This window comes from Canis lupus, chromosome 25, assembly GCF_011100685.1.
Source record: "Canis lupus familiaris isolate Mischka breed German Shepherd chromosome 25, alternate assembly UU_Cfam_GSD_1.0, whole genome shotgun sequence".
Classification (NCBI taxonomy): Eukaryota; Metazoa; Chordata; class Mammalia; order Carnivora; family Canidae; genus Canis; species Canis lupus.
In genome coordinates, this window is record NC_049246.1 from 36,818,915 (window position 1) to 36,891,003 (window position 72,089).

Below are 72,089 nucleotides of genomic sequence, written 5' to 3' on the forward strand. Positions count from 1 at the left end.
TACTCAGCCATTAAAAAATGAAATCTTGGGCAGCCCCGGTGGCCCAGCAGTTTAGTGCTGCCTTCGGCCCAGGGTGTGATCCTGGGGACCCGGGATCGAGTCCCACGTCGGGCTCCCTGCATGGAGCCTGCTTCTCCCTCTGCCTGTGTCTCTGCCTCTCTGCCTCTCTCTCTCTCTCTCTCTGCCCCTGAATAAATTAAAAAAAAAAAAAAGGAAAGCCGTATATGTTCATGGAACATTCCAGGAAATTGAAAGCAATTAAGTATCGCTGTTATATAGAAAATAAAGAGGAGGGCAGCCTGGGTGGCTCAGCAGTTTGGCACCACCTTCAGCCCAGGGCGTGATCCTGGGGACCCGGGATCGAGTCCCACGTCGGGCTCCCTGCATGGAGCCTGCTTCTCCCTCTGCCTGTGTCTCCGCCTCTCTCTCTCTGTCTGTCTCTCATGAATAAATAAATAAAATCTTTTAAAAAAAATGAAATCTTGCCATTTACAATGATGTGGATAGAGCTAAAGGGTATTATGCTAAGTGAAATAAGTTAGAGAAAGACAAATACCATATGATTTCACTCATGTGGAATTTAAGAAACAAAACAGATGAACACAGGGGAAGCGAAAGAAAAATAAAATAAGATAAAAACAGAGAGGGAGGCAAATGATAAGAGACTCTTAATTCTAGGAAACAAAGTGAGACTTGCTGGAGGGGAGGTGGATCAGGGGATAGGACAATTGGGTAAAGGGCATTAAAGAAGGCACTTGATGTGATAAGCACTGGGTGTTATATGCAACTTATGAATCACTAAATTCTATCCCTGATACTCTATATATTAACTAAATTTAAATTTAAATCATTTATTTATTTATTTTAAAGATTTATTTATTTATTCATGAGAGACACAGAAAGAGAGGGGCAGAGACATAGGGAGAAGTAGGCTCTTCATAGGAGCCCGATGCAGGACTCCATCCTGGATCCTGGGATTACGATCTGAGCCAAAGGCAAGTGCTAAGCACCCAAGAGTCCCTAAATAATATTTTTTTAAAAAATTCTTTTAAAAGAAAGACATGTGACCAAGAAACCCTTTTGGAACCCTAGGAGCAGAGTCTGCTGGCCCTCAGGCAAGCAAGCAGGCAGGCAGTCAGGGAATTCTCATCCTAGAATGGTAGTACTCGAAAGAAACCAAAAGATTAGCTTGTCTAACCTTTGCCTTACACAGAGAAGAAATCTCAGGAAAGAACAGGAAGTGACAGGTTATACAGTCAGAGTAATACCCAGCTGTACTAAGCCCGTGGCCAGGCTATTTCCCCTACAATCTACAGAGCCACAGAGACCAGGTCAAGGAGCGAGAGGCCATGCCTGAACGCATACAGACATGGAACATCCTGAGCTAAGCTATATGGGAACTCAGGTTTCCTGCCTCCAGCTCCATGTACTTCCTTAAACCTCTCTTTCTAGAGTTTCTCTCTCTCTCTCTCTCTCTCTCTCTCTCTTCCGTCCTATTTCCTCCTTGCTTTCAAATGAAAAGCTGAAATCACGGTTGGAGAATTGGCTTCCCTGGACTTTCCTAAGGAGATAAAATTGCTTTCCAGATTTGGCTCTCTTTAGTAGAACTAACTTGCTTTTAGCATAAGGCTTGGGAGGGGCGAGAAAAAAAGCAGAAAGGTAGGTCTTTCCAAAACTCATTACCCCCCACCCCTTTCTCTCTGTCTCTGTCTCTACCTCTATCTCTCTCTGTCTCACTCTGTTTCCAAATGGGCCTGATTTGGGCTTCATATCACCCTCTAATCCATTTCAAACAGCTTAAACCCCACTCTGGCAGCAATGAAGTTCTTACTAATAAATGCAACCCTGGCTCCATCGTTCATCTCTGAAGGGAAGGAGGCCTTTCCTGTTCTAAATTCCAGGCTATTGTGCTGTCTGTGTTTTGTTATATAAAGTCTTGGGCTTGTTAACAGCTTTGGTATCCTATGCAGTTAAAGCCTGGACAATGGAATGAAGATGGGCAAGGATAGGCTCTGGACTGATGAAAATTGAAACTGAGAACATATTAGACTGTAAGAGTCAGGAAAAATATAAGAAAAAAGAATCTCCCACATAAATTGGGGCAGTGCTGCTCTGCCAGGAATGCTACTATTTACCAAAGTGAAACCACGTATGTAAATTTTAGTGCTGGCTAATGCTATGGCCCCACAGCCTTCTTTCTCAAAATAGCCACATGGTAATCATAGCTAACACTACTGAGCACTTACTGTGTGGCAAGAACTGCTGAGACCTTTACATGCAGTATCTCCTTCAGTTATTATGGCAACCCTATCCTGGAGGGGCTGTTATAACACCCATTTCACAGATGAGTTAACTGAGGCTTTGGGATTTTAAGAAACTAGCTTGGTTCACAGAGCCAATATGTGGTAGGTCTCAGCTTTGAGAACCCAGTTATCCTGACAAAATGGGCTAACCCCTTGATTCTTTGTTTGATTTCTCTATGTAAATTTTCTGCTCCAGTGCCCGGAGAAAAGGCTAAGGAAGATGCTCTGGACCTAGGATGGGTAGAACAAGGCAGCAAGAAAAAGCGAATAAAAAGAACGCACTAATTTTGTCATTCCATTTCAAGCTGTGGGCTCTAGTACTAACACTGTCCTCTCTGCAAACCAGTTTCCATATATGTAAATGAAAGAGGCTGGTTGGAGGGTCTCCCTTCCACCCTCAGTCGTTTCCATTTCTGGTCAAGGAGGGAGTAATATAAGAATAATATTTAGGGAAGAGCGTGAAGCTGGTGATATCTTCATTGCCACCCCAGGCCACTTCATTCAGCTGCATAAAGTGAATAAGAACTCTACACGAAAAGGAGTGAAGCAGAACATAAAGAGTTTCTCCTACTTCACATATTTAAGAATATTAAAGTGTAGAAAGCTTTCAGTAACAAGGTTTCTTTTTTTTTTTTCATACTCATTGTTGATTAATTCCATGTTTTCCCAGGAACAGTAGTACAATATCGCTCAAAATGCAGATGGGAGGACACAGCAGGGAAAGCATGAATGAGGAGCTCATGTCTCAGGGGTCTGATGACTCAAGCTTTGTTCTCATGGTTACTCTGATGTCAGAGAAGCCCCGGTGGGTGTGAATAGCCTGGAAAACAAAATATCTGCCCAGGACCTCTTAACCTTCTGGATACATAATTTTACTAATCTTACAGGATCGACACCTAGCTGGTTTACGTAGAATAGGGAAAGCTAGACAAAACAGCTGTTGTGTTGGCAACACGGAGACTTCATAACGATATCACATACTGCATGATGGAACTCTCCAGTAGACAGGTCACAAAGGAACTTCTACTGTTCAGTGCCTCCAAGGAGCCCTTGGAAGATGGAAAGTTTGATGACTTGATTTCCAAGCACATGAGCTGAATGTTTGAAATTAGATTTAGGGAGGTAAATGGAAATCTGTGGTCTCTAAATGGAAGGTCTGCATTTTAGGGCAGTATTTCCCACCTGAGATGATTGGAATTATGAACATTTGTCTCAATTGTCATAAAATCACTGGTCTGCTGATTTTGCCAACAGAGTAGACAAGACTTTTTTGTCATGTATGATGGAGGCACCATAATCTCCCAGCCTTGGAGGTGAAGAGTCTCAAAGTGGTGAAGCATGGATACAATGTAAGGAAAGACTTACTGAAGCAGCAGAGAGCTGAGGTATTCCAGGGTAAAGAGGGAAATGGAGTGAACACACTGCATGTATCACAGCATAATTATAAATTCATTGAGATTCATTCATTTGTTCATTCATTCATTGATTCTCTGACTCATCATTACTATTTTGTATCGGTCACTCTGAAAGGGTCTTGAGGCCACAGCAGAGAATTTTATAGGTGCCATCAACCCCTGCCATCATAAAGCTCAGAGTCTGGACAAGGGTACAGACAAAGAGGGAAACAGCAGGCAGACAATTAAGTCTGTTGTGATGTTGCTGGAAGGAGAAATGGAAGGTCTAGTGGTGCTACCTACCCCTGAAAGAGATGTTATCAGGAAGACACAATCCCGCCCTGCCACCACACCCTCCTCACCACCCCCTCAATTTGTTTCTTCAGTATCTCTTGACCACACCTTCTATTCTTTTGCCTCCCACTTACTCCTCCTCAGTGCTCCCTGCCTCCTTTCTATTCCTCAAACATGTCAGGCACTCTTAGAGCCTTTGCACTTATTATTTCTCTGCCTGGAACACTCTCTCTAGATAAGCTGAGTGGTTTGCCCCTCATTTTTTCCAGACCTTGACATAAATATCCTCTCATGAGGTCTCCCTGGTCAATCTACTTAAATTGCCAAGTGCCCACTCCCTATCTCTTTTCTTGTTTTATTTTCCTCACTGGTACTTTTCACCATCTACCATGTGTATATATTGACCTACCTCTCTTGTTGGCTGTTTACCTCTCTTAAGCACAAAATTTTATGAGAGTAGGGATTTTGTCTATTTTATTTACTGCTAAGAACTGTGTTTGGTAGATACTCAATAACTATTTGAATGCTGAATAAATGCTGATTTAAGGAAAACTAAAGAATAAGTAGGTGTTATCCTTGCAAAGGGACTGAGGGATGAGAAGGTAGAAGTAAAGGAATGTGGTGGGGGAAGAGTTCAGGAAGATGGAATCACAGGGGCCAAGGTCTAGAGGCAGAGAAAGTGTGGCACATGTGATAATGTGCTCTGCTCTCTCCTGTTCGGCTCAAACTGGTTGAAAGGCAGAGTTGGCCAGAGTAGAAAAGTTTGAGGCAAGAAATGAGGCATAAATTTGAACTGAGGCCAGGTTGATACCTTCTTATAGAGCATGGACTTAATCCTCTGGTAAATGGACAAATATTGAGGCTATATTATTTTATTATATATTTACACATACATTATTTTATTAAAATATTTTAAATATAAGCATAAAATTATCAGATTTATGTTGTGGAAAGATCACTTTGGATATACATGACAAGTGAAATAAAGTAGGCCATCAAGGGCAGGAAGGCCAGTTAGGAGGCCATTGCAGAGGTTCTAGCAAGACATGATGGCAGCATAGCTAGGGTGGTGTCAGAAATGTAGTGACATGAGTCTGGGTTCAAGAGATATTCAGGACACAGAATTGATAAGCTTAATAACATATTGGCTATGAGGGACGAGACATGGGGAGGAGCCTTCATTCTATCATGGACCTTGGGTTAAATAGCAATGGTATTCATTGAGCCAAATCAGAAGAAGAAACACAGACACCTGACAGATTTAGTGTTGAAGTCCCAGTGTGGCATTCGGTGGAGATATCTGGTAGAAGTTTGGTCACAGTGGCAAGCAGTTCTAGGAGAGAGTTATAGGCTGGAAGCAAATATTTGAGAATTGGTACATACATAGGGAATGAAGTCCTGAGAGTAAGTGAGACCATCAGAGGGCAAAGGACTAACCCTGGACTACACCTTAGGGTTGGGTCTGAGGGATGTTTCCCCACACAACCACCAGAGAAAGTCACTAGTCAGGATTCACAGGGTTCTCAGAGACTAAAATATTTTCTTATGGTAGCGAAGTCCGACACTGTTGCGTAAGAAGCCAGAGTTGAATAGAAGGAAGAATTAAGGCAGGTAAAAAGTATTGACCTTGACCTTGGAGAGACACAGTCCTGACTTCAAATCTCTATCCTACTGATTATGCCCTTAACAGCTCCAGGTTCTCTATGGAAAAATAGGGATCATGGTGCTTTCTTCATAAAGATAACAATGGGCTTGAATGAGAAAATGGAAATATACATGAAGGTGTAGTGTCTGAGCCCATGCAAGTTTACTCAGCAATTCATTTATTAAATATTTGCTGCAGACAAATGAAGAGTCAGGCACCAAGGAGGCCATGATCCAAGCAGACACAGGCCATCCTCCAGGCACTCACAGTCTAGAGAAATTCAATAAGAGCTTTTTTCTTCCTTAAAATTTAAGGAAGGTACTGAATAGTTTTTGGCCAGGTTGATGGCCCCAGACAACAGTGTGATATGGGAAACGATCTGCCTTCACTTTCTGGTTGTTCTAGGGGTGTTGTGCTAGACTCCATCAGTCACTCTTCCAGGCCTCCCACCATGCAGCAAAGCTTGCATTTTCCTGACCACCTCCTGTCCCAGGAGCCAAATTCTCTAACTTCTTGGCCTGACCCTATTTCTTTTTTTCAAAGCTTTACTGACTGATGGAATGAATCTACTTATTATAATCTGGCCTTGTGAGGATAGGGTTTTTGTGGTTGTTGTTTTTTTTTTTTTAATTGATAAAATAGGTGTTTATTCTGAAGGCATAATGCCAGGAAGAAACCCAATGAAACCAGATTAGGAGTGGGTGAAAACTGTTGCCCCTCAGAACTTCTCTGCATCCCAGTCTTTCAGGGAAGTCTGGGGCAGAGCTCATGAGTGAGTTCTGTGAAGCCAGAGGATTTTGTTTTCTTCTGTTTTTATGTATTGACTGCGGTTTACCTAGTACCTTGTTTTGGGCATAGGGTAGGCACCCAAGGAATTCTTGAATCACTGAATGTCTTATCCATATCAAGGAATTGAATAGCTGAAAACTTAGATGGTTTGCATAGCAACCAAGGAGTGAGAGACCTGAGTAATCAGTCCTGGGATCAAGAAGTCAGTTAAAGAATGTGCTCTGAAAGGGGACCCTCCAACTCCTGACAAACATAGCTGCTTTCTACCTGTGAACAATGCCTATATGTGCACCCAGGCTGAGTCAAATGCAGTGAAGGCAAAGAAGCACTAGTGGGAGTTTGAAGGTTAGAGAGTGTCATGACTGCCTGTGATTTCCTCTCCCTACTTCTGGCTTCACTTAAACAAAGGCCATGACTTGGATAACAGTCTTTGAGCCCCCAGGGTGCGCTCTCTGACTTCTATTTACTTCTTAAGAGACAATACCATCACTCTCTCAGACAATTAAGATCTTACTTTAGGAAGGACAAGGAGTTGGAAAGCAAGAGCAAGGCTGATCTTCTGGCACACTGGATAGAATTTCAGCTCTGCCACTGACCAGTTGTGTGACCTAGAGCAGCCCACAACTGCCCTGGGCCTCAGTTTCACAAGTTTTCAAAGGCAAAGGATTGTTTTGAGAATTCACTAACATTGCATGTTTGACAGTGAATATGAAGTCGATGGCTGGAATAACACAGGGCTTCATCAAGATGTGTACCTCTTGTCCACATACCAGATCCAATGGAAGATGTCCTGTGGTACAAATAATCTGTAGCTGTGAATTTTTGCAAAATTGCCTCATTGGTATTTGCCTCTTTCAATGTTATAAAGCCAACAGAATTTAGGATTCAAGACAGCCATATTTTTATCTGACATAAAATAAGTACTCAATGAATATGTTAAAAGATTAAATGAATGCATGGCCTCATAGTACTTTTTTGATTTTATCTCTTAATGCTCCTTCACCCAGACTTCTAGACCCAGAAACGCTGTCTACTTACTTCTCCATGTTCATATCTATTTCAAGGCTACCTCCATGATTGTATATCCCATGAACCAAACAATAAATATCTAATACGCTCCTATATTATGTTCAGCACTTTTGTCCACAGGGGGTTCACAGGGAATAAAAAGAATAACTTGGTCCTATCCCAAGGAACTTATAATTTGGTTGGGGTGAAAACTGCCAAGTGAACAAGGCAAACAATATGTGGAGGAGGAGAACTAAGGTGAATGGGGGTTTCTTGAAGGTTATATTTGAGCTGAGTCTGGAATGACATATGGCCTGAGGCTCCCCAAGCAAATGTTACCTTAAAATGAGACTTTCTTTCTTTGGTCACCTAATTGTCCCTAAAATAGTTGAAGCCTGTCAGCTTTAAATATAAAGCTAAGTGGTGCAATTTAGTGATAATACACAGTTTGAATTTAGGAATTATGGCAGAGTCTACTCACTGCCTGCCCAATATCTATTTTTGCTTTTTTCTTTAGTGGTAGAAGCACAGTTCTGTTTGATGGTGGCAATGTACCTGAGTAAAGGTAGTCAATTTTCCACACTTCCTCCCCAGCAAGGGTATCTATGTGCTATAGTTCTGGACAAAAAGATAAATCAGAAGTTACTGGTTGGAGCTTTTAAGTAGAGGTAATATTCAAAGTAAGAAACAACCAATTTAAAAAGCATACTTAATGTAACCTGCTGGTATATATGGCTCTATTTCCAGGAAAGTTCTGTAAAAGGAACGGTCTCAATGGCATGTGCTTTGCCACTTTACTCTTTCCTTCTTCCTGCCTGGAACATGATCCAATGCCTGAAGGTATAGTAGCCATTTTGCAATGACAAAGACAAAAGCTAAAGATGCTAATAACTGATAGTATAGGCAGAGAGAGAAGTCTGGTTCTTAAATGATCTTTTTGACCTTCAGCTGCACTTGAAGATTGCCTATTTCCAGAGCACATGTTGAATTTAATAAAGTAATCCCTTACCTATTTAAGCCACCCTTAGTCATATTTTCTGTTATTTTCACCTGAGTGGAATTCTAACTGATACTAGCATCAGACCATGTTTAAATGTAAGAATGTGATGACTTTTAATCGGAATATTGTAAAAGGAGTTGTGACTTACTTTGGCTTGGGTGCTCAGCTCCCCAGTGTCTGGCTTGTCTTAGTAAAAATAGTCTCAACACCCAGATGACCACAAAACAGCATATACATAGTCTAGGGCCTAGCATATACATAGTCTAAGTGGTTACTGATGCATTTTTTAAGTGCCACTGACAAGTGTGCAATCCTGTTCCAACAAGACAAGGAAAGATGTTATTTCATTGATGAGCCACAGACTATCAGAGTAAAATATCCCCTCTCTACTTTCAGGATATGCCAAACCCTGCCTTGAATAGTGAGAAATTATAACTTTTAACTCTCTTCTTTGGTTAGAAACCTGTTTTTGTTTTTGTTTTGTTTTTTTCTTCCCTGGATCTTTTTTTTTTTAAGATTTTATTTATTTATTCATGAGAAACAGAGAGAGACAGAGAGAGAGAGAGGTAGAGACACAGGCAGAGGGAAGCAGGCTCCATGCAGGGAGCCCGACATGGGACTTAATCCCAGGTCCCCAGGATCATGCCCTGGGCCGGAGGTGGCGCTGAACCACTAAGCCACCCAGGCTGCCCTCTTTACTGGATCTTAAAAGGCCAGCAAGCAGTTTGTTTGGACTATATTGTGTTCTGTCCATTCTCTGTGAGCCTATGTCTCTGTGCAAAGACCTATTTAGTTGAGGATAAACCAACCTAGAGAGTTAGCTCTGGAACTGGAAATCATTCTCAGTTCAATTCTTACTCAGGGACAAAGTTCAGGGAGCTGAGAAAAGGACAAAGGTACTTGATGGTCAATAATTAAAAGCATAGAAGCATGGAAAGATTTAGATTTCTGCATGGGACCTTAAGTAAAACAGATATCTAGAGTGGAGTGGACACTATGGGGGAACTGAGGAAACAGCTGGGAAGATAAGGTAGGTGCACCGTTGGATGCTGGGCTAAAAAGACTGGGTCTTATCACATAGTAATAAGAAAAAGACAAGGTAAAATAATAGAATTCTTCTCAGGTTTCAAAATGCTCTCACACATTTAGGGTCATATGATCCCCACAACAATCACTGAGATATATGTAATACTGATTCATCTTTGAGGGAAAAGACCTAAAGAAGTTAAATGTTGTCCAATGACCCACAAATAGAAATAGTAGATTGAGACTCTAAATTGGATTGAATTTTTAGCATCTTACTCTAGTGCTCTTTTCACTCTACCCCACTGAGAATGGGAAAGACATGGTTTGTGTAACCATGCATTTATGCAGACAATAAGGGGTAAGTGTGGAGGCAGAGTGACCAGCAAGGATATTTTTGTAATAGTTCAGTGTTAGGTAAAAGGATTTGAATTAAAGTTGTGTCAAGAATGTGATAAAAGAAGAAGAGAGGATTCAAGAGGGCAGTGTAGGAAGATCATACACACACACCTTCTCCCAAAGACCTAGCACAACTACAACCACATATGGAATAATTCCATCTGAAACTAGATGAACAGAGCCTCCACAGCAAGGGACAGCACCAGGATGGATAGAAGAGGCAGAGATATTGTCCATTAAGGGGAAAAAACACACCCAGGCACAGCATTCCATAGTCATAAGGGAGCTCAGTAGTACACAACTGTCCTCTGAGGAGAAAGAGATTCAGGCTCTACATCAAGCACCATTCCTTAGATCCTGCATAGGCAAGGCAAGCCCCCAAAACACTTGGCTCTGAAAAATAACAAGGAGTACATTCAAGAAAACTACAGAACTATAGGGAAAGGGAAATCTTTTTTTAAAGTCTTGTACACAGACTTATTCCACCTGGCACAAAAATACCAGATCAAAAAGAATATAGACCATAGGTGAAAAAGACTCACTACTCTTTTAGCACCTGCCTGAAAAGAAAGACATAGCTGGGATATCCCCCTGGGGACTGAGACACTGGTATTAACCATTTTTGCTATCTTGTTCTTCTATGATGATTCCAATACTGATGGATTCCACTTGGAAATCCTCCCTCTAATCTGTCCCCACAACATGCACCTTGGCTGGGCCTTGCAGCTGACAAGAGGATCACCCCAACCAGGAGTACACTCACAGTAGTTGCTGCCAGGCCTCACAGACCTGGCTCCACTAACACACACACCCACAGCAATCACAGCTAGCTGGATTGGGACCCACCCACCCCTACTTACCAGCATGCCTGGGGCAGTCACATCTAGGCCTTCCAGCCAGGCAGGCTAGGGGCCTCCCCACCCACCAGTGCACCTGCAGCAGTAGCAGCCCCATGAGGGTGCATGCTTCCCACAAAGGGGATATCTCTAGAATACCTGGCTCTGTTGTCCAGAAAAAAAATTATCTTTTGCAGACCTACAGGACATCTTTAACATAGGCCACTTTTTCAAGACTGGGAGACATAGCTGAACTACATTATACATAGAACCAGACTCAAGCAAATCAAGGAGACAGAGAATATTTTCCAAATGGAAGAACATGACAAACCCTCAGAAAAAGAATAAACACCATGGAGATAGGCAATCTAGCCAATAGAGAGTTCAAAACAATGGTTATAAAGATGTTTACTGAACACAAGAGGAGAATGGGTGAACACAGTGAGAATTTAAACAAAGAGAAATTATAAGAAAGTACCAGTTAGAACTGAAGAATACAATAACAGAAATGAAAAATACACTACAGGCAATAAAAGAAGATTTGGTAACACAAAATGTCAGGTCAGTGATATCTAAACCAGCTTTGCAGGAAATATTAAAGGGACTTCTTTAAGTGGAAAAGTAAAGGCTGTAATTATAAGTAAGAATAAAGAAGAAAATATATGAAAGAAAATTATCACTGGTACCAAGGCAAACATATCGTAAAGGTAGCTGATCAAACATTTATAAAGCTAGTATTAAGGTTAAAAGATAAAAGTAATAAAATCAATGATAACTATATTTGTAATAAGTTAAGGGATATGCAGAATAAAAGTATGTAAAATATGACACAAAAAAAAACAGAAAACATGAAGAGAGGAAGTAATATAGTGCCTTTAGAATGCTTTTGAGCTTAAAATAGACTGCTGTATACATAGATTGCTATATATAAAACACATGGTAACCACAAACCAAAAAAAACCTAGATACACAGAGAGAGGGGATTTTAAACAAAACACTAAGAAAGTCCACAAATAATAAGCAAAGATAAGAAAGAAGAAAGGAACAGAGAAGGACTACAAAAACAACCAGAAAACAATGAACAAAATGGCAATAAATATGCACCAATCAATAATTACTTTAAATGTAAATGGTCTAAATGCTCGATCAAAAGACATGGCATGGCTGAATACATTAAAAAAAATAATAAGCAAGGTCTATCTATCTGCTGCCTACAAAAGACTAACTTCAGAGCTAAAGACACACACAGAGACTGAAAATGAACTGATAAAAAAAGATAACTCAAGAAAACAGAAATGAAAAGAAAACTGAAGTAGTAATACTTATATCAGATAAAATAACTTTAAAATAGTGGTTGTATTAAGAGAAAAAGAAGGGCATTACATAATGATAAAGGGATCAATCAAACAAGATAAAATTTGTAAATATTTATGCATCTATATACAACAATTAGCAGATAGAAGGGGAGAAAATGACAGTAATACAATAATAGTAGGGCACTTTAACATCCTGCTTACATCAATGGACAGATTAGTCAGAATGAAAATTAATAAAGAAACATTGACCTTAAATGATATATTAGATCAGACGGACTTAACAGAAATATACACAACATTCTGCCCAAAAGCAGTAGAATGCACATTCTTCTCAAGTACATATGAAACATTATTTAGGATAAACCACATGTTAAGACACAAAACAAGTCTTAATAAATTTAAGAAAACTAAAATCACATCAAACATCTTCCCTTACCATTAGAATATGAAACCAGATATCAATTACAAGAAGCAATTTGAAAAGACACAAACATGTGGATACTAAACAACATGTTACTAAAACAAATGGGCCAACCAAGAAATAAGAAGGAAATCAAAAAAAGTACCTTGAGGCAAATGAAAATGAGCGCACAATGTTCCGTAATCTATAGGATGCAGCAAAAGCAGTTCTAAGAAGGAAGTTTATAATGATACAAGCCAACGTCAAGTAACAAGAAATATCAAATAACTGATCTAATCTTACACCTACAGGAACTAGAAAAAGAAAAAGAAAAAAAGCCCAAAGTTAGTAGAAAGAAGGAAATAATAAGGATCAGAGTGGGGGGATCCCTGGGTGGCGCGGCGGTTTAGCGCCTGCCTTTGGCCCAGGGCGCGATCCTGGAGACCTGGGATCAAATCCCACATCGGGCTCCCGGTGTATGGAGCCTGCTTCTCCCTCTGCCTGTGTCTCTGCCTCTCTCTCTCTGTCTCTGTGTGACTATCGTTAAATAAATAAATAAATAAATAAATAAATAAATAAATAAATAAATAAATAAGATCAGAGTGGAAATAAACAAAACTAAGAAAAGATCAATGAAACTAAGAACTTATTTTTGAAAAGATAAACAAAATGATAAGCTTTTAGCCAGATTCATCAAGAAAAAGAGAATTCTCAAATTAATAAAATCAGGGAAAAAATTACAACTAGTTCGACAGAAATACAAAGGAACATAAGGAATTACCATGAAAAAGCATACGTCAACAAGTTGGACAACCTAGAAGAAACAGGTAAATTTACAGAAACTTAAAATGATTCAGGACTAAATCAGGAATAAATAGAAAATCTGAACAGACTGATTACAAATAACAAAACTGATGCAGTAATCAAAAATTTCTCAAAAAGATGTCCAGAATTATATGGCTTCACAGGTCAATTCAACCAAACATTTAAAGATCTTTGGTTGAACATTTTTACCTATCCTTCAAAAACTATTTCAACAAGTGAAAGAGGAATGAATAGTTCCAAAATCATTCTGTGATGGCAGTATTACTCTGGTACGAAAACCAAAGACACTACAAAAAAGAAAAAAAAAGAAAAAGAAAATTATAGGCCAATATCTCTGATGAATATAGTGTAAAAACTCAACAAAATATTAACAAACCGAATACAACAATACATTAAAAGTATCATACACCATGATCAAGTGGGATTTATTCCAAGGATTCAAGGATGGTTCAATATCCACAAATCAATCAATGTGACATACCACATTAACAAAATGAAGGAGAAAAATTACACAATAATCATAATAAATGCAGAAGAAGCATTTGATGAAATTCAACATTCACTTGTGATAAAAATTCAGCAGAGTGCATTCAGAGAATGTATCTCAACATAATAAAGGTCATATATGACAAACTCACAGCTCACATCATAGTTAATGATAAAAATCTGAAAGCTTTTCCTCTGAGATCAGGAAGGAGACAAGGATTCCCACTCTCATCACTTTTATTCAACATAGTATTGGAAATCCTAACCACAGAAATTAGGCAAGAAAAATTAATAAGAGGCCTTCAAAATGGAAAGGAATAAGTAAAAATATTACTATTTGCAGAAGACATGATACTAGATAGAGAGAGCCCAAAAGCCTCCACCAAAAAAACTATTAGAACTGACAAATGAATTCAGTAAAGATGCAGGATATAAAGTCAATATATAGAAATCTGTTGCATTTTTATACACTAATAATTAATTATCAGAGAAATTAAGAAAACAATTCCATTTACAATTGCATCAAAAAGAATAAAATACCTAGGAATAAATTTAACCAAGAAGGTGAAAAACTTATACTCTGAAAACTGTAAGACATATATGAAAGAAATTAAAGGTGACACAAATAAATGGAAAGATATTCCATGTTCATGGATTGGAAGAATTAATATTTTTTAAATGTCCATACCACCCAAAGCAATCTACAGATTAAATGCAATTGCTATCAAAATATCATTGAAATTTTTCACAGAACTAGAACAAATTTTTATGAAACCACAAAAGAACCACAAAAGATAGCCAAAGCAATCTTGAGAAAGAAGAATGAACTGGTAGTATCATACTCCCAATTTACAAACTATATTACAAAGCCATAGTTATCAAAATAATATGGTACTGGCACAAAAACAGACACATAGATCAAAGGAACAGAATAGAGAACACATAAATCAACCCACACTTATATGGCAAATTTGTCTATGACAAAATAGGCAAGAACATACAGTGGAGAAAAAAATAGTCTCTTTAATAAATGGTACTGAGAAAATGAGACAGCTACATGCAAAAGAATAAAACAGGACCACTTTCTTACTCCATGTACAAAAATAAACCCAAAATGAATTTAAAACTTATATATAAGACATTAAACCATAAAATTCCTACAAGAAAACATAGGCAACAAGCTCTCTGACATTGGTCTTAGTGACATTTTTTTTTTCAATCTGTCTCTTCAGGTAAGGACAACAAAAGCAAAAATAAACAAATAGGACCACATCAAACTAAACAGCTTTTTTCACAATGATGGAAACCATTAACAAAATGAAAAGGCAACCTACTGACTAGGAGAAGATATTCATAAATGATATATCTGATGCAGGTTAACATCCAAAATATATAAAGAACTCACACAATTTAATAACAGAACACATTAATAATGTACTTAATAGATATTTTTAAAAGAGTAAAAGAAGAGTTAAACAGAATTTTTTTAAAGACATACTATGATCAATAGGCCCATGAAAATATGCTCAATATCACTACCATCAGGAAAATACAAATCAAAACCACAATGAGATATCACCTCCCACCTGTCAAAATATCCATTATCAAAAAAACAAGAAATTTTTTAAAAAGACAAGAAACAACAAGTGTTGCTAAGGACGTAGAGAACTCATGTGTGTTGTTAGTAGAAATATAAATTGGTACAGCCAATATGGAAAACAGAATGGAAGTTCTTCTAAAAATTGAAAATGGAACTATCATATGATCCAACAATTTCACTTCTTGATATTTTCTGAAGAAAACAAAAATACTAATTTGAAAAAAAAAAATCTGTATGCTAATGTTCACTGCAGCACTATTTACAATAGTCAAGATAGGGAAGCAACCTAAATGTCCAAAGAAAATTTTGTGTGTGTATGTATATATATATATATATAGAATGCATATATATTTGTATATATAGAATATATATGTGTGTGTGTACATAGGTATATATGTGTAAATGTAAATATATATATTATTGTGTGTATATATATTATATATATATATATTCCACTTTTCTGTGGTATCTAAACACAAAACAAATGAACAAAATAAAACAGAAACTGACTTTTACATACAGAGAACAAACTGATGGTTGCCAGAGGGGAGGAGATTGGGGAACAGATGAAATAGGTGAAGGGTTTAGGAGGTACAATCTTCCAGTTATAAAATAAATAAGACACAGGGGTATAATATTCAGCATAGGGAATATAGTCAATAATATTTCAACAACTTAGCATGATGACAGATGGTAACTTGGAGTTATTGTGGTGACCATTTTGCAATGTATACAAATATTAAATCACTATGTTGTACACTTGAAACTAATACAATATTGTATGTCAATTATTCTTCAATTTAAAAAAAAGGAATGCAATGAAAGAGGGGGAAGAAGGCAAGAGTTCTGTCAGGGAGGAATCAGCAATACGGGGGAAATTTTCTTACTCAATTCACTCAACCAACTCTCCAGATGGACCAATGTTCTTCATCTTCTCTGTAAAACAAAACATTTGATGCCTACGGCAAAGTGAATGCTCATGATGAGTAGATAAGTGACTGTGGTTCACTATGCCTTCTGCTCCCACCAGATGAATTTGTTGCTCAGCCTGTTTATTCCAGTTATTTTTGTTATTGTAATGATATAACTTAATTAAATATTACAAGTACTATTGTTATATAAACCAACAAGGCAAATGCTTCAGGAATAGTCAATAAAGATAAGTCACTAAAGTGAACTGTTTAGATTCTCTTGCAAAGTCTTTAGTGCTTGTTCTGCTTTAAGGAAATCTGAAAATCTTAGCTCATACATTAAAGATGTGGTTTATCTTTTTCACATAAACATGCAACTTTTTCAATTGTCATAGAAATCCAACAGATTCATACTCAAAGAAAGGCCTTGACCCATATCAAAAGATTGAATTTCCTTCATTAAAATAAAGTTTCAAGGATGTAAGTAGCATTTCTCAATTTTAATTGATTCTTTCCACAATTAATTGACTATTAATATGGTTCTGTGGAACAAGAGGGCTTCTTCTATGGTTAGAATCCAGAAAGCTGAAAGGAACTTTGGAAACCAACTATCTAGGGGTTCTGTAATCTTTGTGCATATCAGAATCAGCTGAAGGACTTGGTAAATACAAAATGTTGGGTCTTGACCAAGCATTCTGATTCAATGGTTTAGGGTAGGGCCTGATAATTTGCTTTTCTAACACATTTTCAGGTGAAGCTGATGTTGGTGGGCCAGAGACACCACTTGGAGAACCACTGAACCCACCTATCACTGAGTTAAATTCTAAAGTTTGGTGATTATAGAGTTCCCTCAAGCTCACATGGTGGGCTAACAGAAAAGCTGAGACCAGAACCCAGGTGTCCTGGATGTCAGTCCAGAGATCTTCCCATTATATTCTGCTGTCAAAGTAAAAAGTATATTTTTGATAAATTATGGACAGCCACAATTTTCTCACAACTGTTTCTTTCCAGAGGTGACATCTACATCCCCTCCCATGATCGGGGCTGGTTCTGTGATTGCATGACCAGAACCATATGCAGAAGTGATGCTGCACCTGATTTGAGACTCAGTCTTAAGACATTTGTGGCTTCCACATACTTGGAACTTTTGTTCTGGGAGCTCTGAGCTCCCATTTAAGAAGTCTGACCACGTTGCACTCTGGTTGATAGTTCTTTTTTTTTTTTTTTTTTAAATTGGAGTTCAATTTGCCAGCATATAGCATAACACCCAGTGCTCATCCCATCAAGTGCCCCCCTCAGTGCCCGTCACCCAGTCACCCCCACCCCCTGCCCACCTCCCTTTCCACCACCCCTTGTTCGTTTCCCAGAGTTAGGAGTCTCTCATGTTCTGTCTCCCTCTCTGATATTTCCCACTCATTTTCTCTCCTTTCCCCTTTATTCCCTTTCACTATTTTTTATTCCCCAAATGAATGAGACCATATGTTTGTCCTTCTCCCATTGACTTACTTCACTCAGCATAATACCCTCCAGGTCCATACACATCGAAGCAAATGGTGGGTATTTGTCGTTTCTAATGGCTGAGGAATATTCCATTGTGTACATAGACCACATCTTGTTTATCCATTCATCTGTCGATGGACAACGAGGCTCCTTCCACAGTTTGGCTTTTGTGGACATTGCTGCTAGAAATATCGGGGTGCAGGTGTCCTGCCATTTCACTGCATCTGTATCTTTGGGGTAAATCCCCAGCAGTGCAATTGCTGGATCATAGGGCAGATCTATTTTTAGCTCTTTGAGGAACCTCCACACAGTTTTCCAGAGTGGCTGCACCGGTTCACATTCCCACCAACAGTGCAAGAGGGTTCCCCTTTTTCCACATCCTCTCCAACATTTGTTGTTTCCTGCCTTGTTAATTTTCTCCATTCTCACTGGTGTGAGGTGGTATCTCATTGTGGTTTTGATTTGTATTTCCCTGATGGCAAGTGATGCGGAGCATTTTCTCATGTGCTTGTTGGCCATGTCTATGTCTTACTCTGTGAGATTTCTGTTCATGTCTTTTGCTCACTTTATGATTGGATTGTTTGTTTCTTTGCTGTTGAGTTTAATAAGTTCTTTATAGATCTTGGATACTAGGCCTTTATCTGATACATCATTTGCAAATATCTTCTCCCATCCTGTAGGTTGTCTTTTAGTTTTGTTGACTGTTTCTTTTGCTGTGCAGAAGCTTCTTATCTTGATGAAGTCCCAATAATTCATTTTTGCTTTTGTTTCTCTTGCCTTCATGGATGTATCTTGTAAGAAATTGCTGTGGCCAAGTTCAAAAAGGATGTTGCCTGTGTTCTCTTCTAGGATTTTGATGGAATCTTGTCTCACATTTAGATCTTTCATCTGAGTCCTATCTTTTAGCCATCCCCAAAGAGAAGACAGACATAAGAGAGCACAATCTTGCATTTTCCGGACTTACCAACACTCCAGTGAATACTAGTAAAATGACCTCAGTTGATACTGTGTGAAACAGAATAATCACTTGGCTCAGATGCCTGACCCACAAAATCATGAGGCATATTAAAATGGCTGTGGCTTTAAGCCACTAAGTTCTGGGGTAGTTTGTTACACAGCCATAGATAACTGGAACAATATTGAAAAGACAAAAGCTGTGAGGATCTGGGGTTCTATTTTCAGGCTGAACTTAGAGACAGAAGCAATCTGTGTGAAATGTAATAATGGGAGGCTGATTACACAAAGGCATCAGTGCAAGCGAGAAGGCAAACTTGACTGGATTTTTTGCTCTGAAAACTATAGTACACTTGGTGATATGTACCAAAATAAGTATCATGAGGTACAGCTAATTTTTAGAGGAAATTTGGGGAGTAGAGAAGTTGAAATGGGTAGTGAAATCGTGAGTTACAATATTAGACACTTTAAGTCCTCCAGCCAGAATGTCCAATCTCCCACTCCCATTCCCTGAAGTCTCTTGGGGACCCTCTCAGTTTGCACATCTGACCTTTCCTACTCACATGCTTCTCTCCCTAAATTCTGGTAGTTCTTCTCATCTGGGTGGCTCATTTCTATACTGTTTCATGGACTTTTTTGCATTATTACTTGATATTTTTTCATATGATTCCATCAAACGTAGTTGTAAACTCATGATGAACATGATTTGCCTTTTACCTGCTGAACGCAGTCCTGTGGACACTGTTGGTGTCCCTGAAACTCCTGCCAAGTGGAAATTTTGTAGATTGGCTCATGTTACAACAGCAGGAAATGAAAGGGGTGGGTTGGAGTGGGAGTGCCAAGGGCTGGGATCTTCTCAATGCTAATGGTGTGTTTAGTGGCAGCCTCGGTGAAGTAGATCTCTGAAGGTGACTATTTTGAAGAGTAGCACTCATCTCAGTATGCTACATTTTAGATTGTTTGTGAAAATACCACTATCACGTATGGCTATAAACATACATACCTTTAAACACATACTATTTTGTCTTTTTTGGCAATTCGGTTAATGTTTTCTTGTTTTAATTTTCAGAATTGGTCCCTAAGTTCAAATTTCAAACCGAGTCTTCTTTCTACCACTTTAATATTGACAATCCCATAGTACCCTGAGAGCCCTTTTAACCCTATTAAATTAGTCAATCAGCAAATGTTTTTGATTTCCCTACTTTGTCAAGCACTATCCTTTGGACAAAGCAAGAGAAATACAATGTTCTGTGGAAGATTGAAAAGAAGAAAGTGTACTTTCAACCAAGGCTCAAATCAGGGCATGCTTCATAGAGGAGGCAGTATTTGAAATTAACCTGTAAAAATGAATAAAACTTAGACAGAAATGATGAGGGTAGAGATCTGACATTACAAGGAGCATTTATCCTTAGATCAAAGGGATGTGAGTTAATCTAGGTTAGCAGGAGCATAGAGCATGTGTAGAAATGTGGGTTGGAGCTGTTTACATGAGGCCTGGGATACAAGGCCAATGAGTCCAGCTTGAATTTTGTAAAAAGTGAGTTTCGAGGGTTAGAGACACAAGATTTTATTCAAATTTTATATTCTCCATAGTCACTAACATTATGCTTTACATGTGGTAGGCAATTATTAAATATTCGTTAATTGATCAATGAACTGCCAAAGCCATTTGGATGCATTGCTGGTATCCGAATCTTTCAGAAACTTAATTTTCCCCCTTTTTTTCTTCTCCAGTGTTCAGGCAACATTTATTCTAGGAAATGGCTCTAGCTTTAAAGACAAAGGAGAAGAAAAACTCCCAGTAACACAGAGATTGTCAAAGCAGAACCATTTTTAAGTGAAATGATTTCTCCCTACCCAAACTTTATTGCAAGACCCCATTAAAAAACTGCAGAGGCCCAGCACGAAAGAACTATAAATTATGAGACTCCAGACCTCAGGGACAGAGAGTCACAATTCCCACAGGAGTTTGCTGTACATTTCTCCTTGCAAAGCATCCAAAGCAGATTGAAATCCTGGCTGAGAAACTTGTGGAGAGAGAGAGAGCTGAGGCAAAGGGCAAAGGCATTAAATAATATATAGATTTTCACAAAAGATCATTTCTGCTTAAATAGCTGACTACTCATGCTGGTGGCCAGGTTCAGAAAGGATGGAGCCTGGCACTGCTGACAGTGGAAGGTGTAGGGCTGATGCAATCAATAGTGGCACAATGACTTTGTTTAATGGGCTTTTAAGTGCCCCAAATTGAAAGTCCAAATTTCTAGGAGGGCTGTACGGTAAAGACAATTTGTCCTTGTTTTATTAATCCACATGAAAGCACTTCTCTCTGCTTTAAGATATAATCATCTATCTAGTAGAAGTTAAAATTCCAGACACACCCACCCCAGCCCAAGAAGACTTTCCCACCTCCAAGATTTCAAAAACAAGCTCTTCAATGAGATTCTCCTACCATGCAAGAACTCCCATTCTCCACCTTCTTCAAGAACACCATACCCTTCAATCTGCCAGTACTAGTGCCTTCCCACTGAATGGGAACCCTGGCCAGCATAGGGAGAGAAGGACCACAGGCAGCACCCATACCAGCGGCATGATTTGATTCAGCCTTGCAAATAACTACCTGCCCATTCACCCAAGGCAAACACTGATTTATGCTGAATGCTAAGTGAGTGGGAAAGAATGATGACTCACTTTCACTGCATGACCTTTCTACTTTCATAAGGAGAAAGCAGACAGTTTAAAAAGAAAAGCAATTTGTCTTCTACTGATTTTCTCTTGTATGAAGTCTGAATTCCTCTGCCTAATGTTCAAGGACCTACCTTCCAATACATGTCTTAACACTCGCTGAGTCCACACTCTTTGGTGTCCTCTTCCACCTCCAATACATCATGCTTACTTTTATTTCTTTCCTCATAAAGTTCTCCTCTCCTCTCTGCTTTCCAAATGTATCTCACTAGAGAACATGGTCAAGCCACACCTCTTCTATGAATCCTTCGACTGTTACTCTCCCCATGAACATTCACAGACTTAACCAAGAAACACAGAATGCTATCCGGTATTTATTTTCCTCTCATTGTTTGGAGAGCTTACACTTTTTATTTCTCTCTAAATCATAATTTTTTGAGGGGGGGAAACCTGCCTTTTTAGTGAGCACTGTTCCTTGCGCAATGGAGGGCTCAATGAACATTTGTTAATAGCAAGACCAACCCTTGCAGAAGCCAACAGATAGTTAAGGGGAACATCGATTCATTTGAAGATTTAAGAGTTTTTAAACTAAGAATGTACTAACCACCTCCACCACTCCATCTTTCTTCTTTATTTCATTGCTGTTGCTGCTGTTTCTGTGGATATTCCTTTATTTGCTGCTGCTGCTGCTGCTGCTTTGATAATGATGATGATGATGGAGAAGGACAAAAACAAGATGACAACTTAATATTTACTGGAGTGTATTAAATACCAAGCACTGTTTTTATCAGTTAACTCATATTGTCTCATTTAATTCTCACTGAATTACAGCAGAAAGTATTTCCATTTTAATACTGAGGAAACTGAGGAAGGGACCATTAGTAACCTGCCCAAGATCATTCCTATAGAAAGGGCAGAATTAAAATTTAGATCCCAGCAGCTCAACTTTAGAGCTTGAGCTTTGAGTGATACATCATTCCTCATACTTTCTTTCACCTAGCTTGTACAGCACTTAAAATGACAGAAAAGTCATAACCCTTTTCCCAAAGACATTAAAAATTATTTAGCACTTTATTTTTTCTAAGCACTTTCACCTGCATTAACTCATTTGCTCTTGACAAGAGATCTCTGTAGGTTGACCACTTCTATACTTATGAATAGATAGGGAAATGGATTTCTTGCCCAAAGTACAAGTGGGTCAGTGGAGCCAGGAAGTCATGGAAGTAGAATCACAAAATGCTAGAGAAGAGGGAAGAGTCAAGATCATACAACCTGCCATTCATTCTATAGCAAAACAACTGGGGCACCCAGAGGCAACTAGCTTGGGATAAACATCAAATGAGGGAAAAGCAGGTCTAGAATTGGACTGTGTGACTTCTCATCTGTGGTCTTCCATTGCAGTACTATGGCTTTGAGCACATTCTCCAAAATGAATGATGAGGGGCACCTGGATGGCTCAGTTGGTTGAAGGTCTGACTTTGGCTTACGTCATGATCTCAGGGTCAGGGTCCTGGGATTGAGCCCCAAATCGGTCTCCTGACTCAGTGCAGAGTCTCTGGTCCCTTTGCTCCTCCCCCTACTTGTTCTCTCTCTCTCCCCCACTTCTCTCTCTCTCAAATAAATAAATAAAATATTTTAAAAATAATGATGTAAAGGGAGCCCTGGTCAAATATGCTGGGACCTGCTGCAGGCCATGTCTTCCTCTTGGAGAGCCACAGTACACAGTCTTTGAAAAATTATGCAAAACACTTCATAAACTCACTTAACCAAAGAAAAAAAACAAAAAAAACAAAAAAAACAAACAAAAAAAAAAAACAAAAAACACCTTCCATTAACACCCCTTTGCAGAACTTGTACTCTATGGAAGTCAGTTTGGGAAATGATATATAACAGATATATTGGGATATGAGCATAAAGATAAATGTAATTCCTTTTTTTTTCTGCTATTGGGCCCAGATGTAAAATAAAAATAATTCATTTTCCTTTCTTCTCATCTCCAGAACCTCCTCTCCCATAACTACCAAAAATCTATGCATCACACTCTTCTACTCTACATTAAAACATATACGGGAAAACATTTCAACCACTTAGATGAAACATAATGGAAAATTAACACTCTCCAAAGAACGAACACCTGTACTCTTGCCTGTATACACACCACATACACATACATGCCTTGAATTCTAGTTTTATTTTTGTTGTTTTATTTCTTCAGTTTCTTAGAGTTGTTATGTTATTGATTTTGCATATGTGAAGATCAATTATATCCCTAGTGTTCCCTTGGGATTTGTTTGTTTATAAAAGATTAGCCTGTTCGGGCTGCCACAGATTGAGCGACTTAAACAACAGAAATTTATTTCTCACTTTTTTGGAGGCTGAAAGTCAAAAAGATCAAGGTACTAGCAAAGTAGGTTTCATTCTGAAGCCTCTTTTTTTTGACTTATAGGTGGCTGTCAGTTCACTGTGTGCTCACATGACCTCTTCTTGGGGTGGAAAGAGATGGAAAGAGAGAGGGAGAGGAGTGGTTGGGGAGGGGGAGAGAGAGAGTGTGTATGATTGAGAGCTGTCTGGTATCTCTTCTTGTAATGACACTAATCCTATTGGATCAAGTCTCTACCCTTAAGACCTCATTTAGCCTTAATTACTTCCTTACATGCCCCACCTCCAAATATAGCAACACTAAGGGTTAGAGTTTCAACATATGGATTTTGAGAGAAACAATTCTGTCCATAACAAAGATGGGGGATATAATGATGACGGCAAAGGTTCTGTTTGTGGTAACCAGAGAGGTCTCAGAGATAGAGTTAATATTATTTTTAAAACTAAAGAAAGAAATTTGGGAAAACTATCTGCACACTGCTGTCTCACATCCTTTTCACGCGTTGAGGGAAAAAATAAAAAACGTCAATGGATCATAACAGCTATGTCTGAAAACGTTAATCTCTTATGAGCTGAAGTAAGGTGGCAAATTTATATTAAGACGTAAATAACTGACATTCTTCCCTCTGAGCACATCTCTGTGACAGAAGGGAAGTGGAAATCCGAAGTGGAGTAAGGACAGAACTGCCCTCCACACACCTGGTGTGCTACTGAGGAGGCCAACCACAGCCCCAGGACCACTACTTCTCCACACTATCCCCAACCTCCCAGGCCCCAGAGCCGGCAGCACTGTGGGCAACCACACCCACTCCCCTGGGCTCCACCTGCCTCCCCCCAGCCCCCCACCATCTGCCAAACGCAGCCAGCTGAGTAGAAGTGTAAGAGGTAGAGGAAAGGGAATGTGGGCTGGAAAGGGCACAACTCTCTGGGGGGCTGAGGGCGACATTCACAAGAAGGACCTCACTGATCACTTCCTTCCTTATTATTTCAGGATTATTGTAATTTCATGCAAACACTCCTTCTTCCCCACGCAGCTTCTGATGGCCACGATTCTTGTTTGGTGCTGGCCCCCAGCAATGCTAATAAACGGCTTCCGGATCATTTTTATTCATTTTGCGCATTTCACTCACAGTACTTCATGTGACTTATGTAGCCCCTGCAGCTCATATTTCTATTTGAATTGCAGGGCAAGTAGTGAGTTTTAACATTCCAACTGCACACACATTCTTCTTTCCCTCGAAATGAAAGATCATTTGAACTTTGAATTGCATTAGCATGACATTTTTCTACTAAATTACCCTGGCTGCACTCAACAGCCTGAAAAGAAACAAACCTCTTTTAACTCTATAGGCTATGTGAGTGAATAAATACCAGAGGAAACGCCAACAGAGAGGAGGAGGGAGGACAACCAGCAAGGCTGGGCATTGCCCCTGCCTTGGGGCGCCCTTCTGTGATGCTAGCCCGGCAGACTGAGGGTCACTGCTGTTCCACTCATGTCAGGCCCAGGTCAGGGCATTTGGATAGATGGAGGAGAAAGTTAATGGTTCTCAGCAGCTGTTGCTTTGTTAAAATAAAATAAAACAAAACAAAACACACACACAAAAAAAACGAGGTGCAGCTTTTCATACCATTTTTTAAACGTAATAATGTTTGCTTTTCTGTGTATTATAATGGTGGAAAATGTTCATTGTGGGAAATCTGGAAAATACAAGAAGAATAAAGAAGAAAATGAAAACCGCCCATATTCTCACCACTTAGATAAACTCTAGCTTTTGGGAGTATAGTTTTCCAAATCCTTTTTAGGGAAGTGAGTAGAATTCTATTCAATATATGTGTATAGCATCATTTTGTTAATTTTGTATAAATTAGGCTATACATATACATACAGATAATTTGAATCATGTATATGATTTGAGTCTCTTTTTTACACATTTGTGAACATTTTCCCATTTCTTTAAATATCATGATTTGCAATGGCTACATAATATTTTATCATAGGAGTACATTATAATTCAGTTAATCATGTCTTTTTTTAAGATTTATGTATTTATTTGAGAGAGAGAGAGAGGGAGTGGATATAGTGGGAAGAGCAGAGGGAAAGAGAATCTCAGGCAGACACCCTGCTGAGCAAGGAGCCCCATGCAGGGCTCAACCCCACCACAACCCCACCCAAATCGGGATCTGAGTGGAAATCAAGAGTCAGACACTCAACCAACTAAACCACCCAGGCGCCCAAATTAATCATGTCTTTATTGGCACACGTTGATGCCATGTTTACAATCAATGCTGTGATGAACGTCTTTTTGTACATAACAGATCTGATAACTGAGAGTAGCTCCCAATTCTTGAGCTCTTACTATATGCCAACTATGATAAAAGACAATTTCCAGAGAATATATTACATATATAGTATTAAAATAATATATAACAATTAAAAATCATAATACATAGCATGCTAGCCTTTGTGATCTCCCTTAGAGGTGGTCATTATTCTCTGTGTTTGATAGGCGAAGAAATTATAACTGACTGGTTGAAGCCATCAGGTAGTAAGGAACAATTCCAGGATTTGACCCTAGCATTTTCTGATTCTAATGTCTGTGCTCTTTCACCTGTGTTCTGGGGTGCTATGCACTCCCAACTCCCAGGGCTTTTCTCTGAAGATTGCAAGAAAAGGTATTCAAGATCATCCACATAAGGGGCACCTGGGTGACTCAGTTGGTTAAGCATCTGCCTTCAGCTCAGGTCATGATCTCTGGGTCCTGGTATTGAGCCCCACATTGGGCTCCCTGCTCAGCAAGGGAGTCTGTTTCTATCCCTCTCCCTCTGTCCCTCTCTACTGCTCATCTCTCTCTCTCTCTCTCTCTCTCTCTCTCTCAAATAAGTAAATAAATAAATAAATAAATAAATAAATAAATAAATAAATAAATAAATAAATATTTTTTTAAAATAAAAGATCACCTACGTAAAAATTTAACTCTGCCTCAGAAATCTATATCCACACAGGTCAGAATCCTAGGAGGTCCGCAGAGTTTGAGGTTTTCCTCCATCAGGAAATAGGCATTTCTTGAGGCAGGTTAGGAGAGTAGAGATTCCTCTTTGGACAAAACTCAAACACAGGATTCCTAAGTGGCTCACTGTCTGCAGCAGGGGCTTGATTTGATAAAGGACGTCACAACCTGTAGAAGCCACCGAGGCTTCAGACCACACTAACTGCTGCGTGTGGGGCAAAGGTGGGCACCAAAAGAGGGAAAAATAAAAAAAAATAGATCATATCTTCTCCATGCTTATTAGCACAAAAACCCAGTGATATGTTTGGCATTTTCTGGTTAAAGAGATCATATGGATCTCCTTGTAGGTGACACATAAGTGTACTATTCTTACTGAATGAGTTGCTGGTGATTAGCAACTATCTGATTGAATATATTACAATTACTCTGGTTATGGCACACAGATCCATGTACACTCACAAACCCCCACGACCAAACCATTGGTCTCAGCACTCTCCTCCTCTCCAGAATCTATACAAGGCAGCCTAGGCCATTGTGATAGAAACAGAGCCCACAGGTCTACCCATGTCATTATCAGCCCCGAAAGGTGAGGTCTTGGTCTGAACTCCAAGGCTGCATACAGTGTAATGGTATAGGCATTAGACATGGGATCAGCAGGTGCTCTCATAACTCATACACTGTGGGCAGGACACCAGAATAGCTCAACTATATCTCAGCCTCTGGTTTCAGGCTATTTCAGGGTGCCTCTTTATTCCCGTCCCAAATTTTATGAGAAAGGAAGCAACATCTGGCACAGAAACATAAGCTTCTCCTAAGCTTATGGAAACCTTTCTTGAGAAGTTACCACAGTGATTGGAGCAGAAAGACACAGAGAGAAGCATCTTGACCCTGCCAGTTATTAGTCACATGGCCTTAGGAAGTCAGTGAACTTCTCTGAACCCATTTCTTCATCTACAAAATTCACTCATTCATCAAATTAACTCGTTCACTTAATGTCACTTATTAACTACCTGCTGTGTTAATAAGTAATACCTATTAAGTGATCACTACATGCTGGCACCATGATAAGTGCCCTTTAACAAGGGGCAATGAAGTAGGCATGGTGTCTTCCTTCAGTGAATTTGCTATCCAGTAGGAGGTCACTGAGAAAGCATGTGTGAGCAAGTAGGCATATAAAACAAAATGAGGTGAGCAAAATACCCGCAAAATACCTGACGTTATTAGTACACAAACAATAAATGATAGTTGTGATGATGATTATTATTACTATTAACCTGATGTCTCCTGGACATTGAAATCTTCTGCCCGTTGAAATCTTCTTACGGAAAACCCAAATTCCATTCTTTATGGACATCTAAAATCCAAAATGCCTGTAAAATCTGTAAGGGAAATTTCTCTGACCATCTCAGCTCTGTGCTCTTGATCACTCAGTTTATGGATCATCCATTTCACACATGTTCTTTTTGTAATCCTCCACATTGACCCAGATGGGAAATCCAACCCCTACCATGATTTTTATCATAAGTAAGTAAATGACTGAATAGCACTTAGACACAACAATTTGTGTATTTAGTGGTTACAGAAGGTGTAGCAGAAGAGGGATTTAATGGGAGCAAAGCAAAGAACTTAAAACTGAATTCTAGGCTCTTTCATTCTAAAATGTTCTTAGACCTTTCGTGGGCCACTTGATTGCATGTACATTACAGCTTACTATCAACTTACTTTTCAGGAATAAAATCCATTTTTCTCTTTGATTGTCCTTGTAACTATTACTATCCATGTTCTCAGAATTTCAGCTTTTATCCTATCAAGATTCTCTCAAAGGCATCATTCTCCCAAAGAAAAATTCTGCTGATAGCTAATAAAATTTTAGATATTTTCACCTCTGCTTCATTGTTATTGTCATGATTAGGGTCATTATTAGTATTAATACTAGTATTAGTATTAGTATTAGTATTAGTATTAGGGTTAGGATTAGTATTAGTGTTAATATTAAGTCTGACCTCTTAGGAAAGGCTTTCACAGATGTAGACTCCAAAAATCCATTTCCTTGAAGTATAAGGGTGATGTCACCTAAGATCCAAGACACCTAAGTATGTCCTGGTGCAGACTATAGGCATCCATATTTCTAGTATGAATCTCTCCAGTATCCCAAATATACCATAAAATGGAGAACAATGAAGTCATGCCTGCTTCACTGTGGATCATCTCCACCACTGGTTCTCTCCAACTTTGGCCACTTAAATAAAGGACCCAAAACTGTAGAGCTTGAGAATCTAATCTTCCTTCTCTGCTCTTCCTTACCCCAAGTATTAGTCCTGATTTTTTTTTCCTGAGAACTCAACAGTATATCAGTGTAGAACTTACTGAATCTTTTCTGATTCTAGAGCTTGCCAGAACTACTGGACAGGAATGCAGAAATAAAAATGAGCTCCAGATACACTGACTCCAGAGGTAATGGTGAATTTCACCCAACACCTGCCACTGTACTTCTGGAAAATGAATTCTTCAGAATTCTTTAGGACAGCAAAATTTGTCCAAATTTCCTGAAAACTGGGGGGTGGGGAGGGAGGGATCAGAGGGTAGGGGTCAAGGATTTGTTTTTGTTTGTTTTCATTTTCCAAAAAAAAAAAAGAAAAAGGAGACAAATTTCCTGAAAACTAAATCAAAATACACCTTCAGTTGTATTTGGGACTCTATTCTCTACAAATAAGAGGTTAGATAGTATTACTTTTCACATGGCGACACCTTCCATAATGAGTCGCTGTCCACATGAATGAGTAGGTTTGCAAAGGTTTACAAGAAACACTCAATCCAAAATGGAACACTACCAGGCCTCCAGACCCAAGGCAATTTTAGAAAGACATTAGCTAGTGAATTTTGTGGCAATAACTGAGCTACTTTACTGAGCAACAGCATATTCACTTTTATCCTAAAATATCATGGAATCTCCTTTCTTGACTAAAGTATGGAAAAATTTGGTGTGTTTTACCTTCTATCTTTTTGATGTGTGGTATTGTGCAATTTTTGTGTTCACCTCTGTTATAATTTTGAGTGTTCGTAGGAAACTTAGTGGCCAATATTTTGTGACGTCCCCTTTCAGATGGCATAGTCCCAATATTTATTTTTGGATATTATATATCATGACATAATGAGCCCCCCTGCACATATTTAATCATGTTTAACTTTATCAAAATATAATTAACGTGCAATAAGCTGTACATATTTAAAGTGTACAACTCGGTAAGTTTTTACTTATCACTCAGGCACCCATGAAACCATTACCTCAATCAAGATAATAAATCTATCACTTCCAAAAGCTTCTTTCTTCCACTTTGTAATCCCTTCCTCACACAATTTCCCATTCCTTTTGTCCCCAGGTAGCCACTGATCCTCTTTCTTTCACTGTAGGTCATTTTTCATTTCTAAAATTTTATGTAAAAGAAATCAAATAGCACATATTTTTGTGTTTCTGGCTTCTTTTGTACTGCATATCACTTTGTAATTCATCCAAGTTGTAACTTGTATCAGTACTGTGCTCCTTTTCATTGTTAAATAGTATTCTGTTGAGTGACTATGCCATTGTTTGTTGCATTCATTCACTTGTTGATGAATAGTTGGGCTGTTTTCAGTTTTTGCCTATGACAAAATAAAGCTGCTATGAACATTTATGTACAAATTTTTGTATAGACATGTTTTCATTTCTCTTGAATAAATATCTGGAGTGGAATAGTTGGACCATATCACAGGTCTATAGTTAACTCTTTAAGCAACACCCAAACTGTTTTCCAAAGTGGTTGTGCTATTTTACATTCCCGCCAGTAGTTGAGAGTTCCAATTCCTCCACCTTTTTGGCAGTACTTAATATGGCCAGTCATTTTAATTCATAATATTCTAACAGATGTGCAATGACATCTCATTATGCTCTTATTTGCAGTTCTCTAATGTCTAACAATGTTAAGCATATTTCCATGTGTTCATTTGCCAACGGTATATTCTTTGGTGAAGTGCTAATCTGACCATTTTTTAACTGGGTTATTTGTATTTTTATTGTCGAGTTTTGATAATTTTCCATAAATTCTGGATATAAGTCCTTTATAGGATATAAATTTTCCATAAATTCTGGATATAAGTCCTTCTGATGTGCAAAAAAATTCAGCAGTATCTTTCAAAGAGCAGAAATTCTCAATTCTTATTTGTCAAGTTTGTCTTTTATGGGTATTTTTTGTATTGTATCTAAGATATCATTCCCTAATTCAAAATCATGAAGATTTTCTTCTGTTTTCTTTGAGAAGTAATATAGTTTGGGAGTGTATATTTATATCTATGATCCATGTAAAGATTTTTTTATGGTGCAAGAAATGAGTTTTTTGTTGTTGGGGTTTTGTTTCTTTCTTTGTCTATACATATCTACCTATTCCAGCACAATTTGTTTAAAAGACTATCTTTTTTTCCACCAACAAAATTGCCTTTGTTGAAAATCAATTAACCATTTATGCATAGTTTATTTTCAAACTCATTCTGTTCCACTGATATATTTATCTATGTATATATCGTATTATCTTAATTACTATTACTATGTAACTCCTAAAATCAGGTCGTGACAGTCCTCCAAATTTGTTTTTCTTTTAAAAATAAAAATAAAAATTTGTTTTAGCCCTCATAGTTCCTTTGGACTTTTCTATGAATTTAAGAATAAACATCAATTTTTACCAAAAAAAAGTCTTCTGGAATTTAATTGGGATTATGTTGAATCATTAGATCAATTTGGGGAAAATTAACATCTTAACAGTATTGAGTCTTCCTATTCAATGGCATGGCCTTATCTTTCAATTTATTTAGTCTTCATAAATATCCTTCAGCTCAGTTTTGTAATTTTTAGTGCACAGGTCAATTTTCCCAGAATTATCCTTAAGTATTTCATATTTATAATGCTTTTTAAAGTAGTATTTTTTATTTTTTTAAAGTAGTATTTTTAAAAATATTATTTCAAGTTCTGGTTCCTTGTTACTAGTATATAGAAATAAGTTAGATTTTGTATATCAGTCCTACATCCTGTAATTTTTTTAGACTTTATTTATTTATTTGAGAGACTGAGAGCATGAGTGGGAGTAGGTGCAGAGGGAGAGAGAGAGAATTTCAAACAGACTCTGCACTGAAGAGGGAGCCCAACTTGGGGTTCGACCCCATGAGCCTGAATTGAAACCAAGTTGGAGGTTTAACCTACTGAGCCACCAGGTGCCCCAATCCTGTAAATTTTCTAAATATACTTTCATTTCCTTAGAATTTTAGTCGATTTCATAAAATTTTCTTGAAAGATAATTATGTTCTCTAAGAAATAAGACAGGCTTATTTCTTTCTTTCTGATCTTGGTGCATTTTATTTCTTTTTTCTTCTTTATTACCTTGGTTGAATTCTCCAAGTACAATGTTGAATAGAAGTGGCAAAAGTGCACCTCCTTGCTTTTTTTTTTTTTTTTTTTTTTTTTTATCTTAGGAGGAAAACATTCAGTTATTTGCCATTATATGTAATGTCTGTGGGTAGGTTTTTTCATAGATGTCTTTTATCAGGTTGAGGAAATTCCTTGCTATTCCTAGTTTGGTGGGAGTTTTTATCAAGATTAAAATGCTGGATTTCCACATTTTTTTTGTATGTTCATCAAGATGATCATGTGTTTCTCCTCTTTTAGTTAGTCAAAATGGGTAGTTATATTGGTTGATTTTTCAAATGTTAAACTAACCTTTCTTCTCATTATCAATTTTATTTTCCTGTTTCTCTGTATATAATTTTGTTTTTATTGGATACAAGACATTATGATATTTACTAAGTTGTTACTGGATTTCTTATATCTCTATTAAAGTTCTTGAGCTTTGCACTGAAATGCAGTTAATAGAAAGAATTTGATCCTTTGTATGTCTTGCCTTTAAATTTTGTTAAATGAGACCACAGCAGCATTAGGTATAGATTTAATTTTGCCCTACTACTAAATCAAAACTTTCTGACTACTCTACCCAAGGCCCCGTGAATTATGAAATTTTCACTCTGCTGCTGTGAATAACAATTCCCAGAGCTCTTTGCTCTCTGGTATATATTCCTCTAATCCTTTTGGATGGTTCTTTCCTTGGCCTTGAGTACTTTTCCACATACACACTGATCAGTACTCAGTAAAGCCTTCAGTGGAACCCTCTGCATATTTCTGGAGTCCTTACACTGAGCTTTCTACTCTCTGCACTCTACTCTGTCTACTCTCTTCTCAGTCTCCTCAGACTCCCAGCTTCATCCCCTCAACTCAAGATCTACCTGGATTCTCTTTCCCTGAGCTACCATCTGGCAAATCTCTCAAGCTAGAGCAATCACAGGGCTTACCTAGCTTTTATCCATCTCTCAGTGATCACTCTCATGTGTTGTCTGATGTCCAATGTGTTGTTACATATATTTTGTCTAGCTTTTAGTTATTTTAAGAGAAAAAAAATTAGTAATAGGGTATTGACCACACAGAAAGTTACTATAGCCAGTCAATGACACACAGGAAGCAGCAATGGACAGTAGAAAGGGCAGAGACTATGTGAATACTGATGGGGGAACCACAGATCTGATCAACAAAGAAGAAAACAGCCAACACGCTGGACAATAATATGTATCGTTCTCCTTTTCCCCAACTCAATTCGAGTGAGTAAGTAGAGGGAAGACAGAGACAACCATAGATAGAGTAGCAGATAATCCCTTCCATTCCAAATTCTGGAGTCACACTCACTCAAGGAAAATAAAATGGGCTTTGAATCAAAACTTAAAGTATTTAAATAGACAAAACTAAGCCTTAACACCCAAAATGATACTGTTTTAAATGACTAAAAATTATAGAATTAGATTCAGATATATTAAGGGAGTCCACTGCCCATAGGGAAAAGGGATTTGGGGAAAACACAACTTAGCAACTATTGAAGAAATATAAGTATTTTATGATTGCACCTCAAGTTAAGATGTCTGTCAACCTAGTCATGCATATATTGGTTAAGATTCTTTTAAAAATAATATGACAGGGCAGCTCTGGCGGCCCAGGGCTTCAGCGCAGCCTTCAGTCCAGGGCCTGATCCTGGAGACCCAAAATTGAGTCCCACGTTAGGCTCCTTGCAAGGAGCCAGCTTCTCCCTCTGCCTGTGTCTCTTCCTCTCTATCTGTGTCTCTCTTGAATAAGTAAATAAAATCTTTAAAATAATAATAATAATAATATGACAACCGATATATCAAAAGCTATAAACGAGTTTATACCCCTTGGTCAGTTTCTTGCTAGCAAGCCAGCTCTCTAAAAACAAAACTAAAAACAAAACAAAACAAAAAAAGCCTGAATTTGCAGCCTTTGTCAATTTTTGTGGTGCAAATAGAAGTTCCTGAATACAGAGATTTGCAAAATGTGCTGTCACAAACTGGTATGACCCAGCTCCAGCACACCATTGCCTTTGATTCTTCTTCTAAAAATTAATCCTAGAAAAAATAATTTAAGCAAGAAAAAAACTATATAAACAAAACTGTCATTGAATGGTTGCTTATGATAGCAAAAAATAATGTAAATAATTTAAATAGTTTGTTTATCCACTTGATGGAATATTACAAAGTTATTAAAAATAGAAAAAGAATAGAATAATATAGAGAAACACCGAATATAGTGTGAAGTGAATAAAGAAGAAAGCAAAATTTTATGTTCACTATGATTATATTAATGTAAAATATGTATGATTATGGCCCACGTCTCCAAAATACACAAAAACAGAACTCATTTTGTTATAGTCCTGTGATAGAATTATTTTCTTTCGTAGATGTACATAGAAAGTAATTCTATCACAAGAATTTGTTATTTATTACTCTTCTTTCAAAAGGCCTATAAAGTTATAATAATATTCTTTTTTATATATAACAAAACAAAATTAGCAGTAGTTTACTTAACCTATCTCTAAAGACATATTGGCACACTGGATTAAAGCTAAGAGCATCCAGGAAGTTGACTGGAGCACTATTTTAAAGGGCATTTCTCTAAAGAAAACATACAAATGGCCAACAGACACATGAAAAAATGTTCAACATCACTGAGCATCAGGGAAATACAAATCAAAACCACAATGAGGGGCACCTGGGTGGCTCAGTCAGTTACATATTTGCCTTAAGCTCAGATCATGATTCCAGGGTCCTGAGATGGAGTCCTGCACTGGGCTCCCTGCTCTGCAGGGAGACTCCTTCTCCCTCTCCCTCAGCCCCTCACCCCATCACTTGTGCACTCTCTTTCTCATTCTCTGTCTCAAAATGAAATAAATAAAATCTTAAAAAAACAAAACCTCAATGAGATACCACCTCACAGTCAAATGGTTAAAATTAACACATCAGGAAACAACAGATGTTGGTGAGGATGCAACAAAAGGGGAACCCTCTTACACTGCTGGTGGGAATGTAAGCTGGTACAGCCACTCTGGAAAACAGTATGAAGGTTCTTCAAAAAGTTAAAAATAGAGCTACCCTACAACCCAGCAATTGCACTACTAGGTATTTACCCAAAGGATACAAACAGAGTGATCCAAACAGGCATCTGTATCCCAATGTTTAGAGCAGCAATGTCCATAATAGCTGAACTATGGAAAGAGCCCAGATGTCCATTGACAGATGAATGGAAAGAAGATGTAAAAAAAAAATATATATATATATATATATACACATTATATTATATATATCATATATATAATGGAATATATCATATATATACCATATATATAATGGACTATTACTCAGCCATCAAAAAAAATGAAATCTTACCATTTGCAATGACACGGGTGGAACTAGAGGGTATTATGCTAAGTGAAATAAGTCAGTCAGAGAAAGGCAAATACCATCATATGATTTCATTCATATGTGGAATTTAAGAACCAAAACAGATGAACATAGGGTAAAAGAAGGAAAAATAAAATAAAACAGAATCAGAGACGGAGATAAACCATAAGAGACTCTTAACTATAGGAAACAAAGGAGAAAAAAAGAAAATAAACTGAGGGTTACTTAAGGAGGTTGGGGGGATGGGGTAACTGAGAAATGGGCATTAAAGAGGGCACATGATGTAATGAGCACTGGGTGTTATATGCAACTGATGAATCACTGAACTCTACCTCTGAAACTAATAATATGCAATATGTTAATTAATTGATTTTTTTAAAGCGATAGATAAATAAATAAATAAGTGACATTAAAATAACACTGGAAATCCAGTGCCAAAAATATTTACCAGAACTCTTATGAAGGGAACCTCCAGGTTGAGAACCCTCAAAGGGCAAGCTGAAGTAACAAGGGATTGTTCAAATGTCTCTAAGGTGGTTGAATCTGTTTAACTGCCAGTTTTTATGTAAAGGGGTTAGAAAATGAATGGGGGTTGTTCATCCTTAGAAGCCCTCTGCTCACTCAGCAATTCAATTTCTCTAAATAACTGCTGAGAAAACATTTAATAATATTATTTAAAGTAGTGCCAAATTGTTAGCTTTTCTGGGGCAGCCAGGTGTCTCTGGCTATAAACATAACTCTACCAATTTCTGTCAATTCCATTCAAATCAGCAAAAGTTAAGTGAGTCCTGATTTACCACTAGACCCTGGCTAAACTTTGTGGACACACTAAGGGATAAAGACTCAGTTCTACCTTTATGAAGCCTGGTTGTCACAGAACAAAATAACAGTACGTTGGTATAAGTACTGCTACATATAGGAAGTTTACTAGAGCCTTCCTGGAGCCTCTCCCAAAGTGCCTAGTAAACATGTTGAAGGGATCCCCTAGTGCCCATCAGTGAAGATTGTCCCAAGTCTATTAACCTCTCAAGCTTTCTTCTCCATCTGGGCTCCCTTTGCTCTTTGCCAAGATCTGGCCATTTCCTGCACCAACCTGTTCCAAGGCAAAGCTAGCCTAAAAGACTACAGCTTGCTCAGCCTGGCATCAGGTTGCCAGGTCAGCCTGCCAACTGGCAGGATCTTCCTTGCCCTCCCTGCCCTTTTCTGTCTCCTCCAACCAGAACAGGTGGCAGAAACCTGGCAACATGGAAGGCCCACATCATAAGCAGACCCAAAGCTTGCCAGAAAGGCCCAGGTGCTTCTTGCAACCAGTGCAGTGAGTAGGAAGAGATAGAGCTTTGTTGGCTCCTGGAAGTCACTGAGACTCTCCAAATGAAACTTGCTGAATAGAAGAACATAAGCACTGATTCCTAGTACTGGAGGCTGGAGGCTAGAGGCTGGAGAAAGAAAAGGTATATTCTCATTTGAAGTATTTGGTTTTCTGAATTGTGAGGCTGAGCGTCAATGATCTTCCTGCCTTATCTGAACAGCCCAGCCTAAGTCATACAGGAATCTTCCCAGTCCTGCAAGGCCTAGAAAATGTAAGTTGAAGAAAGGATTCTCTTTCTGAGGATAGGAAAATATGAAGATAATGGTTATCCAGCACTAGAAAACAAGACAGATTGAGATAAGAGAGTCCTTCTACATTCTTTTCTGAAGAAAGAACAAAGAAAGCAAGAGCTCTGCAGAAACATGGGGAAAACATCTTGAGTGGATAACAAGACAATGCATTGAACAGTGTCATTCAAATGCAATGCAATTAAATGGCCAAATCAAAGTTCCTAAAATGTGTGTGTTGCTCTCAGATACAAGTGAAGAAATGTGCTCTATGTCATCATCTTGTAACTCCTCTTTGCTATTTCTCCCCCCAGAAAGTTCACCAACCTGTGGTTCCTCAGAAAGACAACAGAATATCAGATCCTAGATACACAAGCTGCATAGAGTGTTTGGTGGAAACTGATCCTTTCACGTCTGAACTGCAAGTGAACCAAGTAAACAAAGAATTAATCCCAGCAAATTCAAGGGTGTACTCACTTGACAGAAGTTGACTGATGTTGCAAATGGTAAGTTACCCGCACTTGCGCTGAGCTTGGTAAACCAAATGAAGAACTCATTAGATAGTACTTAGAAAACTTTCAGACGTCAGTAAATGGATTTCAATTAGATGGAAGAGAAAGCAAAACTAGTTCCCATGGAAACCAGCTTTTATCTGTCTAGGTTATCTGAAGTCTGGGACACCAATCCTGATGGTTTTGAATGGCCCTAAATGGTACTACAAATGTGGATATAGTTAATGTTCCAAACATAAATGGACTTATTTTTACATTTGGGCCATAAAACATGTATTTTATAGCTGCTTTCAACAACAAGCAAGACATTAACTGGCAGTATTTCAGGTAAATCAAAACCTGCTTCCCCACACCCCCTACAACTGTCGAATCATTGATCATGGTACCAACGTAAGGTATATTCTCTCTTCAAGTGATTGTTTGCATTGTTTTGTACATTTAAAGTAAAAAACATTCCATTTCTAGGCCAGGAATTAAACATTGTAATAATAACACAACATTTATTGAATTTGTGCTATGTACTATCTGCTTTCCATGCATTTTCTCAATTTATCTTTCTAAATACCCTATGAAATAAATTCTATTATTATTCTCCATTTGACATATAGAAAAAGAGAGGTTCAATAATCTGCCCAATGTTTCCTAGCTAAGTTGTGGAATTGCAAATTGAATTTAGGACTTTGTTATTCTGTTTCCTAGAACCCATAGATATTACTCATCTGCCCAAATAATTTTCCACATTTATTTTCACTATTTCTCCTCAATTCTTACTCCACGGCTCAAAAGGTTGATTCAAGCCTCACTTTTTATTAAATTGTACATGTATTCAACAATAATATATTAAGTGCTTTCTCTTTGCTCAGAACTAAGTACATACAGAGAGAAGACGTGGTTCATGTCCTTGGTACACTTACAGTCTAATAAGAAGACAAATAATAAATAAAAATTTTAATCTACTTTTCTTCCTTTGAAAATATTGGGCTACTGGGGTCAACTTACAGATGTCAATTTTTTTTTTCTGATGGGTAGCTCCATACCGTAGGTCAGTAATACTTATCACTAGCCAAGGTGACAGGCACATATCCATAAGGACCTCCACCATGGTATCCAGGAGTGATAGCTAATAATGTCCAGAACTACAAATAATTAGTCTGCCTGGATTTCTAATCCTGCCTTCTTATACCTTCTTGTGGAAGTAGGCTGGATCCAAGATTCCCATTATGTGATTATACATGGCCTCCATCAATTTTCTTTTAACTTTGACCACCTCATCATACCCTACTGCTCTGCACTCTCACTGCATGTATTTTGAACCTGCCTCATCATTATAACCATCTTTCCTTTCATTCAGTCATGTAGTTCTCATTTATTATTGGTTACATTATATGATTAAACTAATGACCAAGTTCCTACTTTCAAAGAGTAAACATAAATGAATACAAAAATAAAAATACCCAAATATTATGATAGAAAGGATTCAGGTAAGGCTAATACAAAAACATATTCAGCAGTGTTTTATACTTTCCAGTGCACACGTTTTTCACCTCCTTGGTTAAATTTATTCCTAAGTATTTTATTATTTTTGATGCTAAAATAAATGGAATTGTTTTCTTAATTTTTTGATAGTTTATTGTTGGTATATAGAAATGCAACTGATTTTTTGTATGCTTGATTTTGTATTCTGCAATTTTACTGAATTTGTTTGTTCATTCTAACAGTTTTGTGTGGAATCTTTGGGTTTTTCTATATATAAGACTGTGTCACTTGCCAACAGATAAACTTACATCTTTCTTTTCTGATTTTGATGCCTTTTATTTCTTTCTTTTGCCTAATTTACTTAGCTAGGACTTCTAGTATTATGCTGAATAAATGTAGCAAGAGTCGTCATCATTGCCTTGTCTTATGTTTCTGGTTTCTTTGTTTTGTTTTGTTTCAAGATCTTATTTATTTATTCATGAGAGACACAGAGAGAGACAGAGACAGAGACAGAGAGAGAAGCTCCTCGCAGGGAGCAAGATATGGGACTCAATCCCCAGACCCTGGATCGTGCCGTGAGCCGAAGGCAGATGCTCCACTGCTGAGCCACCCAGGCATCCCTGGGTATTATGTTTTTATCACAAATAACAGTAATAATAAATAAGGGGACTGGAAAGGGGATGAAAAACCTAAAAGTGATAATAAGGAGGACAGAAGAAAATTTTGGAGGTGATTGATGTGTTTATGGCATAGGAGATGATGGTTTCATGGATATATTATTATCTTCAAGTTCATCAAGTTGTATACAATAAATATGTACAGTTTTTTTAATGTCAGTCATACCTCAATAAATTGGTTTAAACACACACACACAGGATACCTTGGTGGCTCAGCGGTTGAGCATCTGCCTTCAGCTCAGGGCGTGATCCCCGGTCTGGGATCGAGTCCCACATTGGGCTTCTTGCAGGGAGCCTACTTCTTCCTCTGCCTGTGTCTCTGCCTCTCTCTCTATGTCTCTCATGAATAAATAAATAAAATCTTTAAAAAATAAATAAATAAATAAATAAATAAATAAATAAATAAATAAATAAATAAATAAACAAACAAACAAACACACACTAGAATTTAGGTTTAAGTGACTAAAGAGTACTAACTCTGGGAACACCTGCTTTTTAAAAGAAGACTGTGAAAAGAAAACCATCTTTAACCCAAGAGGAAGAATTATCAGTATTATAGTAACTAGGTATCATTGAACTGTGGACATGATTTAGAAGACACTAAGAGAGAGCAACCTTCCTAAAAATAGCTAGCTTAGACAATGTAAATGACTACATTCTTTAGCAGTTAGTCTACTAACAATCACAAATACGTTCATTCTCTTTCTTCCTCTCAACTAGCCTGAGAAGTATCCAACATCCAGTTGAGGAACAAGAGAGGTACTTTGTCCCTGGGTCAAATGAAAGGTCTCTTCTGCCCCAAAGCCTCCAAGCACCAGCTTCATTGGACATTCCATCCTCCATACTGGCCCGTTCTTAAACCACTTCCACATGGTACAAGGTCTCTTTCCCCTGATCCTATTTCCAGGCCCAGGTGCTTGCTCTTTGGTCATCACAAATGACTTAAACCCAAGAGAGCAGCTTCAGTAATTGGCCTGAGCAGAACACCACCTGTGGCCTATATATTCTTTGGTCTCCATCTGCATCCCCCACTTTTCAGGCCTCTCATTTGAAATTGATTTCTGAACCACCCCTTAGCCGGCTGCAAAGCCCAGGAGTTGGAGGGGGCAGGGAGCACAGGCAGCAGTCATCCCTTTCTCCCTCTTCCCAGCCATATGCCACTGCTCCTGCCTCCTCTCCCTGTATTACTTCTGAAACTCTCCAACTGGGCTCTTGCTCAGCTCATACGTCCCCACTTGCCAGCCTCACTGCCCTCCCCCACTCTATACTTCTTCCTCATTTATAAGCATTTCCATCTAAAAGGGGGAGTTTTTTTCTTTAAAAAAAATCTGAGTTGGGAACACTGCCGATTGTAACTATAGTGATGCATCAATCACGTCGCAATAATTGCACAGCACAGGGTTTCCTGTTAGTGCTGAGCTACCTGCCAGAAAATGGCAGCAATCAGGCTATTGGCAGCAGACAATCAGGCATCATTTGTAATTCTTTCTGGCTGCATGTTTCCCAGTCCAGGAATTGGATGCTAATCAATCAGTTGTCATGGCAACCCAGCATCACACAGCTATCAATACAGGAAAAAGATGGGAGAAATTATGAGGGCAGTGAGCACCGTAATTCCTGGAAGGGAGTGCCAAGTGACCTTACCAGGTGCCAATGCATGAAAAGCAGTACCATGATAAAGCAGGAGACCCCAAGGGTAAACTATCATAACCAGTCCAGGGAAGAGCTATTGTCTTAGTCACAAGACTAGAAGCAGGTGGGCAATTTTTGGGTCACCTCATTGTCCTTGGATACCAGCTGAGTTTCCAGGGCCAGGCAATATAGAAGCGGTTTGAGAAAAAAAGACAAGCACTAGTGATAGAAGAGAGAGATCAGTTATTCAGTCAGCCAGCAAATGTTTATGGCGTACCCAATACACATGAGACCCTTCATGTGGCAAATAATTACTGGTCTGGGCCACCCAACATAGACAGCAAGAGCCAACTGGTACTCACACCACTATCTGAGGTGCCAAAAGAGTAGTACAATCTTTGAGTAACACCGTAGAGGAGATCAAAATAGAAACGACCAGTGTGACCCAACATGGTGAAGGCAATGAATCAAAGCTATATGCCAGGACAGACCAAACATGCTCACTTACCTCATATTGAATTCTAACAACATGAGAGGTAGGTTTCACTATTTCTATCTTACCACCGAGGAAACCTCAGCATAGAATGTTGAGTAAGCTGTCCAACGTCACACATTTAGAAGAGCTGGGACAAGACCCAATGAAAGCTCAGGCCTAACCTTCACTCAAAACCATATGGACAGTGGCCACTCTGTAGCTGGCAGTCTGGGAAGGTCAGATTCATTCAGATTCTCAGGAGCCCTGATGGCCACATAGTCCAAAGACAAGATTTAGTACAAGATAGATGTATAAACGGGGATCCCTGGGTGGCGCAGCGGTTTGGCGCCTGCCTTTGGCCCAGGGCGCGATCCTGGAGACCCAGGATCGAATCCCACGTCAGGCTCCCGGTGCATGGAGCCTGCTTCTCCCTCTGCCTGTGTCTCTGCCTCTCTCTCTCTCGGTGTGTGACTATCATAAATAAATAAAATTTAAAAAAAAAAAAAAAAAAAAAAAAAAAAAAAAAAAAGATAGATGTATAAACGGCTTTGCTAGCAATTCAGAAACATCCTCCAGAGATATCAGCTCATCTCAGTGTAACCCTAGAGAAGTCATTTATTTCTCATGTCTTCAACTTCCTTTTCTGTAAAATGAGAATAAGAACTCCTATGAAGAATAGTGATATTTAAATGAGAAGGTGTCCATGAGTACTCTTAAGATAGTTCCTGGCCTCAGCAGCTTCTTCATTCTTTTTCTCCTTCCTCAACTCTAGGGTGACAGGGGTATCCTAGATCCTGTGGTACAGATAAGCAGTCTCCTTGAGCAGGGTTAAGAGTTTGTTTTAAAAAGCTTTCTAAGCTTTCCAGAGTGTCACCAGAGCAAGCTGAGAATTTGTTAGCTTCTACATTCTTAGTCTCTGGCCCTGTATTAATTTCAGGGTTCCAGAGAAATAGAACCAATAGGAATATATATGAAGAGACTGATCATAAAGAATTAGCTCACCAAATTATAGAGGTTGAGAAGTCCCATGATCTGCTGTATGTAAGTTGGAGACCCAGGAAAGCCAGTGCTGTGATCCAGTCTGAGTGAGAAAGCCTGAGAATCATGCAGGCTGAGAACAGCATAAGATCAATGCTACAGCTCAAGCAATCAAGTAGGAAAGTAGAATTTCTCCTTCCTCTACCTTTTGTTCTAAACCCAGGTCCTCAACAAATTGGGTGACGCTCACCCACATTGCAGAGGGTGATCTACTTTACTGAATTCACCAATTCAAGTGCTAATTTCATCTGGAAACACCCTCACAGGTATATCCAGAAATGACATTCAGCCTAATATCCCAGCACCTTTTGATCTAGTCATATAAAATAAACCATCACAAGCCTCTCCTACCTGCTCTGTCTTAATCTTTAATCTTTAGGGAGGCTTGGAAAGAAAATCAAATGGTCCCACACAACATGAGCCACCCCTCAGGACCCAGTGCCAAGGCCCCCTCATTTCCATCACGGCAGTAATGTTGTGATGGGATTTTGGCTCATCAAACAATTCCTGGCATAATGCTGTGGCATTGCAGAAATGACACTTAAAACACTGTGAGCACGAATCTAGTTACTAACCAATTAATTTACCAAACTGTTCTTATTAAAGTAATTGCATACTTCAAATGCATTCCTTTAAGCCAGATAATATCCAGGCTTATTTTATGATGCACAGCTTTCTTGCTAAACTCTTTGAACTTCGGTGAAAACGTTTCACAGCCTAAGAAGGGGCTTCCATAAGCAGTGTGGTAGAAAATGCATAGGTCTTGAGTTCTAGTAGTCTTGTTTCTCCTACTAATTGTTAGCTCTATAACCTTGTGCAAATGAGTCCCTGTCTCTGAGCTTCAGACCCCTCGTCTCCACAGTGAACAAGCAGCACTTCCAAGACGGCTTCCTCAGAGCATTACTACATATTCATATAACATCGGCATATACTTATGTACAGTATAAGTAGGTGATTTGGGAAGAATGTATTCAGAGTGAAATGGTCAAAAACAAGTTTGAGAAACTGGGTGAAGCCACGTTTTTCAGGTTTTCTTACTGAATGAGTTCCTAGAGCTTTTTATAGGCTATTGGCATGGGAGATCTAAATGCTAGAGCACCTGGATGGCTGGGGTGGTAGAGTGTATGACTGCTGATCTCAGGGTCATGAGTTTGAGCCTCACATTGGGGGTAGATATTACTTTAAAAAGTAAAATCTCAAGAGGAGGAGTTAAGGTGATGGAGTAGGGACACCCTACGCTTGCCTCATCCCTGGAACACAACTAGATAGTTATCAAATCATTCTGAACACACAAGAAATCAATCTGAAGACTGAGAGAACAAAACTTCAGGTCTCCAAGTAGAAAGGTGACCTCCTTCTGGAAGCTAGGGGATGCAGAGAATTGATTTGGGAGAGATAAGAACTATGGGTACTGTAGAGGTGAAGAAGCCCTGATTATAGAAACTACCACAAGATATTATAAGCAGTGAAGTGCAAAATCTGAAGTTTTAATTTAGGAGTCTGCCACCACTGGGGCTGTGCCAGGATTAAAGGTGCTCCAGTGGGGAACGAGGGTGGAGATCCAGGAGTAGAGCACATGTTTGGAGGATCCTCTGGGCAGCAAGAAGAACAGATGGGACTAATGTGCTGCACTGTTCCCAGGCATAGGAGCAGGGACTCCAGCTGAGGGCAGCAAGCCTGGGTGCCAGCTCTCTGCTCCACCTTATCATAAACTCTAAAATGCTGTGCAGTTGTGCAACCACTTTCCAGGCACCAGCCACCAAACACCAAAAATGCAGCAAGTCCTCCCCAAGAGGACTGGCATGGATCCATAAACCAGAATTCCTTAAAATTTGGAATTTTGCAACCCTGCTGCATGCCTAGATAAAATAACTTGAACAAAGGAAAAGTGAAGGTAGAGATCTGATGGAAGTTGGGAGCAGAAGGGGGGCAATGGTTTGCTCTTCTACAGTGGGCTCTAGGGCTAGAGAGTTGCTCTGCCATTTTCACCCTGCCCATCAGCACTCAAAGTCTTCAGGGAGCAAAACAGCAACACATAGTGGAGATGAGAGCCCTCACAACAGCACCCCGCCCCTCCCCTGCACACTTTGCATCTCCACTAGGTCAAGTCCACCTGAGAATCAGTATAACAAGCCCCTCCCCCAGAAAACGAGCACAAACCTCTTCACATGCACCAAGTCTTCTGATCATAGAGTATTGCAATTAAAGGAGATAAGATCTAACCTCCTTTTTATTTTCTTATTTTTGTTTTTTATTATTCATTTATTTATTTTTATATAATTTATTTTTTATTATTTTTTAAACTTTTATTTATATATATTTGTATATTTTTAGGGTTTTTTTAATTTTTATTTTTTTCTTTTATTTAGATCTAGCTTCTTTTGACAAGCAGACCAAAACACACGCAAGATCTAGTTTTTTTGTTATTGTGTTGTTGTTGCTGTTGTTGCTGTTGTTTGTTGGGTTTTATTCTGGATAAAATAATAAGACAGGAATTTACCCCAAAAGAAAGAACAGGAAATAGAACTAATGGCCAGGGATTTAATCAATACAGATATAAACAAGATGTCTGATCTAGAATTTAAAACAACAATTATAAAGGTAATAGCTGGGCTTTAACAAAGCATAGAAGACACCAGAGAATCCATTACTGTAGATATAAAAGAACTAAAATCTAGTCAGGCTTAAATTAAAAATGATAAAACCAAGATGCAAACCCAAATGAATGCCATAACAATGAGGATTCACAAAGAAGAGGAATGAATCAGTGATACAGAATATAAAATTATAGAAAATAATGAAGCTGAAAAGAAGAGGGAAGGGAAAGTAATGGATCATGAAGGTAGACTTACAAAGCTCAGCAGCTTATTAAAACAGAATAACATTCGGATTATAGGAGTCCCAGAGGATGAAGAGAGAGAAAATGGAGCAGAAGGTTTATTTAAGCAAATTATAACTGAAAACTTCCCCAATCTGGGGAAGGACACAGGCATTAAACATCAGGGAAATACAAATCAAAACCACAATGAGATACCACCTCACACCAGTGAGAATGGGAAAAATTAACAAGGCAGGAAACAACAAATGTTGGAGAGGATGTGGAGAAAAGGGAACCCTCTTACACTGTTGGTGGGAATGTGAACTGGTGCAGCCACTGTGGAAAACTGTGTGGAGGTTCCTCAAACAGTTAAAAATATACCTGCCCTACGACCCAGCAATTGCACTGTTGGGGATTTACCCCAAAGATACAAATGCAATGAAACGCTGGGACACCTGCACCCCGATGTTTCTAGCAGCAATGGCCACGATAGCCAAACTGTGGAAGGAGCCTCGGTGTCCAACGAAAGATGAATGGATAAAGAAGATGTGGTTTATGTATACAATGGAATATTACTCAGCTATTAGAAATGACAAATACCCACCATTTGCTTCAACGTGGATGGAACTGGAGGGTATTATGCTGAGTGAAGTAAGTCAGTCGGAGAAGGACAAACATTATATGTTCTCATTCATTTGGGGAATATAAATAATAGTGAAAGGGAAAATAAGGGAAGGGAGAAGAAATGTGTGGGAAATATCAGAAAGGGAGACAGAACATAAAGACTGCTAACTCTGGGAAACGAACTAGGGGTGGTAGAAGGGGAGGAGGGCGGGGGGTGGGAGTGAATGGGTGACGGGCACTGGGTGTTATTCTGTATGTTAGTAAATTGAACACCAATAAAAAAATAAAAAAAAATAAAAATAAAAAAAAAAAAAAAAAAAAAAATCCAGAAAGCACAGATAACTCCCATTAAATTCAGCCAAGTTATATCACAGTCAAACTTTAAAAATACACAAATAAGAAAAGAATCCTGAAAGTGGTAAGAGAAAAAAAAGTCCTTAACCTACAAGGGAAGACAGATCAGGTTCATGGCAGATCTGTCCACAGAAACTTAGCAGACCAGAAGAGGGGGCAGAATGTACTCGACATGCTGAGTAGGAAAAATATGCAGCTAAGTATATTTTATCCATAAGGCTATCATTCAGAATAGAGAGATAAAGAGTTCTCCAGACAAACAAAAGTGAGGAGTTTGTGACGACTAAACTAGCCCTAAAATAAATATTAAGGGGGATTCTTTGAGTAGGGGGGGGAAAGACCAAAAACAACAAAGACTATAAAGGACCAGAGGATATCACCAGAAACACCAACTCTACAGCAAACACAATGTCACTAAATTCATGTCTTTCAATGATTGGTGAAAGTAAATGGACTAAATGCTTCAAACAAAAGACTTAGAGTATCAGAATGGGTTTTAAAATTAAAAAAGCAAGATTTATCTCTATACTGCCTATAAAAGACTCATTTTAGACCTAAAGACACCAGCTGATTGAAGGTGAGGGGAAGGATAACCACCTATTATGCTAATGGACAGCAAAAGAAACCTGGAGGAGCCATACTTATATCAGACAAACATGATTTTAAAGCAAAGATTGCAACAAGAGATAAAGAAGGGCATTAGACCATAATTCAGTGGTCCATCCCTTAAGATTTAACAATTGTAAATATTTATGCCACAAACTTAGAAATACACAAATATATAAATCAATTAATAAACATAAAGAAACTCATTGGTAATAATACAATAACAGTAGGGGACTCTAACAATGTGCTTACAACAATGAACAGATTCTCTAAGCAGAAAATCAACAAGAAAATAATGACTTTGAATGACACAGTGTATCAGATAGACTTAACAGATATATTCAGAACATTTCATCCTAAAGCAACAGAATACATATTCTTTTCAAGTGTACATATAACATTCTCCAGAATGTGACCACATACTGGGTCACAAATCAGCCCTCAAAAGTACAAAAAGATCAAGATCATATCATGCATATTTTCTGATCACAATGCTATGAAACTTGAAGTCAACCACAAGAAAAAATTTGAAAAGACCACAAGTACATGGAGGTTAAAGAACATCTTATAAAAAATGGATGGGTTAACAAAGGAATTAAAGAAGAAATTAAAAAGTACAAAGAAGCAAATGAAAATGAAAACACGAAAGTCCAAAACCTTCGGGATGCACAAAGGCAATCCTAAGAGAGAAGTATATTGCAATGCAGGCCTATCTTAAGAAGCAAGAAAAGTCTCAAAAATATAATCTAACGTTACACCTAAAGGAGCTATAAAAGGAACAACAAATAAAGCCTAGAGTCAGCAGAAGAAGGGAAGTAATTAAGATTAGAGCAGAAATAAATGATAATAGAAACAACAAAATGGAAGAACAGATCAATGAAAGTAAGAGCTGATTCTTTGAAAGAATTAATAAAATTGATAAACCCCTAGCCAGATTTATCAAAAAGAGAATGGCTTCAAATACATAAAATCATGAATGAAAGCGGAGAGATCACAACCAACAACCACAGAAAAACAAATAATCATAAGAGAATGTTATGGAAATATTATACGCCAAAAAATTGGTCAATCTGGAAGAAATAAGCAAATTCTTTGAACATAAAAGCTATCAAAACTGAAACAGGAAGAAATAGAAAAATTGAACAAACTCATAACCAGCAAAGAAATTGAATCAGCAATTAAAAATCTCCCAATAAACAAAAGTCCAGGCCCAGATGGCTTCTCAGGGCATTTCTACAAGACATTTAAAGAAGGATTAATATCTATCCTTATCAAACTTTTCCAAAAAAGAGAGAGAGAGAGAGAGAGAGAGAAATGGAAGGAAACTTCCATACTCCTTCTATGAGGCCAGCATTTTCTTGATTTCAAAACCAGACAAAGACTCCACAAAAAAAAAAAAAAAAAGGAGAACTACAGGCCAATATCCCTGATGAACATGGATGCAAAAATTCTCAACAAGATACTAGCAAATTGAATCCAACGATCATTAAAATAATTATTTACCAAAATCAAGTGGGATTTATTCCTGGCCTGCAGAGGTATTCATTATTCACAAATCAGTCAGTGTGATATGTCACATTAATAAAAGAAAGGACAAAAACCACATGTCCTCTCAATAGATGCAGAAAAAGCATCTATTTGACAAAATACAGCATTCATTCTTGATAAAAATCCTCAACAAAGTAGGGATAGTGGGAACATCCCTCAACATCATAAACATCATATATGAAAGATCCACAGCTAATATCATCCTCAATGGGGAAAAACAGAGCTTTTCCTCTACAGTCAGGAACAACATAGGGATTCCACTCTCACCATTACTATTTAACATAGCACCAGAAGTCTTAGCCTCAGCAATCAGACAATAAAACAAAAATAAATAAATAAATAAATAAATAAATAAATGGCATCCAAATCAGCAAGGAATGAGTCAAACTTTCACTATATGCAGATGACAAAGTAGTCTATGTAGGAAACCCAAAATACTTCATCAAAAAATTGCCAGAACTCATATGTGAATTCAGCAAAGTCACAGGATATAAAATGAACGTACAGAAATCTGTTGCATTTGTATACACAAATAATGAAACAGCAGAAAGAGAACTCAAGGAATCAATCCCATTTATAAGTGCTCCAAAAACTTAGGAATAAACTTAAGCAAAGAGGTTAAAAAACAAAGCAAAACAAAATACCCTGTACTCTGAAAACTACAGAACGCTTATGAAAGAAATTGAAGAGGACACAAAGAAATGGAAAAACATTCCATGTTCACAGATTGGAAGAATAAACATTGTGAAAATGTCTATGCTACCCAAAGCAATTTACCCATTTAATGCAACCTCTATCAAAATATCCTAACATTTCTCACAAAGCTAAAATAAAGAACCCTAAAATTTGTATAGGACAACAAAAGACCCTGAATTGCCAAAGCAATCCTGAAAAAGAAAAAGAAAAACCGGAGGCACCATAATTCCCGACTTCAAACTATATTACAAAGCTGTAATCATCAAGACAATATGGTACTGCACAAAAATAGGCACATAGATCAATGGAACAATATAGAGAACCCAGAAATGGATTAGTTAACCAATAGTTAACTTATATGGTTAACTATTCATCAGCAAAGCAAGAAAGAATATCCAATGGAAAAAGGACATTCTCTTTAGCAAATGGTGTTGGGAAAACTGGACAGCTACATACAGAAGAATGAAACTGGACCACTTTCTTACACCATACACAAAAAATTAATTCAAAGTGGGTGAAAAACCTAAATGTCAGGCAGGAAAATCATCAAAACCCTAGAGGAAAACACAGGCAGCAACCTCTTTGACCTTGGCTGTAGGAACTTCTTACTAGACATGTCGCTGGAGGCAAGGAAAACAAAAGCAAAAATTAACTCTTAGGATCTCACCAAGCTTCTGCACAGTGAAGGAAACAAAATAACCAGCAAAACCAAAAGGCAGCATATGGAATGAGAGAAGATATTTGCAAACGCCTTATTGGATAAAGAGTTAGTATCCAAAATTTATAAAGAACTTATCAAACTCAACACCCAAAAAACCCACAAATAATCCAGTTAAGAAATGGGCAAAATATATGAACAGACACTTTCCTAAATAGGACATCCAGATGGCCAATAGACACATGAAAAGATACTCACCATCACTCATCATAAGGGAAATACAAATCAGACCCACAATGAGATATCACCTCACACCTATCAGAATGGCTAAAATTAACAACACAAGAAATAACAAATATTGGAGAGGTGTGGAGAAAGAAAAACCCTCTTACACTGTTGGTGGGAATGCAAATGGGTACAGCCACTGTGGGAAACAGTATGGAGCTTCCTCAAAAAGTTGAAAATAGAACTATCCTATGATCCAGCAATTGCGCTACTAGAATACAAAAATACAGATTTAAAGGGGTACATAAATCCCAATGTTTATAGTGGCATTATCAAGAATAGCCAAACTATGGAGAGATGACTGATGAATGGTGGTAGGTGATAGATATAGATAGATAGATGATAGATAGATAGATAGATAGATAGATAGATAGATAGATAATAGATAGATAGATGATAGGTAATGGAATATTACTCAGCCATCAAAAAGAATGAAATCTTACCACTCTAAAACCGTGGATGGAGCTAGAGCATATTATGCTAAGCAAGATAAATCAGTCAGAAAGACAAATACCATATGATTTCATTCATATGTGGAATTTAAGAAACAAAACAGATCAACATATGGGAAGAGGGGAGAGGAAAACAAACTATAAGAGTTCTTAACAATAGAGAGCAAACTGAGGGGTAATGGAGGGAGATAGGTGGGGAATAAGTGATGAGTGATGGGTATTAAGTAGGGCACTTGGTGTGATTAATACTGGGTATTGAACGTAAGTGATGAATCACTGAAACCAATATTGCACTCTATGTTAACTAATTAGAATTTAAGTTAAATTTTGAAGAAAAAGTCCTTAAAGTAACAGTAAATAAATAAAATAAAATGCAGTGCTTTCCATATGTGTCTTCTCTCTAAACATTTTTTTGTTTTGTCACTAAACATCTTTAAAGGCTTGTGTTCCAAGGATCAAACTTTAGAAAACACTGAATTAAAGGCTCTCTGAGAAGCATCGTTTGCAGCAGCAACAAGGTAGAAATAAGCTGGGTGGCCACTGCTATTTGCCTTTCCTTCAGGGAATGCTAGGCAGCCTTATGAAGAACAGGGAAGATCCACATGTGTTAACATGGAAAATTTCCAACTTGTTTTATTAAATGCAAAAGGCGAGATGCAAACTTTATAAACTGTTCCCATTTATGTGTGTGTGCTTGAGTGCTGGTGGAGGTGACTTGATACAAAGGTAAATGTGAATGTACAATTATGCATAGAAAATTTCTCAGCATATTGTGAGATATGTGATAAGATACCACAAAGGATCCCTTCCAGAATGGCACTGAGGGTGGGGATAAAGGGCATTTTTAGTTTTCATTATATACCTTTAAGTATCATTCAACTTTATTTTTACCAACTTATGTATTATTTTTATAATTTTTTAAAAAAAACAAATTTCAAAAGCTCTCTGGAAATCTTTTAGGTCAACATTTGTAATTTTGTGGTTTCTTAAGCCCTAAATTGAGGTTAAGTCTGTCTTCTGGATGAGAAATGGTCAAGGCTTTCGACCCTCGGGTCCACCAGAATGCCAATGCTTCTGTATTTTTCCACCCTGAGACTGTAGGCAAATTGGATGCCTGAGCACCCTGAGGAGTAACTGGCCCCTCTGTTTGGGGGGCCCACACTCGGGCTGCATCTATATTTCCAGAAGACCAAAGAACCCAGCCACAGAGGCAAGAATGGAACACTAAAACCCATTGTAGGCAAATATTAACAGGCAAATCATGACTAAGCACCGAATCCCAAAGTCTAAAAACATCTAAGCTGGAAGGATCTTTCTACAGAGGAGAAACCTGACACCCAAAGGAGAAAAACCGAAGACCATACTAAAGATCTCAGATCCAAAATTTCTGACTCTGAGTCTGGGAAAATTTACATCATGCAATGTTCCCTTTCCAAAATGGGAAGGACATGCCCCTTCCCCACTTCTGAGCCCTCCACATGGAAACAGGAGAATGTTCCTTGCTTGAAGGCTTTAAAATGGACCAAAACAGGGGGAAAAACTGGTCAAAGCTAGACACAGTGAATTGAAGAAAAAAAATCCAATCAGAAAAGGCAGAACCAAAAATGCAGAGAAGGCAGATTTGTTGAGCTAATTTAGGTAATCCTCAAGTTGATGAAAATCTGGAGAAGGCACCAAAGTAAAGAAATAGAGTGCTCATTTCAACAGCACATAAACTAAAATTGGAATGATACAGAGATTAGCATGACCCCTGTGTACAGATTACATGAAAATTTGTGAAGCAGTCCACATTTTTTTAAAAAGAAAAGAAACAGAAACAGACCCAAATCAAAAGATCAAGACAAATTGGTGCTGATGAAGGAAACTGGTAAGAACAAATTCACCAGTTGCTTTTGGCATCAATTCTACATATCTGAGAGGAATTAGCTTCTCAACTAGTTATACATGTTGTAAACTTAGTGGCAACAGTGAAACACAGTGATAGCATAGGTGGAGAATGAGCTTTTCTGTCTAATGAATTATCCTCAGGATGGAAAGTCTTTTTTCCAATGCTAGAACTTCTGTATATTTTTACAATGTTTATGGGGGGAAAAAAAGGAAAAAAAGAAAAAAAAGTTTATGGAAATGTTTATAAAAAGGACTATATGTTTCCCAGACTTTTTAAGCAGAATCTACTGCACACCTTTTAGACTTTTCCATAAGTTTTTGTTTATTTGTCTGCTTTTACATTTGAAAAAGAAATCCTTTTTCTGAGTTTTTGTACAGGGAGGCCCTTCAACCATTTGAGGTATAATGGTTCTGCCCTTTGTTTTTTGCTCCGTACTATGAATTCTCTTAGGTTTTACAAAGCACTCGTAGATCTGAAGGGATATATTCCACTCTAGTACCAGTGAGGAATAAGATGGGAGCGGCCCAAAGACAAGGGATATATGAGGAAGTAGAGTAGTTTCTCTTTTGACTTTGCGTACTTCTGAATCATCCCATTTTTTTCTCTTTACAAGAAGAAAGTTGTTTTCATAATAAACAAGTTTATTATTTTTGTATCAAGCAAGCAAATAATAGGCCAAGTAAGTAAAAATGAGAAAATAACACCTTGACCCCCTATTCCCTCATTTGATAGGAGTCCAGGGATATTTGAGGTCATTATTATTGCTATTTTACAGGTGAGAAAACTGAGGTCCCCAAGAGGTTTCACAGACTTGTCCAAGGCTGCCCAAGTTGAGTTATTGGTAGAACTCAACTGTGAATCTTGGTGTTTGGGTTCCTAGGCCCTCATACTACCCTTCATTTGGCAATGTAAGCCCCTGGCAAAATGCAGCCTACCCTAAATGCCAACCTCAGTGTGTCCTTCACTAAGAGTCAAGTCAATCCATCCGTCTGTCTATCTTTTTCCTTCCACTATCATTAAACCTGGTCCTAGAAACCTCTGCTCCCTTCCAACTGACTGTTTTTACTGTATAATGGGCTGGAAAGGCATAAGGAAATAAGTATCCCTCTGTGTGTAGGATTGATAAAGACATAGGCTTAGTCCATGGTCACTGGGGTGATACTGCCTATTCTGAAAACCTTCCCTTCCTTCCTCATTCCTGCCCATGTTCCAGGTAGTTGATACAAATTTTATGATACACAGAGAGTCTGCCTCTCTGTAGCCAGAGTACTCAAAAGCAAACCTAGATGAAAATACATTGTTTTTGTGTTGATCTTAGCCAGTATAAGAGAGAGTAAAGAAAAGGTGAAAGGAAGAAAGGAGGTAAAAAGATGAAATTTGGAGAAACTTGGTTTATAAGATTAAGCCATAAGAGCAGAGGTGACATTAGCGAGAGATCTAGGCAGGTGGCATGGGCAGATGGCACGGAGTGGTAGGTGAAACTCTGGTGTTTGCTCCCTATAATTTTTATCAGACCTCTAGGCTACCCCTAACCAGCATACAAGCCAAGTACAAATAATGTGCTGCTATAAAACATGGTTTCTAGGGAAGGACTCTAGCACTCTCTTCAAAATATTGTCACCTCTAAGCCCCTCTTCCATAAAAATTCTGGAACCTCCAGCATTCAGGAAATCTGCTGGTCTGTCCTAACTTCCCAGCCATTCTCAGATAGGATCTTTCCCAAGGACAAGTCAAGTGATCATGATGGGTGAAGGCTGCCCAAGGGCTTCCCAGTGCTGGAGGGAGCTCACTTCTTACCTTGCCTGATAAACCTGGACCCCCAGCAAATAAACACCAGAACCTATGGAAGTCAATCAATCCTCCTTTGTAGTCTGAGTCACAGATATGTGCACAGACACATGCACAGACACACACACACACACACAAACTCCCACATGTCCTTTAACCCAAGGCCCAAGGGAAAGAAAGGCATCTGTGCAGCCCAGGGAGCCAACTTCTCCAGGCTGTAGTAATATTCACAAGGGGTGGGACTAATAGGAGATGCCTGTGTGCTATGCAGTTAAAAAGATAAAATGACTTGTAAGGCTGGTAAAACCATCCCTGTGAAGATAGACAAGCAATACTGAAGCCATCGTGCTAGGAAAAAGGAACGATTGCTCCTACCATCTTATATTCAAGTGTCCCCCCTGGTCACAGGAATCAGGCATGTTTGGTAATCTACTTGGGCTAGCTGGGGCTGGTCAGAAAAAGAATGGGGCCAGGCAGAGATGGGGTTATTTCCGCTCAGGCAGGCATCCAGTTGGTGTTAGGCAGTGTGGCATGGTGGTTCCCAAGGTAGTGTGCTTCAGAACTACCCAGAGGACTTTCATTCAAAGATACAGCCTAGGGCTCTAGTGATACTTGCAGAATCAGAATCAGATGTCTGTGATGGTTTTTAAGCTCCCCAGGTAATTCTGTTACAGTTTGTCCAGGGACTGGCATTTAGAAACCACTGCAGTGGGGGATATAATAGAAGTATAAGATGCAGTTTGTCCTTGTGGAATTTATCATACAAGCAAAGATGTAGGACTTATTCATAGGAAAGGGATTTAATTATTCCCTCAACAATGTTCAAATAGTACTTTTATATATCTCTCTATATAGTGCTTTTGTTTCCTTAGATTGGAAACGTTCATTAATTCTCTCATTTACAAGCATTCTGTAACTATTTGAAGGCAGGGTTGTGTTTATTCACTGTGGATACATTTATTCACACAATCATCTAACTAACCACTTGTTCATCCCGTTACTTCAACAAATATTGAGTCTCCAGGGTGCCAGGCACTGTCCTAGGTGCTGGCAATGCAGCAGACTGACAAATCACTAACTTCCTGGAACTTATATTCTAGAGGGGGTGAGAGTGGGTGAGAGTAGAGAGCCATAAAATAAGCCAATGAATGAAATGAGTGCGACAAAGAAGATAAAACAAAGCCATGGGAAAGAGATGAATCAGGAGGCAACATTTAATAATACAGTCATGGGAGGCTTCTCGAGCTAATCCCCAAATGACGATGACACAGAATTAGCAGAATGAACATCTGGAAAGAACAAGGCAGAAACAGAAAGTGCAAAGTCTCAGCAGCTGGAACGAACTGGGGTTTTGCAGAAATGGAAAGCAGGCAGGGGATGCTGATCCCAGTGGCTGGCAGGAGAGAAGCAGGATGTGGCCAGAGAAGTGGGCAGAGGATGAACAGCAAGAAGGCTTATACGCTGTGGGGGGAGGAGGTTCTATTTTATTTCCTATTTCCCTGTGATCCTAAGTGCAATAGAACATTACTGCATGGTTTTATTTTTTATTTTTTATTTTTTTATAAATGTATTTTTTATTGGTGTTCAATTTGCCAACATATAAAATAACACCCGTTGCTCATCCCATCAAGTGCCCACCTCAGTGCCTGTCACCCAGTCACCCCCACCCCCCCACCCACCTCCCCTTCCCTCACCCCTAGTTCGTTTCCCAGAATTAGGAGTCTCTCATGTTCTGTCTCCCTTTCTGATATTTCCCACTCATTTTTTCTGCCTTCCCCTTTATTCCCTTTCACTATTTTTTATATTCCCCAAATGAATGAGATACTGGATAGTTTTAACCAAGGTGATTAAACAATATGATTTGATTTCCTCTAAAATTCACTCCGTTTTGTGGAAAATGGATTGCATAGGATCAGGAATGAAGTGGGAAACCAGTTTCAGAAGAATGAACAGGAGACAGTGGAGAGGGCAGAAGGAACACGGGTGCAAAGAAGTAGCTGGCACAGTACACATTTTGGGGTGAAGCGAAAGGAATCAGGGATGACTCCTAGATTAATGAATAAGCCCGATATCTGGAACATAATAAGCATTCAATGAGTAATTACTGAACAGCTGGATAAATGAATATAAAACAACTCGACATCAGCATCTCAAACATAATTGCATGCCAGTATATCTGGTGCAGGCAAAGCACTCTCGGCCATCAAGAAAGATGTCACTGCAGGCGCACGGAATTCCACAATGATTGCAAGGATGCCTGGCACCTTTTCTCTGGGCACCCCCCTTCATTGGCCTGAACTGGCTCACGCCAACCCTGTGGTCTTCTAGTACCATACTCACTGATGGTCTCCCAACAGCACTGTGAGCTTCAAGATGGGAAAGACTTAGCCTTGTTCAACCTTACATCCTCTGCTTAGACTGAGCTAGTACAAAATAAATATATGAGGAAGGAGAATCAATCTGTAAATCTCAATGTTTGTACCTCATTCTTAAATTCTAAATATTTTGAGATTTTACATATTGTAATTTTAAGACATTTTTCCAAAAATTATTTTAATATCCTACTTTAATCTTACTATTGAATGCTTATCAATAAACTGCTTCTGAAACTTAAAAAAAAAAAAAAAAGAAAGATGTCACTGTGGATTCAGATTTTCCAGGAAGTGGGATTTGAAATTTGACTCAAAGATGAGTAGCATTGGGATAGAGAAGCAATCTCTGAAGGAGATTCTAGACCAGAACATAACAATAAGCCTGATATGTTTGTTTTTTATGGGGTAGGAGGGGGTTGTTTTTTTTTTTTTTTTTGGATCTATAATTTCTTAAGGGGTAAGAGGTTCAGGGGAAGTATAAAGACAACTGCATTGGCAAAACAGAGGATAGAGATACAGTTGGATATGAAAACAGGAAAAGAATATGAAGCCTCTTAAAAACTAGACTGTAGTTTGGATTCAAAAAGCAATAGAGATCCATCTTGGGTTCTTGTGTAGGGAAGCAGCATGCTGGCAGCAGGTGATTTATGTCTTGAATTTAGATGGTCTGGGACTGGAAGTCAGTGACACAATACTATGAGACAGCAGGTCAGATAGAATTATAGTAATCTAAGCACTGGGTCCACCGAACTATCCTTTCTGGAAAACAAAACAAAAACAAAAACAAACAAAAAAGCATAATGTTCCAAGCCTGGGCATATAGACCATATAGACATATAGAACCAGAGGTCCTTGGAGCTTGCCAGGGGGGTCAGGGCAGGAGAAGAGGTGGGAGGTGGTCAGTGGGAGAAAATAAGTCAGCCCTGAGCCAATAAAGAAGCCCTCACTACAGCTTAAAGAGAACACAGGAGTTTTTTAGTTAGCTGCAGGTGGTTACATACCCTGAGCCAATTTGTGTATTTTCCTTCTTCAGATTCCAAATCTAAGTAAAATTCTTGGACCTCCCCAGGGCATTTGCAGCTGCCATGAGTGGGCCATGTCGATGAAGAACATCCTCCTTGGTGATCAGAGATTCAAAGCTCAACCCCAGCCTCCTGGCCCTTGCAAACTGTGTAGAGATAGAGAGTGGAAGAGGGAGAAATGAGACCTTTTATTTTTGCATTCAAGAGCTGCTGGAACATGGCGCTCGCTCTCTCTCTCTCTCTCTCTCTCTCTCTCTCCATTTGTGATATATATATATATATATAACAAATCTAAGAATTTGAGGACCTTGCCTCATGCCCCAGCAGGTCAGTGAATTATGCCTGGTCACTTGGAAGTGGAGGCCACAGAAAAGGATGGTGGACTATGGAGTCAGGTCTCCCAAATGGAAAGGAAATGACAAAATGAAAGAGAATAGCAGCAGCAGCCCATGGTGGAAACTTGTCATCTTACAGCCTGGAAGCTGTCTGGCTTCCCCAACACAGGAACGTGGGGGAAGCAGGCTCAACATCCAGTTAGGCAAGAATACAAAGCCAGATTCTGCTAAAGAGGCTGGAATGGTTCCAAATGATAACCATCTGCTCAGGGGTCCAGTGGAGCCTGGTTGGTTGGAAATTATTCATGGTCAGGCCACACTGGGCCACTTGGACAATCATGCACCAGTCTTCCCCGTGGTTCAGCACAGATGGCAGCTTCTACTCCCCTATTTGTTTTTGAAACACAGCAACTAGTATCCAGGATGCAGTCGACTGACACAGAGCCAGGAACCCAGCATGTTCTTTCCCACCTCAGTCTCCTGGCCTGTACTGCCTGTACTGTAAGAGCGCCACGTGTGTGTACATGCACTCATCAATCATGCAACAGATATTTCTATTTTTTTAAGATTTTATTTATTTATGTGAGAGAGAGACAAAGAGAGAGAGAGAATAGTAGGGGAGAGGCAGAGAGAGTAGCAGGTTCCCCCTCTGAGCAGGGAGCCCAACTTGGGGCTCCATCCCAGGACCCTGGGATCATGACCTGAGCCGAAGGCAAAAGCTTAACTGACTGAGCCACCCAGGCGCCCCTCAACAGATATTTCTTGAGCATCGAATACATGTCACATGCGATGCTAGGACTTGATACAGTAGATAAATATGACAGGGTCCCTTACCTCCAGGGGATGACAGCGAGGGACACAGATCACACTCTGTAGAATACCGCCAACATTGTTACAAAGAGTGCAGTCCAGGTCAGGTGGCCGTAGTTAGAGAAATTTGATCCGAGACACTATCTTTGTTCTGTCTGTTGTAGGAAAGGATTTTTCCCTACCAAAAAATAGTGAAAAAGAAACTCCCAGAAGAAGAAGCATGTAAAATGTACAATATCTTGAAGGAGTCCAGGGGAAGGACCAGGGATAACAAGAGGTTTCCTGTGACTAGCAGCAAAGCCAGAGAAAATGTAAGTGCCTCAATCAGCTGGGGACAGATTATGAAAGGCCTTTGCTAAGGGGTCTGGATTCCTGAGCAAGATAGAGACCTAATCAACAGTGCATTAGAAACGAACAGATGCTGACATCTGGTGCCCAAGGACTTAGGAATGCCTAATTGTCTCCAGCAGATCACATGTCCTCCCCATGACATTTTCAAAGGCACTTGCATACACGTAGCATGATTATTGGTTGGGCAAGCCCTACGCTATCCTGATATCAGAAGTTTCAAGGCAACATGAGGCTTAGGCTCAAAGACCTATGTAGGATCTTCTGTCCTCTCTGGACCAAACACATGGGTATGTCTGTGGGCACAGAGTAAGAGAGAAAGAAGGGAATTATGTGAGCAGGCTCTGTCTTAATCCTCAATCCCCAAGCTTGTGCCCAAAATGCTGTGGCTAGATCGCCCTCTGGAGGCAGGAGGCAGAAGAGCAGCAAATCTGGGTGCAGAGTACCTCCGTGTGGTGACTGAGATTAAACATTATCCCGAGTACCACATTCGGGTGACATTCTGCCCCTAGTTTTCCCCTGTGATCTGTCACTGGGATCTTTGAAGGAATCCTACATATAAACGAGGCTGTTTCTTCAGCACAGGAGCCTGTTGAGTGTGGATCCTTTTACACTCCAAATGTGAACTACCCCAACCCCATGTCTTTCCGTTGTTCCACTGTTCCAAATTTCCAAGGGATGTATAGACGATGCACACCAATATCACTGCACCCCAGCACCCAACCTAGCTTCAAAATACAGAAGATTTAAACAAAACATTGGCATTTCCCAAGCAAAAACTAATTCCCACTTGGTTGCCAGACTGAAATACAGCTGGGTTGTAAATACCTACAAAGGGAGGGGGAAAAAGGGAATCCTAAACTAATTTGGGAGAAACTTGCCATTGGGCCGACTTGGTCACCATATGCAAATTTTATAGAAACTCAAAGTTTGAATGGGTCAGGTGGCAGTAGAAGTCATTCCAGGATAATGACCTTTAGCTAGTGATGCGACCCACTTGCACACAGGGAGTGAAGATTGGGGTGGGAAGGGACCGGGCAAGTGGACCCTGACTTATGAGATCAGCAATTCTTCACAGCATTTCCAAAGGCCAAATGAGAAGGCTTTCTTCAAACTTTCTAGTCCCAGGACATTGAGCTGCATTTCCCCAGTTGTAGCCCAAATATCTTCTTCTATCACCAGGTTCCCTCTTGCAACAAGGCTTGACTCCCCCAAAAAATAATATGACAAATCAAATATCTCCCCCCCCCCCCCCATGACATCTTCCCTGGTCCTTCCAGCTGTGGATAACCTCTGTTCTCACTTAGAACTCACCTGGCCCTTATCTGTGCCTTTCTTGTAATTGTGTGTGTGTGTGTGTGTGTGTGTGTGTATAACTTCTCTATTCTATTAGAAGATTATAAACTCTTTGAGGACGGAACTAGGAACAATAAAAACTGGACTTTTTCCCCTTCTTTATGAGGGAAAGAGAGACTCCACAGAGGTCTCCCTTAGAATCCAGGGTTATTTCGTAGCTCCCACTGCTCTCAGTGTGACCCCAATCAACCTTGGGGGTGAGACACAGCTGGCAGAACTGGTCATACACATGCAGAGCAGGAAGTGTCTTGGATGGTGTGCTTTGGGGAATGCAAGGAATTTCCCAATTTTGTCCCCAAACCTCCCACCTCCAATACCTGAAATTCTACCAATTAGTAATACATTCCTTTCAGTCTTTGAGGTTTTCCTCTTTTGCAGTCTCCTCTTGAGCAAACCCTAAATACCCCATAGAAAAAGAACATTATAACCTCTACGGTGCAATGACTTAGCAAGGGAGTGACTGCCTATTAGAGGTAAGCAAAGTTGACAGGAGTGTGTGACTGTGTGAGTATTTCAAAGGCCAGACATTACAGCAGGGAACAAAGACTATGAAAATACACGAGGGGGAAGTCTTGTTTGTTTTGTTTACTTCTGTATCCCCAGCACTGCTTATGGTGCCAAAATACAGAAGGTGCTCAGTGGATGTTGTTGAAAATGAATGAAAGAGCAAGGATGATGGAAGAGAAGTCCAGAAAACAGATATTCTCCAGGGAGAGGTTATAAGGCCAGAAAACGAATTACCTGGGGAAAGGATTGATTCCTTATTCTTCTCATGTGACCTCCTAGTATTTCGGACAACATAAGAAGCTCTGAAGAAACACTGCAACTGATGTATCCTTGCTCTCTAAGTTTGGTGCCACACAGCAATAGCCAGCTTTGCCAGTCAAAAATCAGTCTTGCCACCAGGGGGCAATGCAGACCAAATACCAGGGGGTTTTGGTCTAAACCCCCGGTGGCTAACAGCAGGGGGCCCCCAAATGCCATTTGGGACCACCAAATACAGCATACCCCTCCTTGCACACTCATTAATATCAAAATCCCATCTAAGCAGCTTTGCTTCTCAGACTTGTAACAGAGACAATAGTTCAAAAGTCATACTGAAATCACTCAATCAATAAAAATTGTGGCCTATATTGGGGGACAAGAAGAAGAAAAAGAAAGTTGGTACTAAGCTCATTGTTAAGAACAGTGAACAACAATAAGGTATTATTCCTATGGAACTTGAAGGATCCCACAGATGATTCATATTTTTTTTAAGATTTTATTTATTTACTCATGACAGACACAGAGAGAGAGGCAGAGATGCAAGCAGAGGGAGAAGTAGGCTTCCTGCAAGGAGCTCAATGTGGGACTCGATCCCGGATCCCGGGATCATGCCCTGAGCCGAAGGCAGACACTCAACCACTGAGCCACCCAGGTGTCCCGATGATTCATATTTAATTGATAATTAATATGCAGCGAGTATCACATAATATCTATGAAAGGCATACAGAAACTTTCTCAGGATTGATGCCAAGCACTAGACTATTATTTAGCATTTAGAATCCAACTGGGTCAGGATCTTAGATAGTAGTCTGGCCCTTTCATTGTTAAGCTGTAAAAAGAGGTTGAAAGTAGGTAAAAGACATGCCCAAGTCAAAGAAAGAAGCAAAAAGGAAATATTTATTGACCTCGATATTGTATCCTATTGGGCTTATATACTACAATACTTACGTAACCTCTACCAGGCCAGCACCCATTTTCTCAAATGAGAAAGCAGACATAGAGAAGGATTACAAAACTGTGCTTTATTTTACTCATTCTCTCACTCAACATTTATTGAGCTCTTACTTGGGCTGGGAACTATGTTAAGGGATAAGAATACTGAGACTATAAGACCTAAGATGAGTGGGACAGATAAACACAGCGATTGCTACAATTGAGTGTACGGAGTGTTCAGCCTCAGTTCGTCTTTGAAACCAAGGCTACATTTTGCTGCCTTCTAGTAGAGTCAACATCCCTTCCCCAGGGCACGTTCTATCATGTCCTCTTTGTATCTCCAGTACCTTGTTTTCCCCTATAAATGAATGGGACAAATGAATGGAGATATAGATGGATGGGTTGTTGGGTGGACAGATGAGCAAATAAATCAATTCTAAAGACCATGAGTCAAAAAGGGGAAAGAAATGAAGAAGTATTCAGTGAGATAGTGAGTAGGCCTGTTTATAACTATATTCTTACTATCTGCACAGATACTTGCTCTCTTAGCCTGTAGTAAACTCTTTTAAAGCAAAGAAGTTTCCCTGTATGTTTTCTAACACCCACACAGCCTAACACAATGTTAGGTATCCTCCAGGTACTCAATAAAAGTTTGTGAAGTGAAGCAGTATCTTTCCATGTTTCACTTCATTCTCTCTGGATCTTTTAACTTTGGACAAGAGGGTAGGTAAGTTTCTTCCACCTTCATGTGGAGGGGAAGACAAAGCCACAAAAAAGTGAAGTGTCTAGGGGTCTGAACTCTGGGTCTTAAAGATTCAGCATCAGTTGAGCATCTGCATTCGCCTCAGGTTATGACCCTAGGGTCTTGGGATTGAGTCTGCATTGGGATCCCTGCTCAGCCAGGAGTCTGCTTCTTTCTCTCCCTCTGCCCCTCCCCACTGCTTGCTCTCTTTCTCTCTCTCTCTTTCTTTTAAATAAATTAACTTAATTTTAAAAAGAAAAAAAGAGCTTCTGGAGCACATCAATGAGAGAGCATGTACCCTTTAGAAGAAGCATCCCAGAGGTCTCAGCCCTGAGGACTGATGAGAACCCCCTAGCTGTGTCTGGAGAAAAGCTCCAGACCTGAGTCCCTGTGAGTTAAAGGTGTTCACAGGCATCCCCACATGTGAAAGGCAGGCCACCCACTACCAAAGAGGTAGATGTGGGAGCTGGGGCTGGCAACTCTAAAAGAGAGGGGAGAGGAGGATGCAGGAGTAGGAGCCCAGGGAGTGTCCTTGGTAGAGGAGCAAGTATATCCTCCACCAGCTAGCCAGGAAAGTTCAGAACTTGTCCTCCTTACACCCCTCTAGTCCAGCAAGGCTAAAGGCAGAAGTCACCCTGAAGGGTTGAGTTCCAGTTAAAGAGAGAAAGAAAGAGATAATTACCATAAAAATAACCTCTCTCAGACACACAAATGGCCAACAGACACATGAAAAGATGTTCAACATCACTCAGCATCAGGGAAATACAAATCAAAACCACAATGAGATACCACCTCACACTAGTCAGAATGGCTAAAATTAACAACTCAGGAAACAACAGATGTTGGTGAGGATGCAGAGAAATGAGAACCCTCTTACACTGTTGGTGGGAACAAACTGATGCAACCACTCTGGAAAAAAGTAAGGAGGTTCCTCAGAAAGTTGAAAATAGAGCTACCCTATAACCCAGCAATTACATGCACTACTAGGGATTTATCCAAATGATACAAACATAGTGATTCAAAGGGGTACATGCACTCCAATGTCCACTATATATATATATATATATATATATATATATATATATATGATATATAATATCAGCCATCAAAAAGAATGAAATCTCACCATTTGCAATGACATAGATGGAACTAGAGGGTATTATGCTAAGCAAAATAAGTCAGTCAGAGAAAGACAAATACCATATTATCTCACTCATAGTTGTAACTTCAGAAATAAAACAGATGAACATAGGGGAAGGAAAAGAAAAATAAAAGAAGATGAAATCAGAGGGGTACTTGGGTGGTCAGTTAACCATCTGCCTTCAGCTCAAGTCATGATCCCAGGGTCTTGGGATTGAGAACTGGGTTGGGGGACTAGGGGGGTGGACCCTGCTCAGCAGGGAGCCTGCTTCTCCCTCTCTTCCCTCCTAATGTTCTCTCTCACTATCTCTGTCTCTCCCCATCAAATAAATAAATAAACTCTTTAAGACGAAATCAGAGAGGGAGAAAAACCACAAGAAGACTCTTAACTCTAGGAAACAAACTGAGGGCTGCAGGAGGGTGAGGAGGAGGATGGGGTAATTGGGTGATGGACATTAAGGAGGGCACTGTAGTAATAAGCACTGGGTGTTGCATGCAACTGATGAATCACTAAATTCTATCTCTGAAACTAATAACACTATACGTTAATTAACCCATTTAACATTTTTAAAAAGCCTCTCTCATATCTGTATACATGTCCCTTTTGATGATATTTTGCTTTACTTATCAAGAAATAGAGTTTATGTCTCCTTTCCTTAAATCTTGGCTTGTCCTGTGACTTGCTTTTACAACTAGAACATGGTAGACATGATACTATATGGCTCCCCTAATGAGGTCTCAGTAGGACTTGCAGTTTCACTCTAGTTCCCGTAGATTAAATTTCTATCACTATCATGTGACAAGGCTGAGCTAGCCTTCTTGAGAATGAGAGACCATGTGGAGAGAGAGGCCTAGATAACAATAGTCACTGACCACCAGACATGTGAGTGAGGCCATCTCAGACCACCCAGGCCAACCACTTGAGTGCAAATATAATAGTGCCCTCTGCAGAAAGTGTAGAGAGTGCCAAGCCTGGCACCACCTAGTGATTTTCCATTTTCTTTCAGGATCTTCTTCCAGAGTTGAGCCAGCCCAAATTGTTGATCTGCAGACTTGCAAAGAAATAAAATGGTTGTTGCTTTAAGTATCACCAAGTTTTGGTATAAAGCAAAGATTATAATGTGTTTTTGTGTCTATGTGAATAATTGAATGCATATAGATACCAGCATCAGAACTAGTCAGGTGAATAATTGCATGTGTGGAATCAAAGCCTTAATACACTCTACTTTCAGATTTTGCCTCCTGAATCCATTAATATAAAATTTGTTTGGTGGAGCTGACTTTTTCCCTCTCTTTTCTTCCAACAAGAAAATAGAATAACCAGGATTTGGAAGAAATTTACCTAGTTCTCAGGAATGTCAAAAGTGTAAAGGAAGGATCCAACTTATAGGTTTTTCTTCAATGCATTTAAGGCTCTGCAGTGTGATATCAGGGAATTGAACTGGAACCGGGCAATGGCTGCATGAGGCCTGGTTTTACCCCTCATTGGCCGTATTTTTTTTTAATTAATTTATTTATTTTAGAGAGAGAGAGCACTAGCAGGAGGGGCAGAGGGAAAATGAGAAAGAATCTCAAGCAGACTCCACTTTAAGTATGGAGCCAGACACAGGACTCAATCCCATGACCGTGAGATCACCATCCAAGCTGAAATCAAGAATTGGACACTCAACCAACTGCCCTACCCAAGTGCCCCTCGTTGGCTGTATTCTTGAGCATGATCAGTTTCTTCTCTCTATACCTTAGTTTCCCAACTGTAAATAGAAGCTTCATTTGATAGCCTCTAGGCTCTCACCAATAACATTTCTTGAATTGCTGGTAAGGATGTATTAATCCTTTTCACTCACCTCATGGCATATTCCTTTGAGTTTATAAAAATCAGTAGATATCGATGGGGAGTAGATCTGTCCCTATGGGGGTGGGGGCAGAAAATAGGACTAAGAAAAGGTAGTTAAGACTCCTTAGAAGATACTGCAAGGCAGGAGGGGAGTCAGAGATAGAATATACACATAACATCTGCATTTTGGAGATTGGCTCAGACATCCAGGTTATACTGGGTCTCAGATCCGGAGAGTTGCAATCTGTCTAGCAAACTTAGGTTGCAACTCACAGGACATGATGCTTTATAGCGTGATCCTGAGTAAGCCTCAGAAATAGCTGTGGAAAAAGATGACTTTTCATCTAGATATAAGTCTGATTGGAATATACAAGGATAAATCATTTATCATTTATGGTAAATCCAATCATAAATCTGATTGGAATATACAAGGATAAATCATTGGAATATACAAGGATAAAACATTCTCTGCCCTCCATCTATTGCCACCATTTTTCTGAGAATGGTAATGACCATTCTCTATAGAAGGTCCATCTTCCTAACCATGTTACACTGGACAGTATTATTTATTTCATTTTAAATTTTAAGAAATTAAAGTTCAGAATGATGAGGTGAATTGCCTGAGTCACGTAATTAGGAATTTCAAAGCCAGGAAATAAACCCAAATTTGTCTTATTCTAAAACTTACAACCTTTTCTACTACATCATTCGGTCCCTGGCACCATCCAAGAGTCTTCTACTTCCTGCCATAATCTCCCAGAGCTAAGGTCAAGTGGGGGGAGGTACTCTGCCATTTATGAACAGGGCCATAGCACTTCTTGATACAGCTGCTTCATATCTACCTTGGATAGAATCTGGATTGGATCTACTTCACCCTAAATTCTAACCCTGTAGAAAACTGAAATATCACATAATTCCAGTGAATAAAGAAACAGGAATAATTGCAGAAGCTTGGAGCCCCTATCTGAAACTTCATAAAATGTGGCTTCAGTCCCTCCTCCCAAACGAAAAGCAGTCAGAGATCACTGCATATTAGGCAAATCTGCAAAATTGTGGTCTTCAACCCAAGGGAGCTTAACCTCTGGGGACTACATCAAAAGACACAAAACATGTAAATGTTGAGCTTTGTGGAACTAAACTACAGTATAAGAAAATGAGAAAATAAAGATCCTTAAGAACTAGAGGGGAAAGAAAGATTTTGTGGAGCAAGAGAAGTTTATACTGAGCCTTGAAGGAAAAAATGGCCAGAAGAAGGAGACCCCTCAGCACTGGTAACAGCATAAGAAGAAACTTGAGTGAGAGAAGTGAGCAGGCTTGTGTAAAGGACAGTGAGAAAATAAATCTCTATGAGGCCTGGGTCATAGGAAGAGGAGATGGTAAGTGGCCTCAGAGTGGGCTAGAAAGCCAGAGGTCAAAGGGAGACATTTGGCACCTAGGCCTCATTCACTCATCTATCTCACCCTGTAGAAGACTGAATCCATGGGCCTCTACCCACACAAATCAACAGGCAGACATCTGCATGTATGCAAGTGCATACAGACACACACCCCTGCTTTGTGTTTACTCCTGTCAGAAATCAGCCCTCGAGATTATTGTGGATTCCAGAAGAGGGTGGGGAGGGCCAGGATAGCAGATCATTGAGGCTCTAATTACATATCTTTGAGGTGGAAATTTAGTAAAACCACAGACTTGGAACAACATAAAAGTGCATAAAACAGTCTCATCCGTTCATTATGCAAAGGAATTGCTCATTTATGGAGTTTGGATTACAGTAGAGAGCTCATAAAGCAAAACGATGGTGCTTTATGGAATCCCATAAGTATCAGCACGTTGTTCTTGTCATGAAGAGCACACCTGTTGGATGTAGCCTAACCAATGCTGTGATAGGTTCCCCACCTACTGAGGAATGGCCACATAGCACCATCCACCTCGAGGAGTGATGCCAAAAACAAGGACCAAGAGAGAAGCTAGCTGAGAGAACGACTATCTATAACAATTCTGAGATCATAGGGAAAAGGTTCCATCAAAGAACTATTTATTATGAGAAAAAAATACTATAAATAGGGGCAGCCCCAGTGGCGCAGCGGTTTAGCGCCGCCTGCAGCCCAGGGCGTGATCCTGGAGACCCTGGATCGAGTCCCACGTCGGGCTCTCTGTATGATGCCTGCTTCTCCCTCTGCCTGTGTCTCTGCCTCTCTCTCTCTGTCTCTATGAATAAATAAATAAATAAATAAAAATCTTTAAAAAAATACTATAAATAGTACAAATATTTTCATGCTGGGGGCAAAGGACTCAGAAAAGGGAGATAAGACTTAGTCATGCCTTATACACTAACAAGTTACCTATTTGTGATTCACGGAATTCTGTGGAACTTGGATCCCTTGACTCTAACTCAGTTTTTCTACATTTTATTATCTATCTTCCTTAAAATTTACATTAAAATTACTTTGGGGAATGATTAAGTCACTAAAAGAGCATTCCTCAAAGTATGGTCTTGTGGAATACTTGTTTACAAGAAAAAAAAGTGTTTGGTGAATAAATACATTTGGGAAATCTCAAATTAAATTCACATACTTGGAATGCATAGTGAGTGAACATCACCATTAATGTGTTAGAAGCTCTGAAAAGTCTTGCAATAATGAAATTTAAATCTGTTTAACTTTAACTTGCTTTTTTCTAAAATTTAAGTAACCCCCAAAATTGTTTTTGTTTTCTTTTGTTTTTGTGTGCAAAACAACTACAGTTGACCCTTGAATAATACAAGGTTTAGGGGTGCTGGCCACCGCCCACCTCCGTGCAGTCAAAAATCTGCGAATAACTTTTGACTCACCAAAAACTTAAGTAAAAACAGTCTACTGTTGACCAGAAGCCTTAATGACACCATAGTCAATGAATACATATTTTGCATGTTTTATGTATTATACACTGTGTTCTTATAGTCAGGTCATCTGGAGAAAAGAAAATTTAATTAAAAAAAAAAAAAAAACATAAGAGAGGCATGCCTGGGTGGCTCAGTCAATTGAGCTACCTGACTCTTAATTTTGGCTAAAGTCATGATCTCAGAGTCATTAGATGGGGTCCTGGGTTAGGCTCTGGCTCAACGTGGAGTCTGCTTTTCCCTCTCCCTCCCCCTTTGCTCCTCCCCTGCTCACACCCATGTGTGTACTGTCTCTCAAATAAATACATAAATCTTTAAAAAAGAAAGAAAGAAAAAATTAAAGAAAGACAATAAGAGAAAATACATTTATAGTACTATATTTGTAAAAAAAAAAAAATCTCTGTATAAATGGACCCACACAGTTCAAACCTGTATTGTTCAAGGGTCACCTGTATTATCATCTGAGGAACAAATGTTTTATTAAAGAAGTTTTGGAAAATAATGAACTTTTTGGCTTTTTTCCAGTTTTCTGTCTTTGGATATAAATTTGAAAATTGTTCAGTGACTTTTCAATACCTATTGCTTGATCCTTTTGTTTCAGTGCAGCCTGGTAAAGTTCTGTCCTAATCCTCTTATATATAGTTGTATTACTTACTCATAAAGAGATATGATTACCAGGTTTCTGGGTGGAACCAAGGAACTCATGAACTTCAGGTTTTCTGAGACTGAAAAAGTCATATCCTGGTCCCCAGAGATAAGAACAGAATCAGAGTGCTGTGATCAGGGCATTTAGTCACACTGGGGCTAACCATAAGAAAAACATGTTAGAATGTCCTGTGTGTATGTATTAGAAAGCAATGGTGAAACTGGACAGGACCCAAAACAAGCAAATAGATAAATTGTGGTTTATCCATACAAAGGATTCATGCTACTCATCAATCAAATGGAATAAACTATGATATAAACACAACATGAATAAACTCAACTGAGTGAAAAAGAGTATGTACTATATGATCTAGAAATATAAAATTCTAGGAAATTCATATAATCTATAGTGACAGAAAGCAGATCAATGGTTGCTTTGTGATAGGAGCAAAGGGAGGGAAGGATTGCAAAGGGCACCAGGAAATTTTGGAGAGTGGATGATGGAAATGTTTGATATCCTTTTTTTAAAAGATTTTTATTACTCGTTTATTTTTGAGGGCGGGAAGAGTGAGCAGGAGGGAGACAGAGGGAGAACCTGAAGCAGAGTCGGCACTGAGTGCAGCTTAGATCCAGAGCTCAATCTCATGACAGTGAGATCGTGACCTGAACCAAAACTAAGAATCAGATTATTAACCAACTGCACTACCCAGTGCCCCAGAAATGTTTGATATCTTAATTGTGGTGATGGTTTAAAGGTGTATACATATGTCAAGACTCATAAAAATTATATACTTACATATGTGCGCTTTATTGCATATAAGCAATATCTCAAAAGAGTTGCTAAAATAAATTGAAATAAATAAAATATATAAAACATTAGAATTTTTTTCTCTAGGAAAAAAAATCAACATGATGAGAAATTTATGCCTGGCTTGCCTCTGATTAATGCTTTTGATCATCAATGATTTTTAGATAATCAAAGTTGGTAAGAAAGTGAATGAATGAGTTCAGGACCCCCATGGGCTCCATTTCTAGACCCTGCCTTCTACATTCTTATAGGCCACATAGACAAAAGTAACTGTCTTTCATTGCTTTCTTATCAATGGAAGAGGCTTTGAAAGAATTTCATCTGGTTCCTAGAAATTTAAGGGACACAGATGAAGGGGCTTGTGCACTGGCTTCTCTTTGATAGCAAAGTTTCACCAAAGCTACTATGATCTAGGGGAATTAACTGAGCCGATGTTTCCAGACAAGCTTTGACTTACCTTCTCTGCCGGTACATCTTCGGTGGGGTCATTTTCTCTCTGTGTGACTTTGGAGAATCAGACACTTCAGAGGTGTAACAGATTTAAAGGATTAAAAAGACCGTTCACCTTAGAAGAAACTAAGGCAGGAAAAGAATTTCTTCATTCCTAAAATGAAAAGGTGTGAAAGTTTCTTCTTACTTGACATTTTATGATTCTTTGGATTTTTCTCTGCAAATAAGAATGGCACTGTGAGCATTCCAAATGTGTGGATGAGTTTGAGGAAGAGGAAAAAGAGATGGATGGGGACATAAAGAGGAATTGGCCATATTGAGTCCTAAGAATCTGGTCTTCATAGTCAGACAGACCTTAGCTTCATCCCTGAATGGTAAGCCATGGTGAGCAATTCACAACTCTGAGTCTCCTCTGCAATCTAGAGTTATTAGTAACTAATTATTTTCAAAAGTAAATGAAAAAAATATTTGTAAAAATTCCTAGCCCAACACATATATAAGGAAAAAGTCTCAATTTCTTCTCTACCTGCCAGAGACAAATAGCTTAAAAAACATTTTGCTATGAAGAGGCCTACAAGTTTACTGACAAATGCAGGTCCAAGGTATCCCAAATCCTCAGAACTGATTCGATGACAAAACCCTCCTCAAACCATAAGGATCCTTGATTTCTGTTTGTTTAACTGAACCACATAAGGCATTTTTCCCCTGGTGACTCATTGCTTCTGGAAGGGAGCCCACAACTTAGCAGGGCCTTTCTTCCCCAGCCATGAGGCTCTTTTCTTCCATGCCACTTTCCCAGGCTCTACAGAGCTGCTTCTGATATTTTGACTTCTGTTGCCCACCACCCCCACTCCATCTTCAAGCTTGTTCGTTCTTTCTTTCTTTCTTTCTTTCTTTCTTTCTTTCTTTCTTTCTTCTTTCTTTCTTTCTTTCTTCTTTTTCTTTCTTTCTTTCTTTCTTTC

General features: G+C 39.0%; 1 long non-coding RNA gene and 1 other non-coding gene across 2 annotated transcripts; both read left to right on the forward strand.

The window, feature by feature from the left end:
* The first annotated feature begins 3,017 nt into the window (after positions 1–3,017).
* LOC102154450 lies at positions 3,018–59,612 on the forward strand. Its single transcript, XR_005378260.1, has 4 exons — positions 3,018–3,688; positions 8,181–8,273; positions 37,477–37,668; positions 59,393–59,612. It is a non-coding gene; the product is annotated as an uncharacterized LOC102154450 (long non-coding RNA).
* On the forward strand, positions 52,705–52,808 carry LOC119866023. The gene has a single exon (XR_005378961.1). It is a non-coding gene; the product is annotated as a U6 spliceosomal RNA (small nuclear RNA).
* Positions 59,613–72,089: the final 12,477 nt, after the last annotated feature.